This window comes from Peromyscus maniculatus, chromosome 22, assembly GCF_049852395.1.
Source record: "Peromyscus maniculatus bairdii isolate BWxNUB_F1_BW_parent chromosome 22, HU_Pman_BW_mat_3.1, whole genome shotgun sequence".
Classification (NCBI taxonomy): Eukaryota; Metazoa; Chordata; class Mammalia; order Rodentia; family Cricetidae; genus Peromyscus; species Peromyscus maniculatus.
In genome coordinates, this window is record NC_134873.1 from 1,781,865 (window position 1) to 1,842,812 (window position 60,948).

General features: G+C 40.6%; 1 pseudogene; it reads left to right on the forward strand.

Moving 5' to 3' along the window:
- The first annotated feature begins 31,739 nt into the window (after positions 1-31,739).
- Positions 31,740-53,538, forward strand: LOC143270296 (excitatory amino acid transporter 4-like; annotated as a pseudogene).
- Positions 53,539-60,948: the final 7,410 nt, after the last annotated feature.

A 60,948-nucleotide genomic window follows, 5' to 3' on the forward strand; every position in this document is an offset into this window, starting at 1 on the left:
GTATGTTTGTAAGATCTCTCCCACTGCTACCCAGGCTCAGAGACCAGCAGTGAGCAAATCTGGGTCACCCTTCCTTTCTCCAGTCACTACAGGCCTTCCAGTTCTCCGCCATGGGTATTCATTGACTACCAAAGAGACTCAGACAATCTATGAGTCCACCATCAGTTTCCCCTGGTTTGGGGTCTAATGATACAATCTGGGTCAACTGTGTGGTCAAATGTGCCCAAGAACCAACACAGAAAGGACCATGTATGGAGATTCTCTCCACTCCTATGGATGTGAATGTAGCTGTCATTACACCATGGATCCACCACACCCTGGTCAAGAATGCAATAGTCACAGGCACTGATCACCAAAGGACTATCTCTGGACTATGGGTGCATTGAAATTAAGGTTTTATTGGGCCCCAGGCCCTTCTATTCCCTGCCCCTCTATCTCCTCCTGAGTCTTGTATTTTCTCCTGTGGTTGTGAGTATGGAGTCATCGTCCAACCCCCACTGCTCTCAGGCCTGGACTGGAAATTGAGGAAGAGAGATAGAGAGAAGGTATTAGCTAGTATGACTGCAGGCCAGCAACCCATATTCCATCTTGACCTTTGCTTCTTGATGCCCACTTTCCACATCTGCTTCTATTGCAAAAGGGGAAGATGTAGGGTGTTTGCTTCTTTTTTGATGTTGGAATACAGACTTTACAATTTTATGCATGCCTTTTACTCGACCCCCTAATTACCACTAATAAGAGTTTCCATTGCAAAAATTGCGGTTTTGTAACTGGGACTTCCTGAAATAGCCATTCCAAGGTTCTGGCCTTTGAAAAACAAGAAAAACCTGGGGAATCAGACTCCATTCCACAGGAAGGGGTGCTAGGGACAGAGTTAATCACTCCCATCTGCAAATTGGCCAAGATTGCTGTGGTACACCTGGCTCCTATAGTAAGTACATAGGGATAAGAACTAACTAGACTGTCTGACCATTGACTGACAAAGTTCATCAGAACTAAGGGCTTCCCATATTAACTTTAGAGGATTTATCCTGTCAGATCCCCCTCATATTGATGCTTGCTAGTCTGCCTTATGGATTAATTCATCTGGATAACAGCAATATACTGAGCCACTGAGACTACTTGGTGGGCATGTACTAAATGTGTGTCATCTGATGCTTTCCAAACTATATAGACAGTGTAATCAGGACCTAGAGGAATTAAATGTTTCTAATTCTGTATTAAAGCAACAATTAGATTATTTGCAGAAATGGTCCGACAAAATTGGAGAGGAATAGACATACTTCTCATGAGATAAAGAAATTATGTATGGCTTTTGGAGAAATCTGTTGTTTCTCTACTAATTAATACAGAGCAATTAGCAAAAATCAAGTTATGGCTGGGGAAAACTTCAAAAGAGAAAGTGATAAAGACATAAATCTGATCATTGGTATCAATCTTTGTTCTTTTGGTGCCTCAGGTTAACTACTCTGCTATTATCACTAACTAGTTCTTTACTTCTTATTCTGGTCAGAACATTGGGGCTCAGCATCTTAAACTGTGTGGCTGGCTAACTATGCATCAGTTCATTAAAATTAGTGGTTTAGGACCAACTACACCTCTTTAGGGCAGGAAGAGTCCACTATTGGACTCATTTACTAAGAACAGTGGGAAATGTAACAGGGCCCCATATCTTCATATGATCCACACCTTAACATAACTGACTCCATGATGGAAGTGCTATTCATGATGTAAAACTCGGCAAGTAGACAGCACTACCAGCCAAAACCAAAGTAAAGGCCAAATCCAACAAAGTCCAGAGTTCTAAGTCTCTGAATGTACTAAGCTTGCTTTTTGACTCCTGTACTTCTGCTTTTATTGAACTGTTCTTGTTAACTGAGGTATGTCAAGCCATAACATGTCTGTGCTCAAAACTCTCACTGAGAAAGACCTGGGGCTGCACTGGGATATGATTGCCCAGGGTAGTCACTGGATGGCTAATAATGACTTACTGGAGACTTAAACAGCTGACTGAGCAGTGTCCTCTGGTGGAAACTGTACAACATTTGGCACCTATGACCTCTGGCAAGGATGAAACTGCTAAATGTCCCAATGACATTTCTGGCTTTTAATTAAGAAAACAACTGGTTCATTTTTTTTTTTTGAGGTCTTCTTATTCTAAACTGCCTATCCAATTTCTGCCTCCTGTTCTCCTCCTACCCCATCTGAAGAGGTCTGCTGGAATGGAGCAACAACTGACATGGATTCTTCCAGCTATATCTGGCATGTCAGGTGGCAGTGGGCACCCCACCAATGGTCTTCTAAAGGATCCCAACTCTCAGATGTAGAGAGGAAAGGTGGTCTTCATTGATGTCTTGAAAAGATTAAAATATCCAAAATCCATTATGCTTTCTTGATAGGCTCACAAGAGCCCCATCTATTAAACTCCTAATTTTCCTTTGACTTCTAAGATTATTCTCCAGAGATGATGATGATCCTCAATCATATTCATGTCCTGCGATGGCTCTTACATCAGCCAGAAGTGTGTATGATGCCCTTCCCATGTGGATTCTAGATAGGTGAAGATATATATTTACCATCATTTCATGTTTATGTTAAAACAAAACTGGCTGGTCTTCCTTGCCTGGAGGGAGCTGCTTCAGAGAGCCAAAGAGTGATGTCTTATGTATGGGCAACATGTTTTCATTTAAAAAAAAAATTAGTGAGAAATATCTGTGTAAGTAACATATCCTTCAGAGTTACATCTTATATATCAGTACTTTGATGCCTTGGGTTGTTAACCATTTTTTAGTCTTTGGTTAAACTATCCTGCTGAGTGCTGAAGACCATGTAGATGATTAAAATTAATGTTTCACTCTGTACTCTCAAGGTAGGTTGTGCAACTGATCCTCAGATGTCTCATGGGATTGAGAGAGCCCTCATATTTCTATAACCTTTTTTGCTTGTTGTCCATCAGTGTGAGGATAAGTCAAAAGCCTTGCTTCACTGACTGTGGCTTCATTTGAAACTGGCATTCATTGTCATTTTTTATAGACTGGACAATGTTTCAAAGTCATTGAGTGAGCTCTACATTGCCTCTGAGTACAAGAGAACATGTGCCTTTCCAGACTTAATAGGACATTGATCAGTGGCCCACAGCCCACTGGGACCTCTTTGACCCTGATGTGGAAATATGAAATGGAAAATATTCTTGCTGTTAATCCCTCTGACCACATTAAAATAGCCTCCAAGTGTGGTTACTGAATATCCAGAAGATGAGAAAAACACAAGTCCAGTACTTTTAAATATATATATATATATATATATATATATATATATATATATATATATATATAATATTTCAATAGTCAGACATTTCTAAATAAACTTTGATTTCACATACATTTTGGTCAATCTTTGAAATACTTGATCTCTGACCTTGACAACTTTAATTCACAGTACATCATGTCTAAGTTTCATTTTTTATGTTCCATCAATACCTTACTCAGAATCTCAAAACTTGCAAAATGTTTTCTAATCTTTTATTCTGGAAAAATCCAGCCATCTGCATCTTCATCCATCTAAATCCTTCATTACAAAGGCCATTTCCATACTCAGATATTTCTAACATTTTCTTTTACTTTTAGTTTCTTTTCTGCATAACTATCAGACATAGGAATAATAACAAATAAATTTATGATCTGTTATGAGATGTAAGCCTGTGCATGGAAGATGAAGGAATGTCTTTCACCTCCCTGTTAAGTTCCAATTAGAAATAAAGGCACACTTTCACCAGAGTCTACTTTGTGAAACCAGTGAGTTTTTTGGGCTTACTTACTGATAATGGATAAGGGGATACTGACAGGAGTGTGAGTAACCAAAGGCACCCACATGGGAATGTCTCCACTTGGTTTGTATACTGGCTTTTCTACAGTGGCACATGTGGAACTTGCCTTCTCATTTGTCTTCCCTGCATATAAAGCCTAGCTGCTCCTAAACCCCATGATATCACATGAATCAGGGCAGAATTATATTCAATTTGTTGGGAGAGATGCTGGTTGCTCTGAATGGTGGTCCAGTGAACCTCATTACCAGATTTTTTTTATAAAAGAAAATCAACAATCAACAAACCTGGTGATGGTCATCTCTTATACACAGGCATGGCTGAATTTAGGAACTTGACAATTGTTAGACTGATGATGACTCTGTGAAATACCACTTTAATAAAAGACAGCTAAAGAGAAAATACATAATAAGCTAGGGAAATAAATAAAAGTTTCCTTGATACATACATTTAAAATAAATCAGACAGGAAACACAATACATTGTCCATATAATACATGGCATCTTTATCATAACCATGATTACAGTTTTTAATTGTTGTCTATAACAGATACACAGAAGCAACAAATATATACCAAAACATCATCAAATTGATGCTTACAACATCCAGCAAAACTCCACTATAAAATTCAAAATAAAAGTACAGTTGTTTTTACTACTGACATATTTATCTTGCATGTGAAAAATAGCAATATACAAAAGGGAATTGTCTCCTTATAAATTTCACCAGTTTGGTTTACATTCAGCAAGAGACTTGCTATTGAATTCAGAGACAATTATTGGGACTGAATGAACATGTCTTCCTATTTCCTTATAACCTTTGTAGATTTGTCTAGATGAGTGTTATCATATGTTGTGTTGTGAATGGTGTATAGAGATTACTGTAATAAAAGTTAAAGTACTATATCAGACAAAACACTTGAATGTGAAGAGTCACCTCATACTTTTTTTTTAATCATGCTGTGTGGTAGTCAGCACCCATGATCAAAGAAGTCAGAGCACATGAAATCACACAGGCTAAATTCTGCTTTTTAGAGATGGCTTTCTAAATAAATCAGGCTGTCCAGGTAAGAAAAGGTTCAATATAAATTACCATAAGTAATATGGAATTAAGCAGCCATAGTTTAGAGATTTCAGGATGCAGAAAATAGAAAAAAAATAAAATAACTCAGAATAGACAGATTTTTTTAATGTATGAGTTCCCTGTCTGCAGGTATGCCTGCATGCCAGAAGAGGGCATCAGATCCCATTATAAATGGTTGTGAGCCACTATGTGGTTAATGGGATTGAACTCAGGTCCCCTGTAAGAACAGCCAGTGCTCTTAACTGCTGAGCCGTCTCTCCAGCCCCAATAACTGAAAATAAACAATATTATAATGTTCTTTTTCTGAGCAGGGTGGTCTTGACACATGCCTTTAAGCATAGCACTCTGGAGTCAGAAGCACGTGGATCTCTGCAAGTTCAAGGTCATCCTGATCTACAAAGTGAGTTCCAGTACATCCAGGGTTACATATAGAAATCATTTATTGAAAAAAATTATTTTCCACAACTTGTTTATGTCAAAGAAACTAGAAAATGGAAATAAAAGCATGAGTTCCCAGGGCATGCTTGGGCAGACACAAGAATGAACATGAAACGTAGCAGTGCAATCACAAGAATATTAAGGAAGAACAGGTGTGGTGATTCTAAGTAGGGGACATGGACATGATGGGAGGTAATAAGACCCAGGATAGCTTCAATTTGTAGCCTCCAGATATCCTAGATTCTCACTGGCAGAAGCTTGTCTAGCACCCTGCAAATCTATTCTTTTGACTCTCTTAGGATGGGTGCTTTCCCAGAACTGGCTCAAGACTAATGCAAATTCACATGAGCCTTCTGACTTGCAAAGTGTTAGAAACTTCCTTTGATACTTGGCTAGTGCTAAAGGGACATGGTTAAGAAAAATCTTCACTCCCCTCTGTAGTCCAGTAAATATATTAGGTAATACAATGTGTCAACAGTAAATCAAAACTAACACATACCACTGAATTCAGATGTCATCTTCAGAGTCTAAATGGGGTAATCCCCCGAGAGCTCAGTTTCCATGATGTTTCTGGATGTTTTCATTTTGGTTCATTCTATGTGGTTTCAGTAACAAAGTAGTCAGATGGCATTGGCCTGTTTTTAATATTAAACCATTATCAAAAATGAGGGCCATGCCACATTACTGCATCTATACTAATAAGATCACAAGCCAATATGACAGCCACTCACATGGTTCCTTTCTGGTCAAGGTTAGCTCAGCTTCCCACTCAAGTGAGTTCATCCTCAATTGGGTAAAAGTCCAGATGTGTTCCACGTAGCTCAGGGGTTAAATGTACAGTGTTTTACCCATTTCTTTACAATGTCTATATAGTGAGGTCAGCATAAATATAGAAGATGGCCCCTATGGCTTAGGCAAACAACAAAGGATGAGATGGTAGAATTTGTTGGCATCAAGCAGAGACAGTTGAGTCCATCCATATGTTACTACACTTGTAACTGTGGAAGCAAAGGGTTGTCATCCAGCTGTTCACCTACTTCTCAGTCCCCAAGCACAAAATGTTGTCTGGAACCATTTTAGCCCAGTTTCTTAAGCTCTGCTCTGAAATCAGAAGAAATATCATGTTGGTTATAGTGTTTCTTCACAATGAAAAGGTAAGATGATTCCTAATTCCAGAAAACAACTTCATACAGAACCTGCTGCTGCTCTGCTCCAATGAAATCTGTTTAATCCAAAGCTAGAAGACTATATGGTGATATCATCTACATGCTATTTTTGGTCCTTGAAATGAGAAAGATACAAAATTTAAAGGTCACAGACTCTTCCACTGTGGTTTCATTTCAAAACTGTTTCTGCCACCTGTTTTGCAAAGTCATAGCCCCAGTGAAGAGACTCAGAGTTCATTTCACCAAGCCATGAGCATGAAGTCAAGTTGCATTTTGAGACCACAATTACATTGAGATACCAAACCGATGAGACACCTGCTGTGAATAGCTGCATGTAGAGAGTGGAAATATGCAAAGATGAGATGTGTTAGAAATTGCAGAGAGAAAGAGCCATCTAAGACCTTTGAAAGTAAAGCCCCTGGGAATCTTTACCCATTGCTACCCCAGTTACTGGCCAGCAGAAAAGATCCTGTTTGCAGGCTCCCCACCAAACCTACCATCTGACCCTGTAATCTACAAGACTCATGCCCTACCCCAAACCTACCCATCCCCCTGTGACACTAGAAGCTTACTGAGACACAGAATCTGCCAGCTCCAATTAGACCAAGGGCTAAGATTGGACCCAGAGTGGACCTCTGAGACACAGACACAACAAGCATAATTGGACCAAGAGCAGCTTCCATAGACACAGGCACCTCTTGCACCTATTGGAGGAAGAGATGGGTAGACATCAGTGCAAAAATACATACAGCAACATAGAGAGCAATATGGCATCACTAGAACCTAGTGATTCTACAACAGCAAGACCTGAACATCATAACATAGAAGAAGCAGAAGAAAGTGACCTTAAAAATAACTTTATCAAGATGATAGAGGCCTTTAAAGAGGAAATGACAAATTCTCTTAAAGAAATTGAGGAAATGGCCAACAAAAAAAAATTGGAAGAAATCAATAAATCCCTTAAAGAAATCCAAGAAAACCATGAAAAACAATTAAACAGGTGAAGGAAACAGTTCAAGACCTGAAAATTGGAACAGAAAAAATGAAGAAGACACAAACTGAGGGAATGCTGGAAATAGAAAATCTGAGTAAACAAACAGGAACTACAGATGCAAGCATAACCAACATAGACTTAATAACATAGATTCTTTTTTTTTATAACTGAGACATGTCTGCTCCTGGAAGCACCAGTCTCCTTCAGAGAAAATGGTGGGCATTGAAGAAATTCCTTATGAGTTTCCTTTCAGTGTGGCTAAAGTTAGCCACAGAGCAAGAGAGTGCCCTTGCCTAGACTGCCAACAGTATGCTGTCTAAAATGGACAAGAAGAACACAAAAGAAAGGACTGCCAATCCTTGCCAAGACAAGGTAGGAAGGCTCATTAGAAAATCCTGCTTCACAGAAAAGTCTGTCAGATATGCTAAGCCTGTAGGCCAAAGATAGATGGCCCAATGTTGTAATCTTGGGTGACTTTCCAGGCAGCTAGCTGTTTCTGTCATTTCTCACATTTTTTGGAAGTTGCTTGTTTGCACTTCCTGCTTATTTAGTTAATATTGTTTCCTTCTTGGTTCTCTGAGGGAGTTGAAGAATAGATAGTTATAGTTACAGTTTTTATTGTTAACAAATTCAGAAAAGAAACTCACTAAAAAGGTGTAAAATATATAAATTTGAAAGACATCAAAAGATAGTTTTTGATTAGCAATACAAGTTAGGGTAGAGACTCATGCCAGAGAAAGACACACCCAGCTCAACCCCGGTTACTGGCCAGTGAGCAGGGCGCCTGCAGGAAGGCTCCCCTTCTCCAAGACCCCCCAACAGACCCTGCAATCTACACGCCTTACCCCCACATCCATCCGCTCGAGACACCTGCCACATCCTGAGACTTAGAGACCAACCCCCAGCTCCCAACCGACCCAGAGCTCCCATCTGGCCCAAGACATGAGTGACTTGGTACATACCCAGGGAGGCCTGCCCCTAGGTCCCATGTCTGGGCCCTAGACGTTCCCGGGGAAGACCCGCCCAACTCGGCCCCAATTGCTGCCAACAGGCAAGTTCCTGTGGGAATGTTCCCCTTCGCCAAGACCCCCCAGTGGACCCTGTAATCTACATGTCCTGCCCCAACACCCATCCACCCAAGACCCCAGCCACTTCCTGAGGCTTGGAGACCAACCCCAAGCTCCAAAGAGGCCCAGGGCGCCATTCTGGCACAGAGAGAGCTCCAATCCAGCCCAGAGAGCTCCCATCCAGCCCAGAGAGCTCCCACCTGGCCCATACAACTCCCATCTGACCAAGAGAAAGAGAGAGATCTCATTAGACAAAGAGCCATCATTGGACCAAAAGTAAATTAAAGAGACAGGGAATTTGCCAGCCCTGATTAAACCAAGAGTGGCTTTCTGAGAAGAATCTGCCACCTTTCTTTGGACCAAGAGAGGCTTCCAGAAATAAAGAATCTGTCAGCTCTGACTAGACAAAGAGCCCTGATAAGACAAAGAATGAATCCGTGAGTCACAGAATCAACTAGCTTGGGTTGACCCAAGAGCAGCTCACTGAGACACAGAAGCTGCCAGCTTCAATCAGGGCAAGAGCTAAGATTAAACCCAGAAGGGCCCCCTGAGACACAGACACAACAAACACAGAGTGGACCAACAGCAACTTGCTCAGACACAGGCACCTCTCATCCCTATTAGATGAGGAGATGGGCAGATGTCAAGGCAGAAGTACATACAACAACATAAAGAGCAATATAGCATCACCAGAACCTAGCCCTCCTCCAACAGCAAGACAATGAATATCACAAGGTGGAAGAAGCAGAAGAAAGAACCTTAAGAATAGCATCATGAAGATGCTAGAGGTCTTTCAAGAAAAAATGAAATTAAGGAAAAGATAAACAAAAAATGGAGGAAAACAATAAAGAAAATAAGAAAAAGTCAAACAAAAATGGGAAGAAATCTATAAAGAACTAGAGGACAAATAAAAAAGTGGAAGAAAACAATAAATCCCTTAAAGAAAACCATGAAAAAGCAATGAAACAGATGAGGGAAACAGTTTCAAGACCTGAACAGGGAAATAGACACAATGAAGAAGACACAGAGGGAATGCTGGAAATAGCAAATCTGAATAAATGAACAGGAAACATAGATGCTAGCATAACCAACAGAATAAAAGAGATAGAAGAGAGGATCTCTGGTGTAGAGGATACAATAGAGGAAATAGATTTGTTAGTCAAAGAAAATATCAATGCCAAAAAGTCATAACATATAATGTCCAAGAAATCTGGGATACCATGAAAAGATCAAACCTAAGAATAATAGGGATAGAGGAAGGAGAAAAATACCAACTCAAAAGCACAGAAAATATATTCAACAAGATCATAGAAGAAAACTTTCCCAACTTAAAGAAGGAAATGCCTATGAAGATACAAGAAGCCTATAGAACACCAAACAGACTAGACCACCTCCCCAAAAAAGGCCCCTTGCCACATAATAATTAAACAACTAAACATGCAGAATAAAGAAAGAATATTAAGAGCAGCAAGGGAAAAAACCAAGTGACTTATAAAGGCAAACCCATCAGATAACACCCGATTTCTCAATGGAGACTTTGAAAGCCAGAAGGACCTGGACAGATGTAATGCAGACACTAAGAGGACCATGGATGCCAGCCTAGGCTAATATACCCTGCAAAACTTTCAATCATTATAGACGGAGTGAACAAGACATTCCAAGACAAAGCCAGATTTAAACACTACTTATCCACAAACCCATTTCTACAGAAAACACTAGAAGGAAATTTCCAACCTAAGGAAGTCAGATACACACTCGAAAACACAGGCAATAGATAACACCACAGCACTAAACCCCAAAGAAGACAAGTACACACACACTACCACCAAAAAATAACAAGAATGAACAATCACTGGTCATTAACATCCCTTACTATCAAGGGACTTAATTCACCTATAAAAAGACACAGGCTAACAGAATGGATATGAAAGCAGGACTCATCTTTCTGCTTCATACAAGAAACACACCTCAATTTCAAAGATAGACACTACCTAATAAAAGGCTGGGAAAAGTCTTTCCAATCAAATGGTCTTAAGAAGCAAGCGGGTGTAGCCATCCTAATATCCAGAAAAATAGACTTCAAAATAAATCAATCAAAAGAGATAAAGAAGGACATTGCATACTCATCACAGGAAAGATCCACCAAGATAAAGTTTCAATTCTGAACATTTATGCCCCAAACACAAGGGCACCCACATATGTAAAAGAAACATTACTAAAGCTTAAATCACATATAAAATCCCACACATTAATAGTGGGAGACTTCAATACCTCTCTCACCACTGGACAGATACGAAAAATTGAAACTTAACAGAGGAATAAAAGACTTAACTGATGTTATGACTCAAATGGACTTAATCGATAGCTACAGAACATTCCATCCTAACAAAAAAGAATTAACTTCTTCTCAGCACCCCATGGAACCTTCATTAAAATCGACCACATACTTGGCCACAAAGCAAATCTCAACAGATAAAAAAAATTGGAATAACCTCCTGTGTTCTATCAGACCACCATGATTTAAAGTTAGATTTCAACAATAACAAAAACTACAGAAAGCCTACAATCTCATGGAAATTAAATAATGCTCAACTGAATCACCAGTGGGTCATGGAAGAAATAAAGAAAGAAATTAAAGACTTCCTGGAGATCAATGAAAATGAATATACCACACATCCAAACTTATGGGACACTATGTAAGCAGTGCTAAGTGGGAAATTCATAGCACTAAATGCCCACATAAAGCAGCTGGAGAAATCTCACACTAGTGACTTAATTGCACACCTGAAAGCTCTAGAACAATAAGAATCAAAGTCAACCAGGAGGAATAGATGCCAGGAAATAATCAAATTGAGAGCTGAAATCAACAAAATAGAAACAAAGAGAACAATAATACAAAGAATCAATGAAACAAAGACTTGGTTCTTTGAGAAAAGCAACAAAATGGATAAGCCCTTATCCAAACTAACCAAAAGGCAGAGAGAGAGCATCCAAATTAATAAAATCAGAAATGAAAAGGGAGACTTAACAGCTAACACTGAGAAAATCCAGAGAATCACCAGGCCATACTTCAAAAACCTCTACTCCACAAAACTGGAAAATATAAAAGATATGGATAATTTTCTGGATAGGTACCACATATCTAAGTTAAATCAAGACCAGATAAACTATTCAAATAGCCAATAACCCCTAAGAAAATAGAATCAGTCGTTAAAAGTCTCCCAACCAAAAAAAAAAAAAAAAAGCCCAGGACCAAATGGTTTCAGCACAGAATTCTACTAGATCTTCAAAGAAGAGTTAATACCAATAATCTTTAAATTGTTCCACACAATAGAAACAGAAGGAACATTACCAAACTCCTTCTATGAGGCTATAATTACCCTGATTCCCAAGCCAAACAAAAAAAAGAGGACTACAGACCAATCTCCCTCATGAACATTGATGCAAAAAATAGTCAATAAAATAGTGGCAAACAGACTCCAAGAACACATCAAAACAATTATCCACCATGATCAAGTAGGCTTCATCCCACGGATGCAAGGGTGGTTCAACATATGAAAGTCTGTCAATGTAATACACTATATAAACAAACTGAAGGAAAAAAACACATGATCATCTCACTAGATGCTGAAAAGGCATTTGACAAAATCCAACACCCCTTCATGATAAAGGTCTTGAGAGATCAGGAATACAGGGAACATACCTAAACATAATAAAGGCAATTTACAGCAAGCCAACAGCCAACATAAAAGTAAATGGAGAGAAACTCAAAGCGATTCCACTAAAATCAGGAACAAGACAAGGCTGTCCACTCTCCCCATACTTATTCAATATAGTACTTCAGATTCTAGCCTGAGCAATAAGAAAACATAAGGAAATCAAGGGGATACAAATTGGAAAGGAAGAAGTCAAGCTTTCTCCATTTGCAGATGACATGATAGTATATATAAGTTACCCCAAAAATTCAACCAAGGAACTCTTACAGCTTATAAACACCTTCAGCAATGTAGCAGGATAAAAGATTAACTCAAAAAAAAATCATTAGCTCTCCTATATACGATTGACAAACAGGTTGAGAAGGAAATCAGAGATACATCACCCTTTACAATAGGCACAAATGATATAAAATACCTTGGGGTAACTCTAACTAAGCAAGTGAAGGATCTGTATGACAAGAACTTTAAGTCCCCCCCAAAAAAAGAAACTGAAGAAGATGTCAGAAAATGGAAAGAGCTCCCATGCCCATGGATAGGAAGGATTAACATAGTAAAAATGGCAATCTTACCAAAAGCAATCTACAGATTCAATGCAATCCCCATCAAAATCCCAACACAATTCTTCACAGACCTGGAAAGAACAATACACAACTTCATTCAGAAAAACAAAAAACCCAGGATAGTCAAAAGAACGCTGTACAATAAAACAACCTCTGGAGGTATCACAATCCCTGACTTCAAGCTCTACTATAGAGCTACAGTAATAAAAACAGCTTGGTACCAGCATAAAAACCGACATGTGGACCAATGGAATTGAATTGAAGACCCTGACATTAATCCATACACCTATGAACATACAATTTTTCACAAAGAAGCCAAAACTGTACAATGGAAAAAAGAAAACATCTTCAACAAATGATGCTGGCATAACTGGATGCCAACATGTAGAAGGCTGCAAATAGATCCATATCTGTCACCATGCACAAAACTTAAGTCCAAGTGGATCACAGACTTCAACATAAATCTAGTTACTCTGAACCTGATAGAAGAGAAAGTACGAAGTAGTCTTGAATGCATTGGCACTGGAGATCACTTCCTAAATATAACACCAGTAGCACAGACACTGAGAGAATCAATCAATCAATGGGACCTCTTGAAACTGAGAAGCTTTTATAGAGCAAAGGTCATGGTCAACAAGACAAAGCGACAGCCTATAGAATGGGAAAAGTTCTTCATCTACCCCACATCTGAAAGAGGGATGATATCCAGAATATAAAAAGAACTCAAGAAATAGACATCAAAATGCCTAACAGTCCAATTAAGAAATGGGCTATGGAGCTAAACAGAGAATTCTCAACAGAGGAAGCTCAAATGGCTGAAAGACATTTAAGGAATTGCTCAACATCCCTAATCATCAGGGAAACGCAAATCAAAATGACTATGAGATACCACCTTACACCCATCAAAAAGGCTAAGATCAAAAACACTGAAGGCAGCTTATGTTGGAGAGGATGTGGAGCAAGGGGAACACTCCTCCACTGCTGGTGGGAATGCAAACTTGTACAGCCACTTTGGAAATCAATATGGCACTTTCTTAGAAAATTGGGAATCAATGTCCCCCAAGACCCAGCTATACCACTCTTGGGCATATTCCCAAGGAATGCTCAATCATACTACAAGGGCACATGCTCAGCTATGTTCATAGCAGCATTGTTTGTAATAGCCAGAACCTGGCAACAACCTAGATGCCCTTCAACTGAATGGATAAACAAAATGTGGTACATATATACAATGGAGTACTACTCAGCAGAGAAAAACAATGACATCATGAAATTTGCAGGTAAATGGATGGAATTAGAAAATATCATCCTGAGGTAGGTAACCCAGACTCAGAAAGACAAACATGGTATGTACTCACTCATAGGTGGATACTAGATGTAAAGCAAAGAATGACTAGACTGCAACTCACGGCTCCAGAGAGGATACCTAGTAAAGAGGATCCTAAGAAAGACACAGGGATTGCCTAACAACAGAGAAATGGATGAGATCTACATGAGCAAACTGGTCATGGGAGGGGGGTAATGAAGGGCAAGGGTAGGGGGAAAGAGTGTTTAGGGGAGCGGGACATCACTGCTGGATCAAGAACAGAGAGGGAAAACAAGAAATAGGAGACCATGATAAATGAAGACCCCATGGGAATAGGAAGAAGCAAAGTGCTAGAGAGGTCCCCAGAAATCCCCAAAGATACCCCACAATAGACTACTGGCAATTGTTGAGAGAAAGCCCAAACTGAACTACTCTGGTGATCAGATGGCCAAACACCCTAACTGTCGTGATAGAACTCTTATCCAGTAACTGATGGAAGCAGATGCAGAGATCCACTGCCAAGCTCCAGGTGGAACTGCTGAAGTCCAATCGGCAAGAGAGAGGAGGGATTATATGGGCAAGAGATATTGAGATCAAGATTGGAAAAAGCACAGGGACAAATAGCCAAACTAGTGGAAACACATGAACTATGAACCAATAGCTGAGGAGCCCCCATGGAACTCGATTAGGCCCACTGGATAGCTTGAACTATTTAGAAGGCCCCCAGGGACCGGGACCTGTCCTTAGTGCATGAGCTGGTTATTTTGGAACCTAGGGCCTGGGATACTTTGCTGCTGGGATACTTTGCTGCTGGGATACTTTGCTCAGCCTAGGTGAAGGGAGGAGGGGACTGGACCTACCCCAACTGAATCTACCAGGCTGAGCTGAATCCCCAGGGGAGCCCTTGCCTTGGAGGAGGTGGGAATGGGGAGTGGTTTGGGGGGAGGTGGGGGAGGGGTAGGAGGAGGGAGGACAGGGGTAATCCATGGCTGATATGGAAAATTAAATTAATTATAAAATTAAAAAAACAAGTTAGGGTAGAATGTGATTTAGGTACAATGTTTTGGACTCATCAAGATATGATAAATAATGGAGTTTTTGTTTGAATTTGTTAAAGTTAATAGACTGGACATTGTTAATGTAATTTTTGACTGTATATATTGTATATACTTATTGAACTTATTGTATATAGTTTTCTTATATTAGTTATAACCTTATTTTATTATTTTAGACAGAAAAGGGAAAATGTGCTGATATATAGTGTACCCTAATATACTTATCTAAGGATCAGAGGACATAGCCGGCCACTAGATTAGACATAAGGCCAGAGAGTGGTGGCACACATCCCTAATCCTATCACTCAGGAGAAATCCATCTGGATCTCTGTGAATCCAAGGCCACACTGGGAACAGAGCCAGGCATGGTGGCACACACCTTTAATCCCAGCACTTGAGATCTCAGGCCTTTGCTAGGGAAACACACGTGCCTTTAATCTCAGGAAGTAATATGACATGACACAGAAAGGTATATAAGGTATGAGGAAACAGGAATCCACTCTCTTTTGGTGGAGGATTTCGTAGGGGTAAGAAATAGTGGATTGCTCTCTGCCTCTCTGATCTTTCAGGTTTTATGCCAATATCTGGCTATGGGTTTTTTTAATTAATAAAACATTTGAAGTCTCCCAATATTAATGTGTGGGATTTAATGTATGATTTATGCTTCATTAATTTTTCTTTTATGAATGTGTGTCCCCTTGCATTTGGGGCATAGATATTGAGAGTTGAGATGTTTCTTGGTGAATTTTTCCTTTAGTATGTATGAAATGTCCTTCATCTCTTTTGATTAATTTTGGTCGGAGGTCTCTTTTGTTAGATGTTAGGGTAGCTACACCAGCTTGACAGTTTATAAATTAACTGTAATACATGAATGAATACAGCCAGTTCCACCTGTTGAGCTCAGGAAAAAGATATTAATAGATTGATGAATATCTGGACTATAAATCTCTCCTAATTCATTAGTGAGCAATCAATAAAATAATAAGTTTCAGGCTGTAGAATGAAAGAAGTTTGGACAATTTTTGTAATTACAAATTAAGGTCACATTAGGAAAACCCTATATTGACAGCTAGATAATGATTTCCTATCTTTCCATAGTACTGTTCAAATGATTTGAAAGTCCATGCAATTCTTTAAAACACTTCAACTGATTGTTATCTAAGGGTAATATAATACAGCAACAACCAAATATGTATAATTTTTGACATTTGGTCCTGCCCTGATTTACTAATTGAGCAAGAAATGTAAGGTGGGCTGATAGTATTTTTACCCCTTATGGTGTAAATAAATCCATTTCAAAGGTTCTCCTCTTGTGCTATAATAAGTGTATGAGACAATTTGGTGGGTCAAATAAGTAAGTTTAAGAGGGACCAAGGATACACAGGATATACAAATGCCCCTCTTAGTGTAGATAGGACTATACAATGTGGCCTATCCTTCAACAATTTTAAATAGAAAGGTTACTGTATCATTAGTTACTCCTAATGGAGAACACAGCCAATTAATATCCCCTAATAATTTCCAACATCATCAGATGTTTTTAAGTTATCTTCTCTAATGGACATTTCTGTGTTTGTGTGGTTTAACAGTTTCTAGTAACTAGTTTATCTAAATATTAGACAGGGCCTGATTATTGTACCATTTTGATTCAACAATAAATCCATTATTTTGTGTTTGTTTTCTGGCATCCCCTGAGTCATGTCATATATGAATTGTAGCTCTTCCTCTTTGGATCAAGTCAACAGGATATCATCTATATGTTGAATAATCTAAGACTAATGGAAGGCCTGCCACACAGACTCTAACATGTATCCTATGTAGTCTTTATACATAGTAGGGGAGTGTGTCATGCCTTGAGAAAATAAAGCCCATTAACATTAGAGTAGATGCCATTATGTTTGAGTAAGGGAACAGAAAAGAGAAAATGCCTTTCCAAAGGTTTATTCTCTTGTGCTATAAAACTGGTATATGACAATTTTCAGTGGGGTAAATAAGTACATTTGAAGGCAAGAAAGGATCCAAAGGATACACAAATACATCTTTGGTCCAGATTGAAATAGCTGTAGTTATTTTTTGCTTCTTGAGATAGTAAGCTAGAACAGTTCAATGCCATCTCTTAGAGTTTAAATGGATTGGTTAGTGAATAATTAGATGTTAAACATTTTGATTTTGCTGAAGTTTCACTAGAAATTCCAATTGCATCTCATGGAACCAGGATGGATTGGTAAATGAAGTCAACCTTATCATAGGCTCTCCTAAGTCTTCACCAAGAATACAAGATTAGATTTATCAGTAAATTACTCACACCATGCTTCAAGGTCATTTTCAGAAAATGGGGGATAAGTATGTAAAGGAGGTTCCACAACACAACCACAAAAATTAAAGAAAGCCTACAATTCCATGGAAACGGAATAATGCTTAACTGAATCACCAAATGGATCAAGGAAGAAATAAAGAAAGAAATTAAAGACTCTCTAGAATTCAATGAAAATGTGCCCCCAGTCAGCAGGAAGTAGTATAGAAAACTATGCCCAAATTACCAAAATATTGTTTGTAAATATTTGATTTCATTTAAGATGGATTGGTTACAAATTGTTATTGGTCATAGTTTTAAAAAAGGCTAAACAAATGAGTTATAGTCAGAGATCTCTTTTTTTGTCTACTTTGATAGATATTAGGATAGCTACACCAGCTTGTTTCTTAGGTCCATTTGATTGGAAAGTTTTTTTTCCCAATCTTTGCTATGAGGTAATGTCTGTCTTTCAGGTTGAGGTGTGTTTCTTGTATGCAGCAGAAGGATGGATCCTGTTTCTGTATCCATTCTGTGAACCTGTGTCTTTTTATAGGCAAATTGATTCCATTGATATTAATGGATATTAGTGACCAGTGTTTGTTAATTTGTGTTATTTTTTGGTGGTAGTGTGTGTGTGTGTTTTCCTTCTTTGGCATTTGTTCATGTGAAGTTACCTGATATCTGTGTTTTGGTGGTTGCAGCTTGCTTCCTTGGGTTGGAGTTTTCCTTCTAGTGCATTCTGTAGGGCTGGAATTGTATGTCTGGTTTGCCAATATGGATTTGCATTTCTGAAGGTTGTGTGTGACTGTTTGTCTGAAGAGTCTATGTGGGACTGTGTCCATAAAGGATTATGTAGGTGTCAACTGCACACAAGATGTGAGGCTGTATTCAAGTGTGTGTATGAGATGAACTCATTTCCTGTCCTGCCTTTCCTCCTGTCTCTTACTCCTCCACTTAGCACAGCATCTATCCACAATTTAGCCCATCATTGTTTGTGTAAGAGAAGACCTTGGAGATGGCTTAGTTATAGGTCTGAGAACAGAGGGAAGAAAGAAAAAAGAGGAGGTCATTCAAACTCACAGCTTAAGGGCTGGAGAGATGGCTCAGTGGTAAAGAGCACTTTCTGCTCTTGCAGAGGATCCTGGTTTGATTACCAGATCCAGGGGCTCTAACACCCTCTTCTGGCCTCCACAAGCACCAGGTGTGTTAGATGCAGGGCAAACACTCACATATATAAAATAAAAATAAGCTCATCTTTACACACACACACACACACACACACACACACGTATGCACACGCACGCACGCACACATGCACGCACACGCACACGCACACACATAACTGTACAGCCTTAGGCTACATCAACAAAGAAAAAGAAAACATAAAAATATAAACAAACAAAAAATATTTCCTGCATATTCCTTTCCTGAAGGCTGAAGTTAACCCCACAAGGCCACATCATATCACATTCTGATTTGGTTAAGAAGTACCAACATCTCTCCACTTCTTTCCCTCAGTCCTGCCCCTCACCCCATTAGAAGACAAGAGCTCCCTGTGTAGCCCAGGCTGGCCTGAAACTTATCATTGTGCTGCTGTTTCTCAAGTGCTGGGATTATAGCCATGCATCACCACACCAGGCTCACAAAAGTCTGTTTTTGGATGAACCTTCTATCCCAGGACATTGGCTGTTTTATGGAGTTGGGACCATTGCACATCTACAGCCAATGTATAAGATGTTAATGCAAGAATTGTACATTTCTTCTCCCTTGGGGCTTATTATAACACACCATGGTCCCTTTAGATCATTCGAGGTCTTCTCTCCCATTGCTTTCTGGCCAGGTTGGCAGTGGCCCTTAGCTTTGGATATCATCTGTTTAGTGAGACAGGCCCTTCACTTTCAAAGGCCTCTTAGTCTTGAATGTCTGACCCTTTTTTGAGCTTTAGGGCTCAGAAGGACCTTCCTGTCTTCCCCTTATCTTCAAGGGGTGGCTGTCATGGCTCATTACACTTGAGAGTTGAGGGGACAAAGGGTGAGAGCCATCCATTAACCCTTTAACCTTGCAGTGGTTGGAGATCCTGGAAAGGCCATTTTCAGACAAGGTAGCTTAGGATACAGGGGTTGAGTGAAGGCCTAGAACCAGAAGAAACTGGAACAACTGGCTCCCTGTATGTGACATGCCTGACAGCTCCCAGGGCTCTTCCCAGGTGGAGGATACTTTCAAGTAAAGTATTATAAAAGGTTTCTTTAAAACATTTATTACATTTTAATAAGCATACAAAGAATTCATTTTCATTCTAGCATTCCCCAAAAGGATTAATGTTAATTTTATAAACGAGACACACAGAGTCAAATGCTGTGTGATCTCATTCATGTGCAAGCTACAGATCTTGACTTTGAACAAACAGAGAGTAGAATAGTGATTATGAGAGGGAAGACAGGGAAGAGGGGGGTGATGAGACTGTTCAACAATTTATGTGTAGAAGCAACCATCTTATTCAATAAGAAACACAGAACCATGCAAAGATAAAAGCCAAGAGATCAGACCAATAGCTAAGAGCTAAAAACCTTACCCTTCACTGTCACGGTGGCCCTACCTCTCTGAAAGAGACCTACTTCCTGTGTGTCTGTCTTTTTATAGTGTTTCTGTTCTGAACTTCTCATTGGTTGTAAACCCAACCACATGACCTCCTAGTCACTGCCTGCTTGTACAGACCTCCAGGTCTTCTATGGTTGGTATTGAGATTAAAGGCGTGTGTCTCCAATGCTGGCTGAATCCTTGAACACACAGAGATCTACCTAGCTCTGCCTACCGAGTGCTGGGATTAAAGGCATGCACCACCACTGCCCAGGTTCTACTATGGTTTGCTAATAGCTCTGAACCCCAGGCAACTTTAATTATTAACATACAAATCACATTTTAGTACAAATAAAATATGACCATATTTCCCCTTTTCTATTTTAATAAAAAGAAAAAAGGAAAAAAGTTGTAACTAATGTAAAAAAAACTATATACAAAAGTACAATAACTATATACCATATATACAAGAAATAAATACCTAAATAATGTCTAGTCCATTTGTATTTGACAAATTCAAAGAAAATAATTCCATTATCTATCCTATTTTGGTAATTCCAAAATGTATCTAATTCACTTTCTATCCTAACTAACCTTCAACTCTAACTAACTAATCTTCAACTCCCTCAGAGACCCAAGAAGGAAATAATATTACCTAACAAAAATAAAAACAAGCAAGAACATGCAAGCAACTTCCAAAAAATTGTGAGTTGACAGAAACAGCCAGCTGCCTGGACAGTCAGCTGAGGTTTCTCCACAGTGTTGGGGCATCATCTTCAGCCTATAGGCTTAGCGTATCTGACAGACCCATTTGTGAAGTAGGGTGTACACAAGTTCAACAGTTCAAACTCACATTGGGTGAGAGCAGTCCATGTACCAGAACCATTTGAGTTCCACTAGTGTCCTGTCATGATTCAGGATTTTAAATTCTAAAAATTGTTGATGTTTTTTGAATTCAGCTGTCCATTCTTCTTGGCTGTGTATATATGGCTTCATCTCAGCATCCTGTTCTTCTCCATATCCTTCTACTAAATGCCAGTCTACTACTAAGAGGTGTGAACTTAGTTATTCTTCAAGAATAACTGTTTCAGTTGCTGTTCCACTGCACATCAGAAGCCATCGGCCCACTGCCTGTTCATTGTACCTTTTCAGGATTGCAAAGGCCACTTCAGGGATGGTGCCATATTGTCCTGGCCTCAGAAGATGCCTTTTGATAAAGCCATAACCACACTTGTTTTGGCAAGAATCAGTAGTCCATTGTTCATGTCCTGTCTGTCCTGTTTGTCAGCAGTTGATTCGAGGATACTTTGTTGTCCAGTGACTAACTTTTGCCACAATGAAAGTTAAATCCATATGCAGCTTCTTCAATGCCCATATTTTCGCTGAAGTAGATTGGTACTGCCAGGAGCTGACATGTCTCATAGTCATAACAAAAAAAGAGAAATTTTCTAAGTTAGTAAAACATTTTCAATGCCATATTCTGTAGATCTTTGAAGGTTTTGAAGATGACCTGTCTATCTAAAATATAACTGCTCAATTTTGAAAATATACCTAATATGACTACAAGTTCTATTATAATGTCTAACTACTAAGTTTCATTTCTTTATATCCTTATAGTTGGTAATAATAACATTCAAGGATCAGAAAATTGCATTACAATGTAAAATGAATGGTATACATATAACATAATATACATATAACATTTTCTAACAATATCAATTTCAATATATATAATTTGTACAGTCCAATCCAATGTAAAGTATTTCAAACTAGTAATTGTCTTTTTCTTTTTCTTTTCTTTCTTTTTTTTAAACAAGAACCTTAAATCTAACCTCCTTTGCTTAGCCCTTTTCCTAACCCTTGACAACAACTTCTAACCAAGCCCCCTAAACAATCAAAATATCCTAGACCCAAAACCCATTAAAAGACCAAAAAACCACCTACCCCACACTACCTCTTTGGGAATGTGGGCGTCGTATTCTTAAAATTGCTTCCTGCTGGCTATGGGTGAAGTTATCTTTATCCTGAAAGAAAAATTTTAGATTAATTGTCAAATTCTAGGAAAGGTAACTTTATCTCTCATTATCCAGTCTGTGTATAATGCCAAAGTTCAGGGTTTATCTCAAGTCCTTATTCAAGTAGTCTTTGAGACTGGATCATCTCAGCTAGCCCTCTCAAAATTGCTCTGAGCACTTTGTAGTCTAAAGCTGATCTGTAGATGATGTTTGTCAGCTTAGTGATATTATTGTCCACGTGGAATTGTTGTTGTGGGGCCCCATCTTCTTCCTAGATACTTTAATTGATGTTAGGCCTGGCTGTGATTTCCTGCAGAAAACTGATAAGAGACTCAAAAACAAAGACATATATAAGCAGCTAATTGAAGCCCTTTTTCTAGAATTAGTTAGTACTCTATATGATCATTCATATCTTAACAAAGTTTAAAATGTATATATATGTATATATCTCTATATATATTAATTTTGCAAATTTTGATATAAAATTCATACTTTAAGAAAAGTTTATAGTAGCTGGTCAGTGGTGGCACATGCCTTTAATCCCATCACTCAGGAGGCAGAGCCAGGCGGATCTCTGTGAGTTCGAGGCCAGCTTGGTCTCCAAAGCGAGTTCCAGGAAAAACGCAAAGCTACACAGAGAAACCCTGTCTCAAAAAACCAAAAAAAAAAAAAAAAAGAAGAGAAAAGTTTATAGAATCAAAGAGTTGAGATTAGTAATAGAATAGTCCCTTAATTAATTTGGTTTTTCTCCTGTCCCATATCAAAAGATGGCTCTTCTGTCATGATACAGGGAGTTTGCATTTTCCTTTTAACAACATGCTTGAGTTTAAAGAAGGAGAGAGCCATTCTCCAACTCCAAACAGCTTTAAATTTTAATGAACTGGGACTACAAGAAGACCAATAGTGTTAAATGTCTTTAGAGAAGAGCAGAAACAAACATTTAGGAAGACTCATACAATTTTTTAGATGATATACCCATATGCCATTTCACTCTGTTTCCTGGGATAGATGATTTGTCCCTTTTCTTCAGTTGTCTCATTTGTCCAGTGTTCTTCAGATTCCTTAACCTTCATTCTCCTAAAAGACAAAAACAAAAACCTTTTCCCATGACTAATTTTGGGTATGTTCCTTTTTGGCAAGTTATTATCTGATTAAATGAAAAGGCATGTGTTACTGGTATAAGTTAGGTTAAATTGGATGTTCATGCTGGTTGATGAACTATCACCTCCTCTAATTAAGAGGTCTCTCTTGTTGAAATCAAACCTTTATCAATTTTGATGGTATCCACAGCTTATCTTCTCCTATAGAAACAAAAGCAAAACCTCGGTCCCAATGTAACACATATCCTGGTTTCCATTCTGAGGTCAGCACATCCTTAAAGTATATAGGCTGATTTAATTCTGTAGTTTTTTTTTCTGTCACCCAATGTCTCTCTGCAGCTGTTGTTCCTTTCTCATTGGCATTCAGAAAATTCAAAGTTAATAGAGCATTATGCAGTGTATTTCTGGGGTTTTTTTGTTACCCCTTTCTGTTTATTTAGCATATACTTTAGATTTCTGTTTGATCTTTCTATAACTGCTTGACCAGTAGGATTATGTGGTATACCTGTAATATGCTTTATATTGTAATAAGGAAAAACAGTGTTTCATTTAAACAAAGACATATGATGGAGCATTGTCAGTTTTGATTTGTGCAGGTATGCCCATGATGGCCATAACTTCTAGCAAATAAGTGATTACAGAATCAGCTTTTTCAGAACTCAATGCAGTGGCCCATTGAAATCCTGAATAAATATCAATGGTATGGTGTACATATTTCAATTTTCCAAATTATGCAAAGTGAAACACGTCCATCTGCCAGATTTCATTCCTCTGAGTACCCTTTGGGTTACATCCTGCTAGTGATGGCATTTGATTGTAGAAGGAACAAGTAGGACATTTCTTTACTATTTCTTTGGCTTGTTGCCAGGTTATGGAAAAATCCTTTTTTTAAACCTTTACTATTGACATGATGTATTCTTTATGAAATTCTGAAGCCTTCAGCACATTTCCTATCAATAATTTATCAATATCATCATTGCCTTGTGCTAGAGGGCCTGGCAGACCAGTATGAGAGCGGATGTGGGTTATATATAAAGGATGACTCCTTTTCCTGATTGTATCTTGTAATTGAATAAATAGTGAAGTTAATTCTGAAGCATCAGGGATAAATTTTGCAGTCTCAATATGTAATACTACTCTTTCAGCATACTGAGAGTCAGTTACTATGTTGAGAGGTTCTGAAAAATCCATTAATACCAACAGAATAGCATACAGTTCTGATTTTTGAACTGAATTATAAGGGCTTTGAACCACTTTACTTGAATTTTCTGATTTGTAACCTGTCTTTCCTTGTTTGTTGGCACCTGCATAAAATGTACAAACTCTAGATATGGGTTTTTCCTGTACCATTTGAGGCGAGATCCAATGAGCTCTCTTTATAAGATCAATTCTATCGCTTTTGGGATATTTGCTGTTAATTTCTCCTAAAAAAAATTACTGCAAGCTCTTTGCCAAGGTTCACTTTCTGTCCATAGTTTTTCAATGTTCTCCTTAGTTAAAGGTACAACAATTTCTGCTGGGTCTATTCCTGCTAATTGATGAAGTCTCAATTTTCCTTTCCAAATCAAGTCAGAAATTTTTTCCACATAAGTTTTTAATGTTTTATTTGATAAAATATCTATTCCAATATAATATCTTCTCTGTGCTTTAATATTCCTGTAGGAGAATGTCTAGAATGTAAAATAACCAAAATGCAATCCAGCTTTAGATCAATACGATCCACATGCCCTTCATGTACTCTTTTCTACCAAGGCCAATTCTTTCTCAGCTTCAGGTGATAATTCTCTTGGACTATGTAAGTCCTTGTCACTTTCTAAGGTTTTGAACAAATTATTCAGTTCATCATTTTTTACCCCAACAATAGTTCGTAGATGAGAAATGTCTCCAAATAATCTTTGAAAGTCATTAAGAGTCTGTAGTCGATTTCTCCTAATTTGCACCTTTTGGGGTCTAATTTTTTGTAGCTCTATTTTATATCCTAAATAATTAATAGAAGCTCCTCTTTGTATCTTTTCAGGAGCAATTTGTAATCCCCAGCACGGCAAAATTTTCTTTACTTCTTCATTCTTTCTAAAGTATCTGCATTTGAGTCAGCTAGTAAAATATCATCCATATAATGATAAATTATAGATTTAGGAAATTTTTTACGTATCACTTCCAATGGCTGTTGTACAAAATATTGGCATAGAGTTGGGCTATTCAACATTCCCTGAGGGAGGACCCTCCATTGAAATCTTTTAACTGGTTGAGAATTACTATAAGTAGGCACTGTGAGAGCAAATCTTTTTCTGTCTTTTTTTTATAAGGGCATTGAAAAGAAACAGTCTTTTAAATCAATAATTATGAGAGGCCATCCTTTTGGGAACAGAGTAGGCAAAGGAATTCCAGATTGTAGAAAGCCCATTGGCTGAATTACTTTGTTAATTGCTCTAAGGTCTGTTACCATTCTCCATTTACCAGATTTCTTTTTAGTAACAAATACAGGAGAATTCCAAGGACTGGTTGATTCTTCAATATGCTGAGCATTTAACTGTTCTCCTACCAGCTCTTCTAAAGCCTGAGGTTTCTCTATTTTTAAAGGCCATTGCTGAACCCATACAGGCTTGTCTGTTAACCATTTTAAAGGTAGAGCTGTTGGTGTTTTTGGAAAACCATCAGTTGTTGTGCCCTGTTCTTGTATAATATGGATGGCTGGTGACCACTCATTAGAATAATATCTTCTAATATTTCTCTCAGAAACATGTGCTACTTTATGATTTGTTTCTGAGATTTGCGGGATGTTAATCTGAGTATTCCATTGTTGCAACGGGTCTCGACCCCACAGGTTCATAGTTATGTGAGCCACATATGGTTTTAATTTTCCTCTATGTCCTTCTGGACCTATACATTTGAGCCATCTTGCACTCTGTTTCACTTGAGATAATGTTCCAATTCCAACAGTTGAATGTTTACCACCTGAAAAGGCCAAGTTGGATGCCAAAATTCTGGTGCAATTATGGTAACATCCACACCTGTGTCTACCAGACCAGACAATAAAACACCATTTATTCTTATTGTTAATATTGATCTTTGTTCATTAATAGAAGTTTGCAAAAAATGTTCCGTTATGTTTTCTCCTGAATTTTCTATTCTCTCTGTTTCATCATCCTGAACAGCATGATTTATTCCAATAGGCATTTGGTTATTTAATTGTTCTGAGTAGGGGTTTTCTCTACAACTGCAGGAAAAGTTTGAACTGGATTTGTTATGGGGGCCTGCCTGAGGCCCCTCTGGAAGTTTCACGAAGACCAAGTCAAAAGACTAAGTTGCCTCTCCCTTGTTGATCTACATTAGTTGGTCCAGTGTTTTCCCTCGCCACACCTTCTGCATACTCCAGAAGGAAGGGGCATTCTGTTGCCATTGTTCCTTGAAGAAACATTGTTTCTAGGAATGACCTATTTACTGTCCCTTTACAAATGTCCTTGCTTTTCCACATCCAAAACATATAACATTCCTCAAAACTTTTGAAATTGCTTCTCCTACCCACAGAGCATCATGATCATGAGCCTCAACATTTATCGTGTCTCTAATCCAAACTTCCAAGGGTGCAGATTTTGCCTTTAACGGCCTGATTATTCTTTTTCATGCTGCATTCATGTTCTCAAAGGCCAAAGATTCAATTATTATCTGACTAGCTTCTGAATCCGGGATCATTCTCTTTACTGCTGAAGCCAGTCTTTGTAAAAAATATGTGAAAGATTATTTTGGGCCCTGTATAACCTTTGTAAATGACTCAGTTTTCTTTCCTGATTTCTCAACTCTGTCCCATGCATTCAAGGCTGCCATTTGACATAGAATTAAGGTTTGGATATCATATAAATATTGTGTTTGTACTGCAGCATATTGGCCTTCTCCAACAAGCTGATCCCGGAAGACTTGTATTGCTTTATCCCTCCATTGTTTTTCTATGTTTTTAGCCTCTTCCTTGAACAACATTTACCACTGGAGCCATTGACCAGGTTCCAGAACAGCCTGTGCCAGCTCCGGCCAGTCCTGTGGTATACTCCTATTATATGTTCACCAGGAGTTTAACATTTGCTTTATATACGGGGAATGCATGCCATAAGATACTATTGCTTCCTTAAACCTTCGTAAATCTAACATTTCCATTGGAGTCCAAATATTTTGTGTATTCACTTGATCAGGTAACTGCTGTACAGTTACTGGATAAATTAAGGTCGATTGTGTGAAAACAGGCTTTCTTTCTGTAACCTTATGATCCAATCTTGAAACAACTTCACTGTTAATTTTTTCTCTCTGAATTTGAATTTCTCTATAATTCATTTTAACAGGCTTAACAGATTTTTCTAAAACTTTTATCCTGTCACTTATATTGACTATCTTTTTAAATAGTAAAATGAGGATAAGAAAAGTAATAAAGTGCATAATTCGATCAATATTAATCTTCTCATATAGTTGTTCCATTGTCAGACTGCCTAAAATTTCAAACAAAGCTCAATTTTCTCCCAGTGTACACATAAAACCCATTTTTTTAGTGTGGAAAAAATTGTATAAAGGATTAGAAGACAGGGGTTCAATGTTCCAGGCTAATGGAGATGAAAGTGCTAAGAAATTTGATCTGGCATCATGGTTTGCCTTCTTGTTCTGAAAGGTTTCACTGTGCTCTGTGAGTGGGAGCAATTATCACATGTCCAGTGAGACAAAAGGGAAGAATTAACATAGTGAAAATCACAGCTGTATACGTTTACAGTGATCTAGGCAGGCATGGTGAAGGTGCGGAACATAGCCTTGCATTTGAGTTCAACCCTGTACCTTTTGGATTTCTGATTATTTATTGAATTGTTCTTAATTGTTAATTATTCCCTGCTGGCCCTTCTCTTCCTCTACTTCTAGGATGGGACTCAGGGCCTCCTGTACATTTGATGAATGCTCTACTCCTGAGCCATGCCCTATTAATCCATCACTCATGTATGCTTTTACTAGCCTACAGTCAGCCTTTAAAAAAATCACATTTATTCAGTGTGTGTATGTGTGTGTGTGAGAGAGAGAGTGTGTGTGTGTGTGAGTGTGTACAAAGTAGTCAGAGGACAATCTGTGGAAGTTAGTTCTCTCCTTTCACCGTGTGGGGCCAGGACTGAACTCAGGCCATCCAGCTTGGCAGCAATCCTCTTTACCCATCAAACCACCTTGTCCTCCCCACCCCCACTTCTGCAAATAGTTTGTTTTGTGAACCCTATTCCAGCAACTCACCTTTCCCACCAAAGCTTGAAAGCACCTGCAGAAATACACAGTGAATAAATGCAGCTGTGTGCCAATACCATGATTAAAAAATGCCAACAACACAGATATCAGGCCATATTTGATTCACAGACTATCACGTCAACTCCCACACTATCTTGTTGTTTGTGGGTCTCAGAGAATTTGTTCCAGACACACCCTCCATCCAAGGTAGACTCCAAACCCCTTGTATTTAAAAAGTCTTGTACATAAAATGGCATCATATTTGCACAGAACACATTCCTGTCTTCTTTCATTTTTAACTCATCTCTATATTATGTTTAACACCTAGCATAGTGGGTAAAGGAGCTTGTCACCAAACTTGAAGTCCTGTGTTCAATCTCTGGGACTTACATGGTAGAGGAGAGAATAGACACCAAAAAAGTTGTCCTCTGACCACACACATGCAGTAATAAATATAAGAATAACTCCACCTAGCACAACTTTAATACTCTGCATATACTTGCTATGCTATATTGTTTATGGAATAAGAGGAAAAGTCTGTTTGTGCCCAGTACAAATGCAAATTGAACAACTTTTTATCAATTGATTGATCGACTTTTAGTGCCGAGAATTAAATCCAATCCTTTACACGGGCTAAATTCACACTACCATTGATTTTTTTTAAAAAAAGATTTATTTTGAGACTGGAGGGATGGCTGAACATTTAAGAGTGCCTGTTGCTCTCACAGAGAACCCAGATTCTTCTCCCACCACCCACAGGGCTGCTCACAACTCCCTGTAGCTCTTTTTCCAGAGGATCCAAGGCCCCTTTCTGGACTCCATGGTCACAGCACACACAGTGCACATACATACATGGAGTCAAACACTCACACACATAAAATAGAAATTATTTTTATGCTTTTAATTATGTGTATTCACATGTGGATATGTGCACTTGAGTTCAGTGACTATAGAGACAGAAGAAAGAGTTGGATCCTCTGGCTCTTAGCCACCCGACCTGGTCCTTTCAAAGAGCAGCAAACATTGTTAACCTCTGAACCGTGTCTCCAGCCTTACCATAGAGTTTTAAAAAGTATTCCTTGGTAGTTTCATATATAAGCACATGTATATTTAGATCATGTCTAACTCTCTTCTTTTTCCTCTTCAACTCTTCTTGACTTCTCCTAACTCCTTTTAACTTCATGTTGCTACCTCCTCCTCTTTATTTTCCCCTTCCTCTAAAGAATGCACTGAGTCAATTTAGTGCTGCCCACCAACCACTGGAGCATGGGCAACCTATCATGGGCCACACCACTGAAGAAAACTGCCCTTTCTTACTCCAGAACCCATCAAATATCAAGAGCTCTTGAGGCTAGATGTGAGCTGATTGATTGACCTTCTGATATGGGGTGTTTCTACTCAACTCAGGCTGGCCTTGAACTCCTACTTCTGCTGTCTCAGCCTCCTAAATGCTGAGATCATGGGAGTGCAGCTCTAGGTTTGGCTAACTGAACACTTTATATCCAGTGTTGGTTTTATCTGAGCAGGTTGATTTGGGGATCTGCAGAGCCAGCTGCTGGACTGTAGGAAAGAGACAAGTGATCAGGGTCCTGACAGGTTTGGACTCTGTTGAATGCTCTTGGGATTCATAGGTGATTTTGAGTTATCGTTTGGTAACTAGGAACATGATGTCCCAGAGGAGAGAGAGAGACTGCTCATCTTCTGTGCTGTCCTGTTTCTGTGAGTGTTCAGAGCAAGGTGAGAAGCAACACTGTGGCTTCAGAGGACCAGTTCATTTGGAGCAAAATCCTGAATGGGGCTTCACACTGAGAAGGAGTTGCAGGATACAGGGCATGGAAAGCCTAGTCAGACAACTTGTCTTTTGGAAGCAGGTGGACAACTCAGACAGATACAGAGGGCAGCCATCTTAGAAGACAGCCACGTGGGTAGTGGCATCGAAACAATGCTGGAACAGTTCAAGGCTGCACATGGTGGTGCATGCCTGTAATCCCAGCTACTTGGGAAGCTGAGGGGATCAGTACTGAGAACTGAACTTGGAGCCTTGAACATAGCAGGCAAGTACTCTACCACTGAGCTATATAGTCTGGCCCTCTTTAAATGAGAATTTTACTTTCAGTTTTGGTGTGTGTGTGTGTGTGTGTGTGTGTGTGTGTGTGTGTGTGTGTGTGTACATGTGAGTGCAGGTGCCAATGAGGCCAGCAGGGGGCATAGCAGTACTGAGCTGCCTGATGTGGGTGCTGGGAATGGAACTCTGGTCCTCTACAGAAGCAATGTGCACCCTCAATCACTGAGCCATCTCCCACCCCTTGCCCAGTAGCTCTCTTTTTAACTTTATTTTAAGACAGGGTCCTACTAAGTTTCAGGTGCTGGCCTTTGTCTTGTAAACTGCCTTCCACCACCATCCTCTAGAGTAGCTGATATTACAGGGCTGTCAACGGCTGGGTCAAAAGCCACAGTTTCTACTCTGTTTGGTAACTTCCAAATGTTTGGCTGCTAAACAGATTGGCAGGTTTTATATTTACGTGCATATTATTTAATTCATGAAAAACACATCATCCCGTTTTGGTTTTCTTACAAAAAAAAAAAAAAAGTTAATAAGAATAAATAAATACTGACACAGGTAAAAAAAAAAAAAAAAGGGACACAAAGTCTGAGGTTTCACCCCAAAAGAGGGTCATGAACCTCAAGCTGGGACTAGAAGTGTCATCATTTCTTTCCCAGTGATCCCTCCCTTACAACATAGCTGTCCTGGTCACACATACAGGGCAGTCACATTAGTTGGGTGCCACTGTTTCCCAGGCACCAGCTGATTTTGTCCTTGTGAAAAGTCGACTATGGGCATCTTTGGGCTGGACACCCAACTACTGTGGATAGGGGGACTAGTCTAAAGATGCCCTTTCAAGAGCTCTTATGTAATGGGCATTCAGCAAAGGCCTAGTACTTTAGTTTGAGTGTTGCAGCAGCTCCCAGTTGCTTGAGATGATCTCAGTGAAGGAGGCTGGAGGCAGAAAATCTGAAAGGTGTGCAGTATTTTGTGTTTCTTGTTTGTGTGTGTGTGTTTGTTTGTTTGTTTTTCTACCCTGTCTCTAACCACCATCTCTAGTGTTTGGGTCCGAAGACCTTAACCTTTTGTTGCTGGGATTAAAAACTGTATCTCATCCAGGGCAGGCTCTCAGTAGTCTCCACATGGGCATCGCCCCTCCCCTGACTTCTGAGCTGCAAGTGCCTGCCCCTCCACCTTACCCGCTCCTTTCCTGGATTCCTCCCTCACCAGACCTGGTCTCCTCTGTCCCCAGAGAGAGGCGATGAGCAGCCATGGCAACAGTCTGTTCCTGAGGGAGAGCAGCCAGCACCTGGGTGGTGTGGGCTCTCTGCAGGGACCTCAGGACAGTTGGCAGCAGAGAGCACTGCGCATGCGCATGAGCCTGCAGCCCATGATCAGAGAGCATGTGTGGCACTTTCTGCCTAGAAAAGCTTTCTTCTTGCTCACAGTCAGCAATGTGATCATTGGTGAGCTCTGCTTCTGTGAGGCGGGACTTCTATTAACTACCCACCCTCTCAGGTGCACTCATCACACAATCCCTTAGCCCATCAGAGGACTCAGGTAGAGAGGGCACATTCATGCACAAACACAGCTGTATGAACACGATGTGATGTCACATGTGTGGGTATGGGCATCCGCAAGTACACTGAACAGACATGCACTTTATGACTACACACAGAGAAGGATAAATATATCTTACATATGAATATATCTTACATATCTTAATTGAGAAGTGCAGTAACATAAACTGTGCTAATGTTCATAAAAATATGCAGCTATCCATCATACCCTTAAGAGATTGGTTCTGCAAACACTACCTCATTTTATTTAAGGAACTTTATTGTCTATTGGTTTGGGTATCCACAAGCATTTGTTATCTGTGGGTGCTCAAGTCCCTTAAATAAAATGAGGTAGTGTTTGCCAGTTCTGTGGCTATCTTGCTCTCTAGGTTACTTGTAACACCCAAAGCAATGTAACTGCTAGGTAAATAGTTGTTATACTGTATTGTGTAGGAAATATTGATAAGAGAAAAAATCTGTACAAGTTCAACAGACACAACTTAAGGAATTATGAGGTTGTATAAAAAATGGGTTCCTCATGACATCTTCATATCTGTATACAATGTGCTTTGATCATATTCTTTTTCCTTTACCCCCTCTTACCTAGTCACCCTCTGCTGGTTCCTTTTCTCTCCCCAAATAGCCCCTTTTCTGCTTTCCACAGATAATTTCCCCCTAAAAATTTCCATGTGTACTTGATTATTTAGACAGTGTGGATTCCAAGGATACCACAGCCAGCTGTGTTGGACTTTGTGAATACTTTCACACACTCATCTATGCATTTACATCTACATGCTTAGAAGCCCAATTTCATATGTACTTCCATATTTGAAAGTGGTAGCATAGAGCTGGAGTGATGACTCAGTGGTTAAGAGCACTGGTTGTTCTTCCAGAGGTACTGAGTTCAATTCCGACATAGTGGCTCACAACCATCTGTAATGAGGTCTGGTACCTTCTTCTGGCCCACAGGAGAACACTGTATGCATAATCTGAAAAAAAAAAGAAAATGATAACACAGACAAAAGAGTCATACTTATAGACAAACCCAAGAAATGCATGTGCATATCTTTGTATATGATCTTATGTACATATGAATGTGCACACACACCTATGCACACACAAATGCATACAATGCACATATATATATATCCATATGCACACAACTACATGCACACATTCATTCACACAAATCCTCATCATGCACACACACATATATACCCATGCTCACACAAATGTACACATACTTACACACATACACACATGCACATACATACCCATATATACATCTTTTTATACATGCCCATTCATTCACAAATACCCACATTTGTCTATAACACAAGCACACACACACACACACACACACATACACATACCCATGCACAAATGTATCCATGCACACACAAATCCATGTAATACCCATGTACACAAATGCAACTCCTAGAATAGTCACTGCTCACCTTACTATACTCTTTTAGAGATGGATGGACAGTGCTTGGGGTTGAGATTCATAGTTCATTCCATGAACCTTTCCTGGCATTGCCTTGCGCCCACACCAGCTCTTCTACCACCAGATCAAGTACTTCTCTTTTCCTGGTGAGCTGCTCATGAGGATGCTGCAGATGCTGGTGCTCCCCCTCATCATCTCCAGCCTTGTCACAGGTGAGACCCCAAGCCACTGTGCATCTACAGGACCCATTCCAAGCCCACACTTGAGAAAAGAGCCAGGGCTTCCCCACCAATGGGGGCCCTTTCCAAACACATCAACTCAAGCTGTTCCCAGATCTTGCTTCAGTCTTGCTGTCACAGGATCCTTGTGTCCCAATAACTTCCTTGTACTTGTTGTTGAAGGTAAAATCCCATCCTGCCAGAGCTCTGGTCTCTCCAGGGGGGAAAGAAATGCTTTGGAGGGTCAGGGGAGTTAGCTTGGATATGGGGTAGATGATAAATGGAATGTGGTTGAACATGGAGGAAGTGAGTGGGATGGAGGTGCCAGGATGGAGGGTGGAGGAAGGAAAGGAGCTTTGATGTGTTATGTAGCACCTTTTCTTCTGGATAGTAGTTGTTTTCGCTTCAGGGCCATCAGATCTTCATTTTATGGTTCACCTTTGATGCTGGAGTAGAAGAGCATGTATAGGCAATATGTCAGCAAGTGTGCATGGCTGTTGCCCTGGTTTCACTTATGTTGTTACAATAAAATATTTGACACAAAACAACTTAGGGGAGAAAGGGTTTATTTTAGCTCACAGTTCCAGGTTAGAGTCTATCACTCAGGGAAGACAACATAGGAACTTGAAGCAGTTCATCATAACCCACCCACAACCAAGAGCAGAGAGAAAATAAATGGACACATGCTTATTTGTATCAAGTTATATCTCTACATGTATACAGTCCAGAATCCCTTTCCTAGGGAATGGTGCTACACACAATGATTGTCCTTCCTCCTTCAATGTAATCTGGACCCCCCAGTCATGCCACAGGTCCACCTGATTTATAAAATTCCCCATTGAGCCTCTCTTCCTAGTGGTACTTGCTTATGTTGAGTTAACAACTAAAACTACTCACCAGAGTTGTGTTTCAATACAACTTTACAAAAGTAAATAGTGCACCAGATTTAGGCCATAGGTGATGTTTAGTAACCCTTGGGTTTAGGGACAGAAATAATGATCAAGGCTGGTTTCTTAGGTTGGGCTTCTTTGAAGCCAAGCCTGACATGTAGATCTGGTCACCAGAAACTCACCAAGGGAGAAACACATGAAGAAGTGAAGATAGGAGGACAGGATGGGAAAGGAAGCTAAGCAAAGGCATGTGTTCAGAAGAAGGCTGGTGTCTCAGTGTGTTCCCACTGGGCAGGGGCTCTGAAGTGTGAGCAACATCATGGAGGTGTCTCTCACCACCAATTCTGTCTTCATCTGAATCCCTGCACCAGCAATCATTGACTGTTGCTGAACACTGGGACCTTTCTGGAGGAGGAAGCTCCCATTCTGCTGAGGATCACTCTCAGGAGAAAAGTGCAGATTGTTAGTATCTCAAACTCATAGCAAATGGATGGTTGCATGGCCTGGTAGGAGACATATAGGTACAGCATGAACAGTATCCAGGTTAAATGTAGAAAGGGGTGGGTTCAAGTGAGGTGGGATTTGTGGTGGACCCTGGGATGAAGACTTCAATGATTGTGATATTTATGGTGCAGGATAAGGAGAGGGTTGGGTGGAAGTTGAAAGGTTAACTTAGAGTAAAGGTGAGGTATTGCGATTGATGTAGTTATTTGGAGTAATAAAATGGAGTGGTATATGTCCATTTGTTTTTAGCTTGAGAATCAAAAACTGAATCATCCCTGGGTTGAACCAACAGTGGATTGGTTTCAAGATCCCTATAAACACCAATACCTGAGGATGCTGAAGCCCTTTCTGTAAATTGATGTAGTGTTTGCAGATGACCTATGCCTCTCCTCTCGTTTTCTTTCAGATCATCTCTAGGTGGTGGGTATACACTGTACACTGTAAAACTTTATTTCAAAGTGACACAAAACTTTTATTTACTTTTATATACTTATTTTGTTATTATTATGTAATCATGTGTCTATGTGGGTATGTACACATGAATGCATGTGCCCATGGAGGTCAGAAATGGGCATCAGATACCCTGGAGCTGGAATTACAAGTGGTAGTGAGCCACAGAATATTTGTGTTGATACTGGAATTTGGGTTCCCTGTAAGAGCAGTATGTGTTCTTAACACTGAATAATCTTACCAGCTCACTTCATTAACTTAATAAACTATAATCAAATTATATTTTGCCTGATAATATATTTATTTGTGATAGCATAAAAGTTGATGTGTAGATAACTCTCAGCATTAGAAGGTGGATCATGTTTTTTGTGGACATCTTCAGTTAAGGGATGTGCAATGAGTTTGAGCTGATTGTATGGAATAGGTGGACCAGATGGAGGCTAAAAGGAATGGGTGCTGTTGCACGAACTGCATTATCTCTTTTCTAGGTATGGCATCCCTGGACAACAAGGCAACAGGGAGGATGGGAATGTGGGCAGCTGTGTACTACATGGTGACCACAGTCATTGTGGTTTTCACTGGGATCCTAATGGTCACCATCATCCATCTTGGGAAAGGCTCCAAGGAGGGGCTGCACCATGAGAGCCAAATTCAGACTGTCCCAACAGCTCATGCATTCATGGACCTGGTCAGGTGACATTCTCATTTTGTTGGGACTTCCAGATATGCATGCAGCAATTCTTTTCTATGAGAGACTACAGGAAAAGGTGGATCTAGTTTGGAAAAGGAAGCAACTATTGGTTGCCATTTCTGCCCTGGATCCTTGCATATCCTTAAGAAAGCTAAGTCTAGGTCTGATCTTTGAGCTCTGAGGCTGGAGAGGACACTGTTGTAGTATCCCAGGACGGAGTAAGAGGAGCTGCTGCTGTTCAATAGGTGTTCATAACCTCTTTGTTGAGCAAATGATTCTCTTTTTTTTTCTGGAGCTGAGGACTGAACCCAGGGTCTTTCACTTGCTAGGCAAGTGATCTACCACTGAGCTAAAACCCCAACCCGTGCAAATGATTCTCTTAGTCTAATAAGATTTTGCCTGTCAGAAGTAATGTCAAATCCAGTCATACTGTTCCTATGGTACTGACTTGGCACCGGAAGAGTTTAGGAACTCTTACGGTGTTCTCTGCTGCTATTATACACTAGCTGAGGTCCAATGAGATGGCTTAGTGAATAAAGGTATTTGCTGCCAAGCCTGACCACCCGAGTTCAATCCTCTGGACCATCCTCGTGGTGGAAGGAGAGAACAGAGTCCTGTAAGTTGTCCTCCCAACTCCATGTACATGCTGTGGCATAAGTGTACACACACACACACACACAAACACACACACACACACACACACACACACACACACACACACACGCCTAAATAAATAAAAGTTAGGGCCAGTGAAATGATTTAGTGGGTAAAGACACTTATCACCATGCCTGACAACCTGACAGGATCCACATGGTGGAATGAGAGAACCGACTCCTACAAGTTGTCTACCTTTTATCTGTATACCATGGCGCTGTGCCTCCGAATAAGTGTTTTAAAATTTAAATGAAAAGTATACTTGAAACTGAGTTAGTTGTAAAATGAAAACAAAACCAAAGAACCAAAAGACAAAGGTTTATTTAGCTCATGTTCAGGGATCTAGGATGTCCAACAACTTTGCACCAGCATCTAGTGAGGATCTTCTAGCTGCATCATAACACGGCAGAGAGCACAAGATGGTTATCAAGAGCAAGCATATCAAAAACAAGGCCACTTCCTATTACTCTGTAAACTTCTTTAGTCCAAGGCTCCACCATCACCTTTATGGCACTCAGATTCCATGACTTTGGGTGGGGCCTAATTATAATCAATCCATGGTAAGTTACATCTGCAACTCTGAGCAGCTCTATGGGTCTGGGCGATCTCCTCTGGCCTTTGGTTACCTCCTGTGGAAGCTAGAGATGTTTACAGTGTTTACTTCTAGGGTCATTGCAGGATTTATGTCAGATGATGAAGGGCAGGTACTTTGCTCAACCCTGGGCCCACACCATGCATTTCTATATTGTCTGCTGCTACGGTTGCCATGGTTATCAGTGCAGGAATGCCCTTTGGCTCACGCCCAAACTCTAACCACTTTCCCTTCTCTGATGTTTTTGTGCAGAAATATGTTTCCACCTAACCAGGTTAGGAGAAGCACATGGTTTAATGAAGGAGGGATGGAGGGTGGAGGGAGCTTACTTCCCAAGGAGAAGGGTGGGAAGAAGGGCCTGAGTGGGGGGACCTTGGGGACGATTCTGGGAGAATATGTGTACCACACATGGCTATGTTGGTGATGCAAAGGGTGGCCAGGTTATGGAATTCATGGAGGCTAGGATGCTGGGGTCGAGGTTCTGAGACTTCTGATCACAGATGTGCTAAAATCTGTCTGAGCATGAGCTTGGGGTTCATAGTAGAAAAGCAGACACAGGCAACACGTGAAGAGGACTTACACTTTCCTGTAAAACTATATTTACAGAAGCAAGTAGTGGACTGAATTTGGCCAGCAGGGGGCGCATAGCAACCCCTTTACTGAAGGCTAGACATAAAGATGCAGACTATATATCCATTTTCTATGCTTGGTTTTTAACATCCTCACTATTTGGTTACTCATTTCTTTTCTTTGGTGAAGAGGATGAACCCCAGGACTTGTTTATATTAGGCAAATGCCAGTTACTAATTTCTTTTTTTATTATCATTATCGTTATATTTTCAGTGTGTGTGTGTGTGTGAGTGTGTGTGTGTGTGTGTGTGTGTGTGTGTGTGTGTGTGTGTGTGTGTGTGTGTTCGTGCAAATGAGAAGTATGGAACACAGGGCCTCACAGGCCTAACTCCAGTTTTTTATATTTGTTTTTTTGTGATATTTATGAAAGAGCTAACCACCATACTGAATCTGGTATCAATTTCTCTGCATTTCAGTTTAAGATGCAGTACAGCACACGAGTGGTAACCAGGATGATTGTAAGGACAGAGAATGGGTCAGAACTGGGGGCCTCCATGTCTCCCCCATCCTCAGTGGAGAATGAAACCAGCATCCTGGAAAATGTCACCCAAGCCTTGGGCACCCTGCAGGAGGTGATAAACTTTGAGGAGACTGTGCCTGTGCCTGGTTCAGCCAGTGGCATCAATACCTTGGGCCTTGTGGTCTTCTCTTGGCCTTCGGGTTGGTCATTGGTGGCATGAAGCACAAAGGCCATGTCCTGAGGGACTTCTTTGGCAGCCTCAATGAGGCTATTATGAGGCTGGTGGGCATCAGCATCTGGTGAGTAGTTGGTGGGTGCATGTGCCTGGGTGAGGCAGTGGTGGTGGTTCCTGGGGGTGACGGTGACCAGGCTGATGGGACTGTTGGAGACATTTGGCCCCTCATTCATCTGTGTGTTAGTTAATTTAATCATCAAATCATCAGTTCATTCATATCTTTCTGTAGTGAGTTATTCAGCAGTTCATAACTCCATTAATCTATTTACTCACTCACTCATTTGTGCATTCACTCTGTGATTCATACACTCATTCATCTATGTTCATCCTCCCACACATTGGGTCACCCACTTTCCTCCCATTTTTGTGTAATAAAAATATGTTCTTAGATAATTTCATACATGTATAAAAAGTGTCTTGATAATACCCATATTCCCATTCTCCCTCGACTTCTCTCAGACTCTCATGTTCCCCTTCCAACTCTATATCATCATATGCATGTGTTTGTATATATCTCCCATTGATTCCAATGAGAACTGTCTGTATGAACATGGATGAGGGCATAGCCACTGATTTGGGCAACCTACAGGATGCCTCATCCAGGAAAAAAATTTGGCTTTCCATTCCCCAGAAGCCATTAACTCTCAAAATAGTTTCTCAGCTAGGAGCAGGGCTTGTGAGTCTCTCCTCAGTCCATGTTGGAATATTGACTGGCTTGATCCTGTGTCAATTTGTGCAGACAACTACAGTTGCTGTGAGGTCATTGTGCTGTTTTTGAGACAGGTCTTACTATGTAGCCCGGGATTGTCTGGAACCTGCCAACCTTTTCTGTCAGCCTCCTGATTAGTGGGATTACAGGCATGCACCACCACATTTCTGCATTTGTTAATTCAATCATCAACTCACTGATTCACTTCCTCATTCTTTTCTGCAGTGATTCAATTCAGTAACTTTTCTTTCATTCATTCCCTCATCTATTTCTTGTATTCACTCATTCATTCTCATTTTTCTAGCACTGGCCCACTCACTTATCTTCTTTTAAAGTCTTTTTCTATTTATCAGTTAAATAATTTCTTCATGTATCTATTCACTGATAAATATGTTCATTAGTTAAATTACTTCACAGTTATCACTCTATTACATTTATCTATCTATCTATCTATCTATCTATCTATCTATCTATCTATCTATTGTGTCAGAGTACATGTGTATGGATATGCAAACCACAGCATGCATGTGGACATAGAGGATAAAGTTGTGAGAGTTAGTGCTCTCTTCCTACCATGTGGATTTCAGGATCCAACTCAGGCCTTCAGGCTTGGCACAACATGTCTTTACCTGGGGAGCCATCTTTCTGGCCCCTGTAATTATTTTTAAGTGCTAGGGTTGAACCAAGGCCTTATGTCTACTAGATAATCAATCACTCTACCACTGAGGTGTACCTTCAGTTTCCTAAATAATAATCTTTTTTTCCCTGGTGCTCAGGATGGAACCTAGGGCCTTGAGTAAGCTAGGCAATAACTGTGACACTGAGCTGTAGTATTAACACCATTAGTTAAGACATTGACTGCATTTGTGTATTTACTCACCCAAACCAGTACACTTGGATTCACTCCCAAACCTGTTGATTTATGTATGCATTTGCCATTTTCTCATTTACTCCCTCATATATTCCATTTATCTCTTCACTTTCATACTTACTCATGCCCTGTTTTATTTTCCTTTCTACATTTGGGTATGGTGTGATGTGCATGCGAATGTATGTTATTTTTGAATGAGTGGGGGGAAGTATGTGTGTGGTGGCCCAAGGGCATGTTGGGTATCATTTTCCATAGCTCTTATACCATGGCAACTCTTATAAAGGAAAAAATTTAATTAGGGCTGGTTTCCATAGCTCTTATTCATTAAGGAAGGATCCCTCAGTCAAATCTGGAGCTCAAGGAAGTGGCTCATCTTGCTAGCCAAATTGACCTGACTTCCCTTCTGAGGCTGGGTTGGCCTAGCCTATCAAGCATTACATAGGTTTTGGAGGGTCTACACTCTGGTCCTCATGCTTACATGATAAGTGTTTTAACCACTACTCCATCTTCCAACACCCATGTCCCCTTTTCACATTAATTTTTTTCAAAATTATTTCACTCTTCACTAGCTCATTCGTCTAGCACACAGTTTCCCAGGCTTGAGACACAGTGATACACTGAAGTCATACTTTATCTTGAAGAAGTTTGTAAAATCCAGGGGGAGACATATGTAGACCACTATGTGTAACACAAAGCCATAGGTGCCATAGCAAAGCTCCAGCAGTGGTGGATGGACCCATATGCAGTGGATGCTCCCTGGGAAGATGAGGAGTGAGCCATACATCTGGGCTTGAAAGGAGAGTAAGAACCTAACTAGATGTGAAGAGGAGAGAGGTACATCACCAACAAGGGAGAGAACAGGCAAAGCCTGAGAAACGCCGAGTGACTGGACAAAAAGGACTCTAGTTTCATTTTGGTTGCTGTGATAAAATTCTGACATAAAGAGCAAATGATTATTTATAGCCTCACATTTCTAGGTTACAGTCCATTATTATAGAGAAGACAAAACAGGAACTTCAAACATCACATCACAGTGAAGAGTAGAGAGAATCAACACATGAATCTCTGCTTGCTTGCTTGCTTGCTTGCTTAGTTTCAGCCAGCTTCTTCTATTATTACACAGTCCAGGGCCCAGCCCATTAAATAGTGCTGCCCACAGTGGACTATCTCTTTCTACAACAATTTGCAATTAAGAGAGTCTCCCAAGCACATTCCCATAAGCCAACCTACTCTATATAATTCCTCATTGAAACTGTCTTCTCAGGTGATTTTAGGTTGTGTCAAGTTGAAACTTCAAACTAACTAGCACAAAAAGCAATTTGTGGAAATTTAGAAGGCCAGAGATAGGGGATGTTTTAGTGTCTTGGTTAGGGTTTCTATAGCTGTGAAGAGACACCATGAGCATGGCAACTCTTATAAAGGAAAACATTTAATTAGGGCTGTTTTACAGTTCAGTGATTTAGTTCCTTAATTTCATGGTAGGAAGTGTGGTGGCATGCAAGCAGGCATGGTGCTAGAGAAGGAGCAAAGAGTTCTACATCTGGACCTGCAGGCAGCCGAAAGAGAGAAACACACTGGGCCTGGCTCGAGCATCTGAAACATCAAAGCCTGCCCCCAATAACACACTTCCTCCAACAATACCACATGTAGTCCAATGAGGCCATACCTCCCAAAAGTGCCACTCCTTATGAGCCTAGGGGTACCATTTTCATTCAAACTGCCATACTTAGTAATTAATGCCTAAGGACCGAATTCTGAAGGGAATAGTCATCTGGAGTTGAGCTGAAAGGGGCTTGAATGAGAGAATGAGATAAAGATTCCAGAAGGCTCAATGCTGATGTTGTAGGAACTTTTCTGCTTATCAGATGAGCAGTGAGTAACCAATGTGAGGTGGGTACATTCATAGAATCCAATTGTATTAATTAGCTTTTCTGTTGCTATGACAAAATGCCCGGGAAAACCAATTTAAAGAGGGAAGGTTTATTTTTGCCTCACAGGTTTGCAGGAAACAGTGCATGGTTGGCTGGCTCCATTGCGTTTGGGCCATGATGGTGAATGGATATAGCCAATGCAGCTGCTAACTTCACTGCATCTAGGAAAAAGAGAGGGAGAGAGGGAGAGACTGCGGAGAAGACATGTCCTTCAAGGGTATACACCCAATGATCTACTGCCTTTTACGAGGCCTTTCCTATAGTTTGCTCCCAATAGCTCATTCAGCTATGATTCCATCAGTTGATAACCCATAGCAGAGATTGGAACTCTCATGAACAGTTAGCTTCTACAGGTCCCACCTCAGAGCGCTGGCCTTCAACATATGAGCCTCTGGGAAATATTTTGGGAGAAAACCCTAACAACAATGCTATTAAAAATATTTTATTTTATATATGTGTGTGGATGTGTAAGTGGGTGTGCAGGTGTTTCTGTGGGTACCCATAGAGACCAGAAAGTGGTGCCATATCCCTTGAGCTGGAGTTAGAAGTGTTTTTGAGCTGTCCAGTGTGGATGATGTGTCCAAAATGAGAATTTCATCATTGAACAGCAAGTACTCCTAACCACAGGGCCATTTCCCCTGTGTCTCAGTGCTGGCTTTGATACTCGGGAAAGGTTGGGGTGGAGTTGTGGTTTCATGGTAGGTACTGTCTGGCTCCTTGAATCTATTTGGGCAAAGTTTGGGGAATGCCAGCTCCAGACCTGTGAGGAAGATCATCCTAATACATATGTGCCTTGCCCAGGTATGCACCTGTGGGCATCCTGTTCCTGATTGCTGGGAAGATTCTGGAAATGGAAGACATGGCTGCCCTTGGAGGTCAGCTGGGCATGTATACTCTGACTGTCATCATTGGATTGTTCCTCCGTGCTGGTGGTGTTTTGCCCCTCATCTGCCTTCTTGTCACCCATCAGAACCCCCTCCCATTCATTGGGGGCCCGCTACAGGCCCTCATCACAGCCATAGGTACCTCTTCCAGGTATGGCCTTTCCCGGAACTCTCCCTGAGTCCATTCTTCATCTTTCATAGGTTCTTTTAGGTACTCTCCTCTCCACCTCTCCAAACACCTCTTCTGGTTATACAATAGTATTGGGTAACTCTTGAAGCTTTCTACCGGTGGCCTATACTTGGGGATATAGTTTTTGTCTTGTGATGACTCTCATAACCTCCTTGTCTCTTTTGTTTCTCTAGGTTATAAGGAGGAGAGACAGATGCCAGTTCTTTGTTTAAGGTGGTACTGGGGGTGAAACACAAGCTCAGAGAGTCTTGGCTTCTTAGGCTTTCCTCTCCTGTTTGTGCTTTTAGGGGCTTAAAAAAGTGATCCTTATCTCTCACCATCCAAATTTAAAACAGCTTGACAAAGTATCCCAAGATCCAAACAGATAGGAGAAAATATTTTTTATTGTCCTCATGATGATTGGAGAATGTGCCTTTTGATCTTTGATCTGGGGCTAAATAGGATTGATACTATTGTACATAGAATTAAACCAATCTGATCAGTATGGAGCTAATCAGCCCCTGCTCCCACCTCCAGTGCTGTTTGTGATGCTTGGCAAAGGTTGAAATTGAATTGGGTGCTTTGCAGTAGGCAATGTCTTGTTCTAGGGCCAAAGACTTGAGTCCAAGCTTTAAGTTTCATAGCATAAAGCTGACCACACAGGGGTCAGTTCTTGCAGACAACCTGACCCCAAATGAGATGCCTACTCTTTCTACTAAGTTGCCAGTCAAATGAAAGTATACTCTGTGAAGTAGTTGGGGAGAGCCCTAGCTGCTGTAGATTGGGTTGTTTCTTGTGCAGAAAAACACTCTGTCTTTTACTGTTCTACTTTCATTTCTGTTGCTGTGACAAAATACCCTGATGAAGGGTAGTTTAGTGTGTGAGGAAGAAATTTATTTGGCTTACAATTACAGGTTATAGCCCATTACTGTGGGGAAATCTAAACAGGAACTTGAGGCAGCTAGTCACATCACACTCAGGCACAGAGAATAAATGCATGTTTGCTGCTTTCTTGCATATGCTCAGCTTGGTTTCTCCACTGTTAAATAGTTCAGGACCCCCTGCCTAGGGAATAGCACCACTCATCGTTGGCTGGGTTTTCTCATATGAATTAGTTAAGACAATCCCACATAGATGATTCCCATAGGATGACCAAACATAGTGACCCATGGAGACTCTCCTCTTAGGTAGTTCCTGGTTCAGTTCTTGATAATTGAAGTTAGCCATCATCTTTAGGCTTCAGTGTGGAAGTCAGCAATCTGGAATAGACTGTCATAAAATCTTGGTGTGAATGGGTCAAGAGACATTCCTCTGGGAATGTCTACCTCTGAGTTCTCTCTGCATTAGGAGTCCCACTCCCCCATGCACAACTGTAATTCCCACTTTCTACTCCTTGCTCACATTCCAACCTGTTCTCCATGTGCTAGAGGGGAGCCCTCCTTTGGCCCTTTGCTGCTACTGCCCTCTCCCCATCCTTCAACTCCCTATTCTCAGCCTCCAGAGCTCTCTTCCCCCAGCTCTGCAACCCTGCCTATCACTTTCTGATGCCTGGAGGAGGGCCTGGGTGTGGACTGACCCATCACCAGGTTCCTGCTGCCTGTGGATCCACTGTCAACATGGATGGCACTGTACTCTATGAGGCCTTGGCAGCCATCTTTTTTGCTCAAGTCAACAACTATGAGCTCAACCTGGGCCAGATTACCACAATCAGGTGAGACGATGAATATCAACTGAATAGGACAGGCTGGGTGAACAAGGTCTACTGACAAATTTCCTGTTTATAGTTGCATCTCATTCCTAACTAAGATATAAAATTATGTATATGCAAATATCAAAAAATCTGAAAAACAACAAAGCAACATGTGCAATATTTCTGATTTCCAGTATTTTGGATGAAGGATGTAGGATGCTCCACAGCATTTGTATCCATGGGGGATTTTTTTACTCATCCATGTTGCTCATTGTCTGCCTATCATACAAGAATGAAAATGTAAACTCTGTGAAGGAAAGTATTTTCTTCGTTGGAAATTTCTTCCATAGACACATCCTGACTTAAGATGGTTTGACTTATGATCTTTCTTTCCCTCCCTCTTTCCCTCCCTACCTCCCTCCCTCCCTCCCTCCCTCCCTCCCTCCCTCCCTCCCTCTCTCCCTCTCTCCCTTTCTCCCTCCCCCTCTCTCTCTGACCTAGCTAATTGGGACTGTAGGCATGTGCCATCATTCCTGGTAATGGAATAATATTTTGGCTTATAAGGATGTGAGTGTGATACATGGTCAGTAGAAACTACACTTCACATTTTTTTTCTATTTTGTATGTGTCTCCCTGAGTCTGTGTTCACCTCTTGTGTGAAGGTGTTTTCTAAGATGAGAAGAGGGCTTCAAGTTCCCTGGAACTGGAGTTATAGGCAGCTGCCTGATACGGGTTCCAGGAACAGAGCTTGGGTCCTCTGCAAGAGCTGTAAGTGCTCCTAGCTGCTGAACTATCTCCAGCCACTTGGTTTAAAAGAGCTTAAAAATTACATTTGTGCCTGTGCACCTGCACGTGTGTGTGCTCGTGTGTGTGTGTGTGTGTGTGTGTGTGTGTGTGTGTGTGTGTGTGTGTGTGTGTGTCACAGTGCACATGTGGAGGTATGAGGACCACTCACAGGATTCAGTTTTCTTCTTCTGCTATGCGGGTCCTAGGGACTGAACTCAGTTTGTCAGACTTGGCAGCACAGCGTCTTTACCCACTGAGCCATCTCTCAGGGCCCTACACTTCTTTTTCGAATGGAATCTTTTCCTCCACTAGTGATGTGGTGGTTTGTTTTAATTGTACATTTGGCAGAATCTGGAATCACCTGAGGAGATAATCTCAAGAAGGGCCCATTGTCCTTTGGGTATGTTTGTTGGAGATCAATGTGGGAAGGTTCAGCCTAAAAGTGGGCAGTACTTCTTCCCTTAATTTGGTTCCCGAGTTGTTTAAAAGTTGAGAGAGACCAGACCCATAGGTATGCACACATTTTCTCTGCTCTTGACTGCGGATGTGTTGTGGCTAACGGCTTCAAGTTCCTTTCTTGACTTCTCTACAATGATGGACTATAACCTGGAATTGTGAGCTAAAATAAAACCCTTTCTCCCAAAGTTTCTTCTGGGCACATTTTTTTAAATCTGAGTAACAGAGGAGAAGCCTAGACAGGCACAGTCCTTGGCTCTTTTCTGTCACAATGAGAAGATAGGCATGTGTCTGCCATTCTCCTGATGAGGCAGGATAGGCTCTGAGTTCATGTCAAGGTAGAAAGCTCATGAATGGAGTCTTCTCCCTTGAAGTCCCATTCTTCAATACCAGTCTGAGTATTTGCTCAACCACCATTCTGATAGAGTTGTCCTCTGTGCTAATCATCTCCCCTTGTTCTGTGTGTATGGCTATAGAAGCTAGAAAGGGGTTTCCTCAACTACTGAGGAGAGAGCTGGCATCTCGAGGGCACTACTGCCTTTGCTGGGAAACTCAGGGGCCTTCACAATACATATTACATTTTTGGGGGGGTAATTGGAGTTAATTCTGGAGTTTTAACATAGGCCACCTGTGACCCCATAGATCCTACTTTCAATTTCATATTAATTTGTGGGACTAGAAGTGGAAACAAGGATTTATACCTGCTAGACAGGTATTCTACCACTGACATAGATCGTTAGCTTTTTAATTTTTAAAAAAGATTACCTGAGCAAGAAATGGTCTTCCGTGGGCCAGAGAGATGGCTCAGGAGTTAAGAGAACTTGCTGCTCTTACAGAGGACCTAGTTTTGTTCCCACTACTTACATAACTGATGTTTATCACCCCAATTCCAGGAGACCCAATGCTCTTTTATGGACTCCATGGCCACCAGGCACACATGCAGTATACAACATACATGCAGGTAAACATTTATACATATGAGAATAAAAAAACAAAACAAACAACTTAAATCAAGAAAGAAATATGCTTCAAAACCAAGAGGGGCCGGAATGTCCTGGCCTTCAATGTAGTGAGCTCTATGTGCCTTTTTTTTCCTTTTATTTTATTTTACAATACAATTCAGTTCTACATATCAGCCACGGATTCTCTTGTTCTCCCCCCTCCTGCATCCCTCTCCTTCCCCCCAGCCCATCCCCTATTCCCACCTCCTCCAGGGCAAATCCTCCCCAGAGCCCCCAGGACTGAGATCAACCTGGTAGACTCAGTCCAGACAGGTCCAGTCCCCTCCTCCCAGACTGAGCCAAGTGTCCCTGCATAAGCCCTAGGTTTCAAACAGCCAACTCATGCAATGAGCACAGGACCCAGTACCACTGCCTGGATGCCTGCCAAACAGACCAAGCTAATCAACTGTCTCACCTATTCAGAGGGCCTGATCCAGTTGGGGGCCCCTCAGCCTTTGGTTCATAGTTCATGTGTTTCCATTCATTTGGCTATTTGTCCCTGTGCTTTATCCAACCTTGGTTTCAACAATTCTCACTCATATAAATCCTCCTCTTTCTCACTAATTAGAATCCCGGAACTCAACGCGGGGCCTAGCCATGGATCTCTGCATCCAGATCCGTCAGTCATTGGATGGGGTTTCTGGCACGACTATTAGGGTATTTGGCCATCCCATCACCAGAGTAGGTCAGTTCCAGCTGTCTCTCAACCATTGTCAGCAGTCTATTGTGGGGGTATCTTTGTGGATTTCTTTGGGCCTCTCTAGCACTTTGTTTCTTCCTATTCTCATGTGGTCTTCATTTACCATGGTCTCTTATTCCTTGTTTTCACTCTCTGTTCTTGATTCAGGTGGGATCTCCCATTCCCACAGGCTCTCTTTCCCTTGACCCTTTCCCTTCATCACTCCCACTCATGTCCAGGTTGTTCATTTAGATCTCAGCCATTTCTCTGTAATTGGGTGATTCTCGTGTCTTTCTTAGGGCCCTGTTTTCCAGGTAGCCTCCCTGGTGATGTAAGCAGCAGTCCAGTCATCCTTGTTCCACATTTAGGATGCTCCTATGAGTGAGTACATACCATATTTGTCTTTCTGAGTCTGGGTTACCTCACTCAGGATGATTTTTTCTAGATCCATCAATTTGCCTGCAAGCCTCAGGATGTCATTGTTTTTCTCTGCTGAGTAGTATTCCATTGTGTATATGTGCCACAATTTATTTATCCATTCTTTAGTTGAAGTACACCTAGGTTATGTCCAGTTTCTGGCTATTACAAACAATGCTGATATGAAAATAGATGAGCAGGTGCTCTTGTGGTATGATTGAGCATTTCTTGGGTATATGCCCAAGAGTGGTATAGCTGGATCTTGGGGGAGATTGATTCCCAATTTTCTAAGAAAGTGCCATATTGATTTCCAAAGTGGTTGTACAAGCTTGCATTCCCACCAGCAGTGTAGGAGAGTTCCACTAGTTCCACATCCTCTCCAACATAAGGTGTCTTCAGTGTTTTTGATCTTAGCCATTCTGACAGGCATAAGGTGGTATCTCAGAGTTGTTTTGATTTGCATTTCTCTGATGATTAGGGATGTTGAGCATTTCTTTAAATGTCTTTCAGCCATTTGAGATTCCTCTGTTGAGAATTCTCTGTTTAGTTCTATAGACCATTTCTTAATTGGACTGTTGGTTGTTTGGATGCCTAATTTCTTGAGTTCCTTATATATTCTGGATATCTATCAGTGCTCTGTCAGATGTGGGGTTGGTTAAGACCTTTTCCCATTCTGTAGGCTGTTGCTTTGCTTTGTTGACCGTATCCTTTGCTCTACAAAAGCTTCTCAGTTTCATGAGGTCCCATTGATTGCTTGTTTCTTTCATTGTCTGTTCTACTGGTGTTATATTTAGGAAGTGATCTCCCATGCCAATGTGTTCAAGACTACTTCCTACTTTCTCTTCTAGCAGGTTCAGAGCAGCTGGATTTATGTTGAGGTCCTTGATCCACTTGGACTTAAGTTTTGTGCACGGTGACAGATATGGATCTATTTGCAGCCTTCTACACGTTGATATCCTGTTATACCAGCACCATTTGTTGAAGATGCTTTCTTTGTTCCATTGTACACTTTTGGCTTCTTTGTCAAAAATTATATGTTCATAGGTGTGCGGATTAAAGTCAGGGTCTTCAATTCGATTCCATTGGTCCACATGTAGGTTTTTGCGCCAATACCAAGCTGTTTTTATTACTGTAGCTCTATAGTAGAGCTCGAAGTCAGGGATCGTGATGCCTCCAGAGGTTGTTTTATTGTACAGGATTATTTTGGCTATCCTGGGTTTTTTGTTTTTCCATATGAAGTTGAGTATTATTTTTTCCAGGTCTGTGAAGAATTGTGTTGATATTTTCATTGGGATTGCATTGAATCTGTAGATTTCTTTTGGTAAAATTGCCATTTTTACTATGTTGGTCCTGCCTATCCATGAGCATGGGAGATCTTTCCCTTTTCTGACATCTTCTTCAATTTCTTTTTTCAGGGACTTAAAGTTCTTGTCATATAGGTCCTTCACTTGCCTGGTTAGTTTTACCCCAAGGTATTTTATGTCATTTGTGGCTATTGTAAAGGGTGATGTATCCTTGATTTCCTTCTCAGCTTCTTTGTCCATTGTTTATAGGAGGGATATTGATTTTTTTGAGTTGATCTTGTATCTTGCTATGTTGCTGAAGGTGTTTATAAGCTGTATCAGTTCCTTGGTGGAATTTTTGGCATCACCTAAGTATACTATCATGTCATCTGCAAATAGGGAAAGCTTGACTTCTTCCTTTCCAATTTGTATCCCCTTAATCTCCTTATGTTGTCTTATTGCTCTGGCTAGAACTTCAAGAATTATATTGAATAAGTATGGGGAAAGCGGACAGACATGACTCGTTCCTGAATTTAGTGGAATTGCGTTGAGTTTCTCTCCATTTGCCTATGGTCATACCACCCTGAATGCACCCTATCTCATCTGTATTTGCCTTCTTAATAAACAACTCTCCTTTTCCAGCTGCAGCTTTCTTGAATGACAGCTGACAAAAGTTGTGTGTATTTGAAGATGTGTTTCATGATGATTTGCTACCTGTGCACTCTGCAGATGATCAAAACAGTCAGGCTGATTATTTTGTTTGTCTCCTATGGTTTCCTTCCTTCCCCCACACCCTCTTCTGCTACCTGTGTCTCCTCTCTCCTCTCATTTTCTCATCTCCTCCTTATTTTCCCCTCCCTTCCTCTCTCCTCTCTCCTTTCTTCCCTTCCTTCTCTTTTTCTCTCTCTGTCAGTCCTCCTCTTCTCCTCTCCCTTTCTCGGTTCTCTTTCTCTTTGCTGATAGTGAGAAGAGACTTCAGGTTTATTCTCTTTGAAATACAAACACAGCATCATTAGCCACACCCTCCACACCATACATTAGATTTCCGGAAGCCATTCATCTGGTATCTAGACATCTTGTACCCTTTGAGAGACATTTCCCCAACTCCCAGCCCATCTGCCCAGCATCACGGTTTCTTCTTTTTGCTTCTGTGACTTCAACTTTTTAAATTTAGTTTCACATCCAAAGAGAGTTCATGGAGTATTTTTCTTTCTGTGTTGGCTTGGGAATTTAACTTAAGGTGCCCTTCCCTTCCTGATCTTCCAATCTTCTGTTCTCTCTTTCCTCCTGAATTCCCACAACAGCACAGCCACAACTGCCAGTGTAGGAGCACCTGGCATCCCCCAGGCAGGACTGGTCACCATGGTGATTGTGTTCACTTCCATCAGCCTTCCCAGAGACGACATCATGCTGATCATAGCTGTAGATTGGTTCCTGTGAGTGTGACTTGGCTTTGACCCTGGGCTCTTCTCATAACTTTTATGAAGGATTCTGCAAGGACATGGTTGTAGGATTTGAGGGGTTTAGGGAGGCATTGGGATGGTCTGTTAGTGATGGCTTTGGACTCCAAGCCCATAGATTTATCATCTTTGGGACACAGAGTGAGTAGAATTCTGAAAAGGTGGTCTCCATCTATCAGCCCCTCCCCCACTCCTTGTCAGACCATTTCATACAAAAATCATACAAAAGTGTTCAAATATTTTTTAACTCAAAAATTTTCCACGGTTTTTTCCTTAGTGAAATCTTACTTCTGAAGAATTTTAGAAGTGAAAAGAAAACACAACTTACCTGCTGCGTTAAATAGTGAAGAATTTTGACTTATACGATCACCTGTGATGATGGACAAAAGAATTTTGGTGGATTTTTGCACTGAACCCTATGAATGCATATGTTCTCTCTCTTCTCTCCTTCCTGTCTTTCCTCTGTTCTTTTTCACTAATTAAATTTGTTCTTTGACAGGTCAGGCATGTATGCAATGCTTTCTGGTTACTTTGCACACTCTCTAACTCCTTCCCACCCGGTCAGCTTTCCTCCCTACAACTCTGCTCCCCACATTCATGTCTTCTGTTTGTGATCCACTGAGCACAGCAGAGCCATTTGTGTGTCTTGCTGTGAGACTGTGCCATGGAGCTTAGTAGGCTTGTGGGAGGGCGCACACCTGAAGACAGTGACTCCTAATCTATAAGCAGGGAGGAGCCACCCCTACCCTGTTCCTCCCCCTCCTCTCTTGCTTTCTTTCCTTCCTCTCTTTGTTTCCTTCCTTCTCCTCCCTCTGTCCTTTTCTTCTCTTCCATTCTCCCTCCCTTTTCTCCACCTGTCTCATTCCCTCCCTTCTTTTCTCCCTCCCTGCCTCCCTCCCACCCTTCTTTCCTGCCTTCCTTCCTTCCTTCACTCCCCCCCTCCTCCCTTCTCCCCCTCTCCCTCTTTCTTTTTTCCTTCTTTCTTTCTTTCCTCTCTCTTTCTTCCTCTTTATACTTCCTACATCACTACCTCCTTTCACCATTTTTCCCTTTCTCATTTCTTTTCTTATAACATGGAATTTACATAAAATGCTAATTTTCATTCCAATGTAGGTACTGTGAGTAAGACTAAGTCCCATTTGTACAGAAGGACTAAAGTTCCATTTGAACAATCCCAGCCTGCTCCACACCTACATAGATTCATGTCAAACAGTCTGTATCAAACATTCATATCTAATAGTCTGCACCAGACACTTGTACCTAATAAGCCTACACCAGATGCTCATGTTAAATACTCTGCATCAGATGCTCATGTTTAATACACTGCGTCAGATGCTCATATTTAATAATCAGTGTCAGATGCTCATGTTTAATAATCTGCAACAGATGCTTATGGTGATATTTTATTTGTACTGAAATGTGATTTTATTTGTATGTTAATAAATAAAGTTGCCCAAGAGTCAGAGCTATTAGAACCATAGCAAAAGCCGGGCAGTAGTGGCACACACCTTTAATCCCAGCACTTGGTAGGCAGAGCTAGGTAGATCTCTGTGTGTTCAAGGATACATCCAGCATTGGAGACACACGCCTTTCATCTCAATACCAACCATAGAAGACCTGGAGGTCTGTACAGACAGGCAGTGACTAGGAGGTCATGTGGTTGGGTTTACAACCAATGAGAAGGCAGAACAAAAACTCTATAATAAAAGACAGACATAGGAAGTAGGTCTCTTTTGGAGAGGTAGGACCACTGCAAGAGGAAGGGTAAGGTTTTTAGCTCTTAGCTCTGACCTCTTGACTTTCTTCTTTGCATTGGTTCTGTGTTTCTTATTTAATAAGACTGTTGGTTACATCTACAGATGCTCATGTTTAATACTTTGCATTAGATGCACATGTATAACAGTCTGAATCAGATCTGAATGTCTAACACTCTATATCAGATTCTAATCTCTAACCATCTGCATCAGGTTCTCATATCTAATCATTTTTAGGTTAGTCATATTTAGAAACAAGAGTCACAAATTAAAGAAGAGTTCTGAGGATATAAGGAATGATGTTGTTAGGAAGGAAATCTCAGGAAGAGCAGGGCCTGTTCTAGATCATGTGGTTGTGAATTAGCCTGGAAGCCCTTCTAGTCTACTCTGGGTTCTTGAAGGAGCCTTTCACCCCCTCCCATTAATCTATTTTTCCTACACCAGTGACTGGCTGCATACTATGACCAATGTACTGGGAGACTCAATTGAAGTGGCTGTCATTGAGCATTTGTAGCAACAGGAGCTGGAGCTGAACAAGGCTGAGCTGACCCTTGCCAGCCTGGGGAAGCCCTACAAGTCACTCATGGCACAAGAAAAGGGGGCATCAAGGGGTCAGGGAGGTAATGAGAGTGTCATGTGAGAAGCTTCCAGCTCCGCCCAGGGAGGAGAGAAGGGACTGGGAGGGGGGTCCTGGAGACAATATGTTGCCTAACTGACTGTGGGATGAACATACATGTTCTGTGTGGTTTCTCGAGGGGCTGCTGAGATAAAGGAATGAAACCTCTCCAAGGTGTACTCATCACTGTTGCATTTGTGTGCTTCAAATGCAAGAACAACCTAAGGGAGGGAAGAATTACTTGGGATATGGTTCTAAAGGGCTTTAGTTCTCTATAGTGGGAAGGCATGGAAGCGCAGAGCAGCTCACTTCATGGTGGTCAGTAAACAGAGACATGAGAAATGGGAAGTTACTAGGACGGGACACAGCTCTCCAAGACACACTACTTGTGACTACTTCCTTCAACTGTCCCCTGCCTCCTCCTTTTGACCACTTTCCAATACAGCCGTCATAGTAGGAACCGTCAAGGGACTGATGCATTCATTAGGTTAGGGTCCTCATGATGGAATTATCTTTGAAAATGCACTCACAGACACACAGAGGTGTGCTGTATACATTTTCTAGGCACTTGTTTCAGTCCAGTCAAGTTGACAAAGACAGTCTGTTATCACAAAGGTCTCTCTCTGACCATTTCTGAGTATGGTGAGAACTTGAAGGATGGTGTGAGGATTTGGAATTAGGGGAACGGAAATCTTCAAATTCAATAAGAAAGATCAACTGACATTCTTTTGTTGTGTGTTCAAGACAGGGTTTCTCCATGTAGTTCTAGTGCCTCTCCTGGATCTCACTCTGTGGACCAGGATTGCCCCGAACTCACAGAGATTTGTCTGGCTCTGCCTCCAGAGTGTTGGGATTAAAGGCGTGAACCACCACCACCTGGCTCAACTCACATTCTTTGTATTCTCCAGGAGAGGTTGAACTGACAAGAAAAATACCTATTATTTCTTGTGATTAAGTGATCTGTGGCTTTTGTGTTGAGGTCCCAAAGACCACCTTCAGATTTAATGATTCTTAATAAGACACACAAAACTCCAGAAAGCCATTCTCCTCTCAGATATGGTTCATTATGTGAAGGGCACTGATTGAAATGAACAAAGGCAAACCCGTTGGGACTGGGCTGTGCCAGAACAGATGTGCTCTCAGCTTTTGAGCCCTCTCTCCAGCTACTATTTTTTTTAAAGATTTAAAAAATTTCATTCTTCAAGAATTTTGGATATTTATTCAATGTATCTTGAACATAACCACTCTCTACTCCCCTTCCAATCCTTCTCAGAACTACCCCTACAAAACTCCTTCTCAAGTTCTTGTCCTCTTTTCGCATCCCACTCTGTCCAATCAATGCTTTCTTGGGTGCATTGATTTGGGATGTTCCACTGGATCATAGTCAACGTACCAGGTGCCAATTTCCTGAAAAACACTGACCTCCCATGTCAGCAGCCATCAGATGCTAGGCTTTTCAGCTAGGGATGAGGCCACGAGTCTCTCTTCCATATATGCTGGAATTTGACTGGATTGATGTTGTACAGGTGTTGTGCAAACAACCACAATGCCTTTCAGCCATTTGAAATACTTCTATTGAGAATTTCTGTTTAGCTCTGTAGCCCATTTTTAAATTAGATTATTTGATATTTTGCTGGCTAGTTTCTTGAGTTCTGTATATATTTTGGAGATCAGCCCTCTGTCAGATGTGGGGTTGGTATAGATCTTTTCCCATTCTGTAGGTGCCTTTTATCTTATTGTCTATGTCCTTTGCCTTACAGAAGCTTCTCTGTTTCAGGAAGTCCTATTTATTAATTGTTGCTCTCAGTGTCTGTGCTACTGGTGTTATATTTAGGAAGTTGTCTGTAGCAGAATCTTAAAGGGTCTTATTAATAAAAAACAAACTTGAGGCCAGTTATTGGGTGAATGCTGGATGCCAGAGAAGCAGAACAAGTCACAGCTACCTCACTTCACCAATTTCTCAGCTGATCCTGTTTCCTCAGACTGGAAGCCTGTCAGTCCTCATCCCAAATGAATCTCAGCTGAACTGCTGCTAGAAGCCTAAAAGCTAAACCAGCCAAATGTGTATAGTTTCTGGTCCTCGAGCCTTATATGTCTTTCTGTTTTCTGCCATCACTCCCTGGAATAAAGATGTGTGTCACCATGCCTGGCTGTGTCCAATGTGGCCTTGAACTCACAGAAATCCAGAGGGATTTCTGCCTCTGGAATGTTAGGGTTAAAGGCGTGTGCTACCATTGCCTATCCTCTATGTTTGATATTGTTGCTGTCCTGTCCTCTGACCAGAGATAAGTTTATTAGCGTGCACAATATTTTGGGGAATACAGTACCACCACATTTGTCTCCAGTGCCAATGCATTCCCACTTTCTCTTCTATCAGGTTCAGAGTAAAATGATTTATGTTGAGGTCTTTGATCTACTTGGACTTGAATTTTGTGTATGGTGACAGATATGGATCTATTTATAATCTTCTATATGTTGACATCCAGTTTTGGGTGGGATTTGATTGTGTGTGGGGGGGGTTAGTCACTTTTCATCTGATTGGATTTTTTTGTTTGTTTTGATTACTGGTTTTTTGATGTAGGGATTTTAAAGTTTTAAAAATAAACAGAAAAACATGACTATGAATGGATAGGGAGGTGGAGATGGCCAAAGAAAAGTAAAAGGATGTGCAAAACATTTCATATGAAAAAGTAATTAATAAAAATATTTAAGTTGTGATTATGTTCTCTCATGATTCACGTTTAAATTTTCCTCCAAATAAACTTCCTCTTCCACTTCATAATGTTAATTTTTTATATATTGTACTAATCTGTCAATTTTTTATTCTCTATATTTCCACTGAGATTCAGTTGTAATGCAATATATTAATTCTTTGAGAATGCCATCTAGTATATTTTCATCATAACCACTCCCAGCCCCTACCAAATCCAGCTTCTACCTCTCCTGTCTTCTCCCCAAGTCTGTGTCCTCTGTTTCTTAAATAGGATACAAGGTAACAATTGTACTACCCTTACACTCATAGTTGTAGGGTGTGATGGTTTGAATGAGAATAGCCCCAATTGGCTCATGTATTTACATTCTTGCTCATCAGGAAGTATAACTCTTCAAGAAGGATTAGAAGGCATAGCCATGTTGACATAGTATTGACCTTATTGGAAGAAGTGTGTTATTTCTGGTAGGTCTTGAGACTTCAAATGCTATGCCATGGCCAGTATTTCTGTCTCTCTGTTTGTCTGTCTCTCTCTGTCTCTGTTTTTCTTTCTTTCTCTCTCCTCTTTCTCTCTCTGTCTCTCTCCCCACCCTCCCACACATATCTCTATCTCTCTCATCCTCCCCAACGCCCAATGCCTGTGGATCTGGATGAAAAGCTATCCACTACAGTTCCAATGCCATGTCTGTCTGCTTTCTGCCATGATGAACATGGACTAACCCTCTAAAACTCTAAGCAATCTCCTAATTAAATGATTTCTTTTATAAGAATTGCCTTAGTTATAGTGTCTCTTTATTGCAATAGAATAGTAACTAAGGCAGAAGTTGGTACCAGGAGAGGGTATTGGTATGTTAAGTCTCATCATGCTGTGAGGGGACCCTGAAAGCATCATGGCAGACAGAGAAAAGAACTGCAGAGAGATGAGAATGAAAACTTGGCTCAGGTTGACTTAATCAGTTTTGATCAAACTTTGGTGTCTAATGCCAGGTGGTTTATTGCCTGCATGTTTAAACAGCACAATTTGGGGACAAAATATTTTCCCAATGTAATACTATCCCTGGTGTATAATGAGGCATAATTACATTGAAACTCAACTTAAAGTAAATGTCATTTCATCCAAGAAGACGAGTTCCAGAGATAGGCTACCTGTATTAGCTTAAGGTCTATGGAAGGATCTGGCCTGTTCTTGGTCATAAAGATAATGTTGAAGTCATTTGCGCTATTAGGTATCTCAGGTCCTGGTTGTAGAAGCTTGATATGGATTGGACCAATAGATAATGCAGACCACTAGGCTGTTAATTGCCTCCAATTCCCAGATTGCTGGATGGAAGAACTAGAATCAATCCTGTCTTTTGAGAGGACAATCCTGTGGGTTTAACGTTCCTGGTTACCCTAAAGATCTGTGGGTGCAAAAACCTTCAGTGTTACTTGTTGGAAGAATATGAAAGACTTTGGGATTTCAGAGTACAAAAAACAGTTCAGTTCTTTAAATGGGGCTTAATGGGCCATTCTAGTAAGAGCATGGAAGACAGAAGTGCTAAGGGCAATTTTGACTGTGGTGTCCAAACTCCAAAGTTTAGGAGGAAAATATTATAGGCTATCCTAGAGACCATTCTTGGGATACTTTGCTAAAGAATGTGGCTGCTTTTTGTCCTTGTCCTAAGTAACAGATTTTCTGCCCCCTCTCCATAATAGGTTTCTCTGCCAAAATAGAAAGTCAGATCAAGCCAAATTGAAAAAGTATAACATGTTAACTTGAGCAAAGCAACATCTGGGCAAGTTCTCCAGTTCCAGACATTGAGGCCAGAGGAAGCACATCTACATACAAAAGAAGGGAAACTTTATAGGTTGTAGGCAAGGGGTGATGACATGTCTGCCACAAATGGAATTTGTGCCTAAGTGTGGCAGGGACTTTGGGCACTTTATTTGTTAGAGACTCAATGAGGGGGTAGAGTTTGAAGGGAGAGAGAGAGACAGAGAGAGGAGGGACAGAGAGAGAGACAGAGAGAGAGATAGAGAGGGAACTTTCCAGATCATATGGTTATTAGTTATCATTCTAATGTAGATGCACAATTAAAAAGTAGCAAACAGGATAAGGAGAAATACAAAATGTACCATTTGAGGAGAAAAGAAGTACCAGAAAATGTAATGTTGGGGCCAATTCTTGTGCTCATGGAGATTAAAAGTTAAAAGTAAAGCACAGTGTTAAATGGAAGAAAGGGAGTGGTAACCTCAGGGCAAGACGTTATTCAGCTAATCCTGAAACCTGTGAAAGGAAAAGGACTGAGGGCTTTCCTAGACCTAAACAAGAGAAAGCTTATGCAAATTGAATTCAAGTAAAAGGCAATATTTCAGCCCCAGCAAGCAGAAGAACCTGGAAGCCTTAGCCATGAGGATTTGGCTTTCAACTGGAGAAGGATACAAAAAGGGGGTTATAGACTCTTCTTCTGTGGTTAAGTGATGGGCCAACCTGACTTCATCTTAAGATTAAAAGCCATCTTGTAGCAAGGTCAAAATAAGCTCATTCTTGTGTTGTGGGGTGGTCTTTCTGTATGCTGTGAATATGTGTTGCTACCATTGGTTAACAAAGAAGCTGCTATGTCTTATGGCAAGGCAGCATAGTGCTGTGGATATCCCTCTGTATAAATAAACACTGATTGGCGAGTAGCTAGACAGAAAGTATAGGCAGGACTAACAGAGAGGAGAATTGAAGAAACAAGAAGGGAAGGGAGAGACTGCCTGAAGCCCCCTCCAGGACAAGAAAAATATATGGTACTAATAAGCCATGAGCCACGTGGCAAAGGATAGATTAATAGAAATGGCTAAATATAAGAGTAAGAGCTAAAGAATGATAGGCCTAAGCTAATGGCCAAGCAGTTTAAATAATGTAAGAGTCTGTGTGTATATTTTATAAGTGGGCTCTGGAACTGGCTGGATTTGGTGGGAGCTGGAGAGAAATTCTCAAGCTACAAATGGTGCCCAATGGGTTGGCAAGAGTTTCCACCTAAAACCTGAGTAAAAAGATCCCAAAACAGAGCTAAAAACTGTTTCTAGTTGTCTCTTTCAAGGTATAGGCAACCTGCGTGTTTGAGCTACTATCTACTATGTCGGGTTCCTGGTGTGCACTCTCCACCTGCAGTATGGTGGGAATGAGGCCTCTGCAAGTGGCACATTAAGCTGCGTGGTAGATTTAGCCTTTGCTAGTACAAAACAAAAAGAGGTTTCTGGGCTACACACTGCTTTGATAGAAGCATAGACCCACTATTTCTGAGAGTTGATGGCTCTCAGAGCTGGTGGAAAATGTACCACCCCCATGTTGGGAAGCTGAGTTGGGCAGAGCAAGCAGCAATAATGCTGTTTCAGTCTTAGAATGCTGTAGTTTCAAGCAATAGGTTCACCATAAGACTGATGTAGGTAGGCTTGAAAGAGTGAGAAAAAGGATTATACAGAGTTACATAAACAAATAGTTTAAAAAATAGTCTTTAAAGAAACAGAAAAGGTAATAAGCCACATAAAGCTGACTATCACACAGAGAATCTGGATTATGTTGTCTTTGATATTGGTAACTAAAGAAAAACATTTGATTGTAAAAGCTGTTGATTTATGCCAAAATATATACTTTAATGGTACCTTGAATTCAAAATTTGGATGTAAGGATATGTTGCATTGGAAAGGAGTATCTGCTTTTGTTTCCACAGAAAGCAGAGGCTATGAATTTGTTTCAGATTAAGATATAACAGCTTTGACCAGCCAAGATTACCTGAATTTTCTCTGATGACACCATGGCCCAGATGATCCAACATCCAGAACCATTTCAAGGCAACTGGCTCAGATGATACACCCTCATGGACTACCCATAATCCTAAAATTTTCTGCTGTGGGATGTTCTGTATGGCAAATGTGTTGCTCTGATTGGTTAGTAAATAAAACACTGATTGTCCTGTAGTCAGGCAGGAGGAAGTATAAGTGGGACAAGGAGGAGAAGAATTCTGGGAAGTGGAAGGCTGAGTCAGAGACACTGCCAGCCGCCACCATGACAAGCCACATGTGAAGATGCTGGTAAGCCACGAGCCATGTAGCAAGCATAGATTTATAGAAATGGGTTAAGATATAAGAACAGTTAGCAAGAAACCTGCCACGGCCATACAGTTTGTAAGCAATATAAGTCTCTGTGTTTACTTGGTTGGGTCTGAGCGGCTGTGGGACTGGCGGGTGAGAGAGATTTGTCCTGACTGTGGGCCAGGCAGGAAAACTCTAGCTACAATTTACTACAACTCTAGCAGGAAGTAGTAAGAGAAGCAACGTCCCCAAATTCTCAAATATACCATGACCCCTTTGGAGATGGAATTGGCTCATTCCTTCTCTAAACCCAAACATATTTCTAAAATAAAAGGTTAAAAGATTCTTTTGTCCCATATCAGAAGAGCCCTCTGGTGTGGGACAGGAAAAAACCAATATTTTTATTTAAATCAGGTTTATTATAAATGTGATCTCTTTCTAAAGAAGAAAAGGAGATATGATATCGATATGATAGGGTGAAAGGGTAGATTAATGAACCTAATTTTAAAGAGCAACTTGTTTGAAATGTTTTACATTGGTATAGATTTTAGTTCATTGATAAAATTTTAAAGTTAATTTTGTTATACTGTATATATATTTCTATTCTCGTTTGAGGTATTATGTTTATGTAACTCATTTAGGTAGTAATGGATAGTTTAGACAAA